The following is a 65215-nucleotide window of genomic DNA, read 5'->3' on the forward strand; positions in this document are numbered from 1 at the left end:
CATGCAAATCAAAATGATTCTTACGTATCAGAGATCTGATTCATATATATAAATGACATAATATAATGTTTTTAATGTCGGTATTTATAATAATTACAAGATTTGGGAGTGATTGCAAAGTTTAAGTGCGTAAACAGTCTCACTTATAGTTATTTAATTGGGCACCTAATAGCTTGGCCAAGAACAGCATTCCCAGTTCCCTCTTTCCTTTTCTCTCCCAAAATCCTCATTTCTACATGAATCTGCAGCATCTGTGTTTATGCATTTTTTGTTGGTAAGTTGGGATCGAACCCGAGATTTCAACTGTATTATACGAGCAATATGATCAAGCTAGGCTGCTTAACCCTGAGCTTTCATGGGAAATGCAGCTACGATTTAAACTTAATTGGTTACTCTCACGATCAGGTAGAACTTGGGTCTATCCTATCTTACCAACAAGGAAAACGCATAAAACTCGGGAATTAGCGATGGTGTATACGCATCCCTTTCTCAAAGTTGTACTTATCTCGGTTAATCCAGGTTAAATTTTGGCATCATCCAAGCAAGTGTCAACTTTCCAGATTAAGTGGACACACAGGGCTTAACAAGCAACTTCGTCTGGTGCGATGGGTTAAAAGTAAGTAGCGATCATATTCTTGCTCTTTCATTTAGTCTTGAAAGACAGGCTTTCGACGAAAAAGAATGTTTGTAACTTTATACTAATGTTTAATTAGAATACAGCTATTTCGACACAAATCAATTAATAAATTATAATCTCTTGCGCAGAGAGATCCAATTTTTATTCGCTTGTTATCCTTCAAAAAAATAAAATTTTATTGCAGTTGTTACGAAATAATATTGGCGAAATCTGCCATGGAATATACGTACGTACGCACTTCAACATATACAAGCATGTATGTATTTATGCATCAGACCAGACAATATCCAACTGGCCCCCGTTGTCTTCCGAAACACCCAATGCTTTCCACACTGCCTTTGAAGCATCAACAATGTTATCGGAGAACGGTGGTTGATAATCATGTTCATCATCGCAACCCATAGTTGAGTCACACTCATCAACGACCATAGCAAGAACTGTGCGTCCATTACCTGTTATAGCTATGTTCTTCATACACCGCTGTCCACCGTCAAACCATCCTGTCGATAATGCTACCTGTGTACACATATATCTCACTATCGGACACGTGTATACAGAAAGGTACGTGGAAAGCATGCAAGCCAAGACATCAAAACACGATGCGTCGCGAAGCACCAAATAAACCCCTAGGAGTTGCTTTATCTCATCCCCAGAAGAGGAGCTAAGATCAACGGTGGGGAAAAAGTCAGCTGACACGTACTGACAGGGGCAGAAGACACTTGTCTGACACGAGCAGACCCCTCAACCACCCGCATTAAACACTCTGAGCAGTGCACGTGTCGACCGATCTATGGAACGAGCGAAGATGCCTCCGCGGGATCGAGGGGGAAACGCAGACCTCTGCGTGATGGACACAAGACACTAGAAGATAAGGTTCCAACGGTCTTCAGAGATGGGTCCCACATTCCTACCTTATAAATACCCAATCTCCACAAAAGGGGAAGGGGATCGAAAAAAGATCAGGAAAGAGATAGAGGGAGAGAGAGAGTAGCAAAGGTAAGGAATCCCATAGTGGAGAGAAATATGTAAACCCCAAGTCATTCAACTATTCGTGTAACCGTGAATAATATAGCAGAACAACAAACCCCGTGGATGTAGGCCTTAGTGCTGAACCACGTAAACCTTGGTCTTATTTACATTTCAGCACTTTACATTCATTTAGTTCCGCATGCATTTACTTATATATGTTGTTTTCCTTTTATATTTGTACCCCATGCATAATCGCTACGCATGGGGAAGTTGGAGGAGGCCATGATAAACCCGCGGGTTTTGAGCCAATGAACCCACATCAGGGTATCATCATCGTAATCTCTTTAGACTTTAACAATTGATTGCGGGCATTCGGATCCCGCGTAGTTCGTGTGTCCACAATTTGGCGCTAGAAACAGGGACTTCGTCCCGGTAAAAGATTTATCTTGTCCTGTGATTTCATTCTAATTTGGCATACGATTGCTTCGATTTCATCAGCTCTGACTGTATAGATCATTCGTCAACAGTATTATATTCAAAAACCCACCTTTTGCCTTCGATAAGAGTTAGTGTTCCAAGCATGGGTTATTGTCCTAATCCGTCGGATTTACAATTTTCAGTTTTTTTTTATATATACTAAAGATCGCCTTTAATAAACCCGCTTTTGAAAAATTGTATTTCGACAACTAACCCGCTTCACGCGGACATCCCCGTTTCTGTTTGAATAAATTTATACAGAGAGAACGTGTTGTGAGTAAAGAAGGCGAGTTTACGCTAGATTTCGTCAACAAAAAGGCACGTGATGGAGAAGACGCAGGAAGCAGGAAAATCCAAAGCTTTGTCAAAAGAAACACCCCGGACAACCCCGATCATCACCCGAAGCAAGCAGAAAGGAGATAAAACTAAAATGACCAATCGAAGGCAGGATACCACTGAAATCACTTCACCCATGAACGCTAATTCTGTTGCAATGGCGGCTCTCAGAGCAGCAACGATAAAATACGGGGAAGCCGCGGTAGTCCCGAAGGCTGCGGAGGCTAGCAATACCTTCGCCATGAGTCAACTTAACCAACCAAGGGAGAGGGTGGATGAATCCAGAACATTCCAACCCGCGCATCTGCTAACCTTTGGAATGCCGCTAACAAATAACCAGAATAAAACCATACCGGCGGCTCGGGCACCGCAGAGGGGCGCTCACTCCAATTTGGAAACACCAGCAACAGAAGTTGAACCCCTGCCACCTTTAGTACAGACCATGGAGGAGGGCGGCGCCACGGCTGTAGCGGCACGTGCGGGGACTCCCAATCAGGGGTCCAACCAATCACACCAACTAATGGCTGAGCTCGAGGAACTGAGAAGGAACCAACAGGTTTACGCAGAAGCTGTAGCACTTTTGGCCAGAGAAAATCAAGATTTAAAGGAGCGGATTGCTCTAAGCACAAAGACCAACCAACAACTTGATGAAGCAAGCTCCAAAGCACCAGAGCCAAACCAAGACTGCAGAGTCGTCCTAGCGACCAATGAAGACGCGACAAGGAGACATAGCGTATCCGACCCGGATTATGACGATGGAGAATCAAACGGAAATGATCTGAAGAATTTAGAACACCAACGCGCAATGGAGGAACTGCGAGATGAGATGATGGCAGAGATCAGGCAATTGAAAAATAAACAAGGAGGGGGAAGGTTAGAAGAGGTTATGAGAGAAGCTAACTCCACGCCCCTGACGCATCGCTTGGCCAACACCCCTATTCCCCTGAAATGCCCTGTCCCGACGTTCGAATGCTATGATGGGTCCAGCGACCCTGCTGCACATGTTCGGTACTACAACCGCGTCCTAGCAAGATGGGGACAGAACGACGCCGTACTCTGTAGATACTTCCCGTCAAGTTTGAAGGGATCGGCGTTATCATGGTTTGATAATCTGCCACCAAACTCCATACACTCATACGACCAACTGGAAGAGAAATTCTTAAGAACATACATGTACAACAAGACTGTAAACACTGGGATGGATAAGCTTTTTTCACTAGCAATCGGCTACAAGGAAACCACGAGAGAATACACAAACAGATGGCATAGGATCTGCCAAGCCATAGGAAGCGTGGACCCAGTGGTAAGCATCAATTGCTATAAGTGGGGCTTGGACCGAATGAGTCCCCTATTTGTTGAAATTCACGGGAGCGTGCCCAAGACAGAAGGCGATCTCTGAATAATTATCGAGAAGCACGCTCGACTTGAAGAAATTCAACGGGAAAACCCGAGGGCATATCCGCAGAGGTCTCACCGCACCAATTCAGCAGAACAAACCAATGGGGCCAAAAGGGGTTCCTCAGATGAGAGACCTCACGAAGATAGAAAGGAACGGAGGGATGAACGAAGAACAGGCGACCGAAAATTCGAAGACCAAGTTTACACGAAACTCAACGCTAGCTATGAGGCGGTAGAAACAGAACTTCGGAAGCTACTAGACGCAGGATTTATCAAGGAAGTCAAGTATCCTACCTGGATATCCAACATGGTCATTGTTCCTAAGAAAAATGGAGGGGTTAGAATATGCATCGACTTTACTAATCTCAACAAGGCGTGTCCAAAGGACAACTATCCCCTGCCGAGCATAGATCAACTGGTTGAAGCAGTTGAAGGGTACGAGGAGCTGTCGTTTATGGACGGATACTCTGGTTACAACCAAGTAGCCCTGGCAGAAGAAGATCAGCAACACACAGCATTCTATACACCACATGGCCTTTATTGCTATACCAGAATGCCTTTCGGGCTCCGAAACGCAGGGGCAACATACCAAAGGATGGTCGATGCTATCTTCAAACCATGGATTGGAGGAACCCTAGAAGTCTACGTGGACGACATGCTCGTCAAAAGCAAGCTGCGTAAAAATCACCACCAGGACCTGAGGAATATTTTCAATGCAATGAGACAGCATCACATGAAAGTAAATCCGGAGAAATGTACTTTCGGTGTCACCTCAGGGAAGTTCCTCGGTTATCTGGTGACGAAAAGGGGCATCGAGGTAGACCCAGCTAAGATTCAAGCCATAGTAGAGATGCCGTCACCAAAGAATCTAAAGGAAGTGCAGAAGCTCAATGGGTCCATAGCAGCGTTGGGCAGATTTATTGCACGGTCTTCGGACAAGTGCAAACATTTCTTCAATATTCTTAAGAAAGGGAGCAGGTTCGAATGGACCGCCGATTGCGAGGAAGCATTCCAAAAGATCAAAGAACATCTAGCTTCGATCCCTATCCTGCAGAAACCTGACCCTGATGAAGTTTTGGCACTGTACATAGCAGCAACGGAGGACGCAGTCAGCGCGGTATTAGTCAAAACCAATACAAAGATAGAACAGCCTATCTATTACGTCAGCAAGACACTCAATCCCGCGGAAAGAAATTATACTAAGATTGAACAACTCATCCTCGCACTGGTATGGGCTACCCAAAACTGAGAACCTACTTCCTAACTCACTTCGTCAGGGTACCATGCAGAGCACCATTGGAAGCAGTCCTCAAAAGCACAGGAAAAGTGGGCCGAATAGCCAAATGGAACACCCATCTGGACCAATTCAACATCATTCATGAAATTCAACATTCTCAGAAGTCCCAAGTTCTGGCAGATTTCTTAGCAGACCTCCCTCTAGACAACGACGAAGAGATCAAGGGAATACCAGAAGCCGAGGAAGCAATCAAGGATCCAATGGATATCCTCGAACCTGCGAGTCATAGACAATGGGAAGTCTTCGTCGACGGATCTAAAAATAAGGAAGGGGCAGGAATAGGTATTGTCATCATCACCCCAACTGGAGAAAGGATCATACAGGCACTTAGATTGGAATTCAAAGAGCATACCAATAACATTGTTGAATACGAAGCTGTCATACATGCCCTACGTATAATAATAGAGATGGGGGTAACCGATGTAAGGCTGACAAGTGATTCGCAGCTGGTCATACGGCAAATCGCGCTCGAATATAATGTGTACGATGACACCCTTTCAGCTTACATGGCATTGGTCCAAACATTGGCTTCACAAATCCCGAACATTAAGTTCCGGCACTTATGCAGAAGGGACCTCAGGCATGCGGATGCCCTAGCATACATATCATCCATGTTGAGGGATAAAAATGCCGAAGGTATTAAAATAGCAAGGGTATACGAGCCTTCGATTGCATCTCAATTCTCCTTCGCTACCAATCAAGATACGATGGAAGAATATATGAAGACCAAGTAGGAGAAGACATCCATAACGACTTTGATGAAGAAGACTTGTCAAAAGCAAATCAAGACGAAGATTTCAGCAATGAAGATGACTGGAGGGTGACAATACATGCCTTCCTCGACAAAGGAAGCCTACCTGCGGATCGGAAGCAAGCTAGAAAGACGCTCTCCAAAGTGGGAAGATACGATCTTCGGGACGGGGTCCTATATAAAATCTTTCCTCGGACCATTACTACGCTGCTTATCCCGAAAAGAAGGGCATCGAATTCTAAATATCCATTATGGTGACGCAGGGAATCATAGCGGTATGAGATCACTAGCTGACAAGGCAAAAACGCAAGGATATTACTGGCCGACCATGATACAAGATGCTGCGAGGATGTCCCGACGATGCGAAGAATGTCAGCGCTTCGCGAAAAAAATCCACGCGCCGGCAACATTGTAAACTCTGTCGATAGCCCGTGGCCATTTGCAAAATGGGGAGTAGACATCGTCGGGCCTTTCATCGAAGGATCCAGGAAGAGACGATTTTTGATAGTAGCCACGGACTACTTCAGTAAATGGGTGGAGGCTAAGGCCTTGGCCAGGATCAGAGACGCGGATGTGTTCACTTTCATATTCCAGAACATCATTTGCAGATTTGGTATACCTGCTGAAATTGTGTCTGATAACGGCAAGCAATTACAGGGAAAAAATATAGACATGCTCTTCGACACCTTTAAAATAAGAAAGAACAAGTCCACCCCCTTATACCCTCAAAGCAACGGACAAGCGGAAGCTACCAACAAGACCCTCGCCCTTATACTCAAAAAACAATTAGACGAGCATAAGGGAAGATGGTGCGAACAACTGCACAATGTCTTGTGGGCATACAGGACAACACGAAGGTCCGCTACCGGGAATCCCCGTTTCTTCTTACTTATGGAGCTGAAGCAGTCATACCTACAGAAATCCTCATGCCAACCACGAAGACTGAAGCCTGGGAGAAAAACCTAACAACAGATATGATGTTAGAAAGGTTGGACGACTTGGAGGGAAGAAGGGAAGTAGCATTGCAAAAGATGGAAAATTATCAACGAAGACTAGCAAGGGAGTACAACAAAAAGGTAAAGCTACGAAATTTTGTAGAGGGACAGTATGTGTTGAGAACAATCCCACGATATCAGCAAGAAAAGAAATGGGGAAAGTTAGCACCTACATGGGGAGGACCGTTTATGATCCACGACATTGCGGGTAATGGTTCTTACTACCTTCGTAATCTAAAAGGTGAGGTCCTCCGGCATCCTTGGAATGCTAAATGGCTCAAACCATACTTCCCATAGAAGCAACGCAGATTTGAATCTGCTGGGAATACCAGAAGAAGAAAGGAGCCTCCCCGCCCCATGTTTCTATCTCTGGAAGAGGAATTGCAGACCTCAACTTATCAATTAAACAAGCTTTCAAATTATCAAGTCTGTGGAATCTACCTACAATATTGGGGAAAGTAGTTAATCTACAATCTCTCAGGGCTCCCCCATCAGTGTCCATAAGTGTAGGACCAGGGGGAAGGCACCCAGCAGAAAGAGATACCCAACCAATCTTAAGGCAACGGGTCGACGGAATGGGTGCGTACATATTTTACGCCCCATATCCTAGAACGTTGCCCCGGCCCCCACCGTCTGGGAATCCTCTGGCCCAGGATTTGCCAGCGGGGTGACAGGTCTCAAGACGATCACGAAGGTACCTTCCTTTCGTATCGCACTCAAAAACACTTAACTTTTGTTTTGATTTTTCACAAACTTAAAATACAAAAACATTGTAGGTATATCAAGAAGAGATTCATTTCATAAAGGGTGATTACAAGAAGTGAACGGCCAAAGCCAAGGATACACAATCAAAAAACATTCCTTTTACATCGTTACAAAACACAATTATGCCGCGGACCCTACAGAACGCTGCCATCTCTACCTAGGTGGCGGTCCCGTCATCCGGATTTTCCGAAGACTTGATGGGACGCTCCCACCAGAAGAGGGGCCCGAGGAGCTGGGCAATGCAGCAGGAACGGGACGACGAGGGTAGTTCTTCACGAGACCATGTTCATTCCTTAGGCCAAGCTCTATCCTCTCCAGCATCTTGTTCGTCTCCTCAGCCAATTGACAACGAGCCTTATGTTTAATAACTGTTGTCCGCTGTTGGGCTTGGGATAATAACGAGGATAGCCGATTCACTTCTCTGGAAGCAGCACCAACGGCCTCCTCGCGGGTGGCTGCTAAATTCTTGAAGTGATTGGTTTGTTCCTTTGCTGTGCTAAGGAAGATTGAGCCTTTTCAAGTTCTTCATTTGTGACGCGAAGCGTTCCTCGAGCCCTGAAAAAGACAACACCACGGAGTTAGCGTAGAAAACAACAAGATCACACTCGATGAATTGGGATTATACCTTCGACACAAGCCGAAGCCTCTTCATATTCATTAACAACCGCATCTCGCGCTTCATCAAGATGATCATATTCCGCGGATAATTTCTTATAGTCTAGTTGAAGGTTGGTGAGAGTAAATTGACAGGCATCTAATTCTACCTGCTTCATCGAGTCCATATGACGAAGGTGGTCGACCTCTTTATTTATCTCTGAGACCCCTTTGCTGAGTCTATACATGCACACTTCAAGATTCCTCTCAGACTCAGCAAGACGGGCTACATCGGCACGAGACGCGGAAAGAGCATTGCTGAGAGCATAGACTTCAGCACGAGCATCATCTCGTTCCCTGGCAAGACCAAGCATATTATCTTGGACCCCTGAAAGAGGAATGGACCGCGCCGTCTGTAATTCTTCTTCCAATAGCTGAATCCTAGATTCCAACAAGGAAGTACGCTCGCGGGATTCCCGCAGATTATCACTGGTCCACAGCAGTGTGCCATTAAATAAAGCACGATCATGGTTGTACAGATTTTGCATGTCGACCATCTGAACATGCCGCGCGCGCCATACTTCAGCCCGAGCATCCCATTTCCTAGCCTCACTCTTAATCTTCTCAACCAAATCTCTAATACGAGATTTTTGCCGAGCTCTTTCGTTTCGAAGCCATACCAGCTCGGGGATGCCACCCACTGGACATAGGGTGGGGAGACTCAGACAGAACAACTAAGAGAAAAGAATGACGACAACGGCGAGGAAAAGAACCAAACCTGTGAAAGTGGAAACTTGGCTACGAGTTTGCTCTAACTCAGCGCGCACTGCAATAAGTTCTGAACGAAGATCAGCCTCTGCTTCACCCAGTTTTTCTTTCTCCTTAAGGCTTTTCTTCAGCTCTTCTATTTCCACCTCCGCCGCAGATAATTCCTTTTCCCGATGACGAAGCTTAGCCTCGAGCTTCAGAGATTTTGCTTTAAAGAACTGATATCACGTGGTTGCAATGCTCGCTCCTCATCATCTACACATCAAAATGACAAAACATTATTCAACCGAAGCGTCCTATTCTCACGAACAAGATGTACGAAAATTTACCTCCAGCACACGCTGTTGCGGGAAGCCATATTGATACCCGTCGGCAATAGCCATCATATCGGCAACAGAAGTAGGAGGCTCCGGCACGAGGGTAGCTTCGGGAACGGTCAACCTTTTCCCAGGCTTCAGACACCTGCGCCTTCGAAGACATCTCCATCATGCGACGGGTATACGCGGTTGATTCCTTTTCCCCAACAACCACAGGAGCAGGATGAGAGACAAACAGAAGATTCTTCTCCTTAAACCAACTCATGATGGCATCCTCACCCTCAGACATCGGCGACTGGGGAAGACTATCGGCGGGCGCGTCAACAACAGATTTTCCTTTGACCGACTCGACCCCCTCAGCATGAACGTTGGCATGTTCTCCCGCGCCTACATGCACAGCAGGCTCCTCCGCACCAACACTTCTACAGCAGCATCACCATTACCATCACCACCAAGAACATCCCAATTGTCATTAGGGGAAAGTAAAGAGAAGTCCTCGGGAAAATCGAGGGCTTCGTCAAAGAACTCCCCCGTGGAATACATCCGATCGAAAGAAAATTCTTGAGAAGTGGGAGGGTATCCATGACATCACCAGCAGGGACGGAAACATCCTCGATGACAACATCATCCGCCACTACACCCTTGTTCCTTCCTCCTCATCACCGCGGGACCAGCGAAGACCTCTTCTTCGGCATTGATAGGGGAGGTACCAGTACGTTCCTCCCCATCTGTAATCTCGTCCTCGCAAACTCTTCGTTCACAGGACTAGTAACTTCTTCTTGGGCCTCAACCTCGCCCACCACCATAGTAGAAGACTGCTTCGGCCTAATCTTTTTTCTTCAATACCTGAAACCGACACCACAAAGGAATTATTCTTCCCGTCCGATGGAAGTTATAAAAACGAAACACAACTAGAATCTGCGTACCTGAGCAGCTGAGATATTCTTCGATGGGAGTATAGCACCGGAACCATCCTCCTCGTCTCCCTCTACGACATCCAGGGCATAAGGAAAATTCATGCCCGCAAAGTTCAGACGCCAGGGGCAGAAATCTCCATAGCGAGCGGGAGGAGATTCGCGCGGCTTACTATTCTCGGTTGGCCGCCATCCGCGGGAACCGGGAATCCAACCGTAAGCCCACGGACCTACTATCTCAATGACAGTGGCGTGCCACTCGTAGTCATGATCGCGCTTGATCCTTTCTCGCGCGGGGAAGAGTTTCCGACGATTGGACGCCTCCGTGCCAGGAACATACTTCAGCTTGGCATCGCTGACCTCATTTAACAGACGAATCTCGCCTCGAGGAGCAGGAAGATTCCGAAGGCTGACACTCCACGGCTTGCGATTCCTGCTATTGACGTAATCACCGAAGGAGTTATTAAATTCTCAGGAGTGTACCATTCCTTCTCCAAGGGATTGGGGACGTAGCAGTCATCGACGTTTCCCCCTTACTCCGCAGATAGCATTCCTTCAGGGCGCGGAGATAATTCCCCGATAATTGGGATACGGAACGGCTATGAGTATTTGTGGAAGAACCCTCACGACTAGCGAGCACGTCGTAGTAGAAGGAATCACCCGATTTACAACGGCAGCATCAGACCAGCCTCGAAGGCCCCAACCGTCGTTAACAAGTGAAATTCATCGAATTCGTACTTAGAGATCAGCTCATACGTAATATCATCCTCGGGGGCATAAAACGAACCCCGAAGGCTTGGAGCTCATGCTTCTCCTTGAATATTTCAAGATCGATATGCTTGAAGGTTACTTTTCTCCTGCTAACAGAAACACTGCGTATCAAGGGAGCAGCCTCTTCCTCCTCGGCGGGGCCGGATGAACTAACAAACGCTTCAGACGCTTTTCTCTTCACGGGGGGATTCTTTGAAGATCCAGCCGCAGGAGCTACGCCCTTTGTATTCTTCCCTTTAAAGTTGGAGAAGACCGTGATGATGCTCGGGCACTAACGAACGTAAAGGAGGAACGTCAAAAGCAACAGCGCGGGGAGGAGCCTGCGTACTCCGAGTCTCTTCACGAGGACGCACCATTGAGTGATTAAAGACTCCGTGAGCCAGACGGAATTATCGGAGGAATCTCTTCCCGAGAAGACGAGGCTCTCGCTCCGGAAGAACTCGACTCCGACGAACATCATCTTGAGACTCTCGACGCTGAGGAGATCTCGACAACCTAGAATCAGGAGTCTCATAGTAGGCCGCGGACGGTCAGACATGGCTGCGGAAAGAATAAAATCAAGAACAGGTTACACACAATAACCAAAAATCAAAAAACACATTCATAGCAATACAACCACGATAACATAGCAACCCTAAAATTAGGATACAATCTCAATACTCCACCCTCGAAGTAATGGCTGCCTTAATTTAAGATGAAGAACAGGGGCAAACTAGTATGCAAGCATCAGAAAAGTTCTTCATCACAAACAAGGAACAACAATAGCAGAAAATTCACAATCAACACGGCATAAAACAGTGAAATCAAGAAAAAAAACTCACCGGCAAAAACAGCAAGTAGAAGAAACGAACAGGGGAAGATCCCAGGTGCAATAAAGACTGACAGAATTTAAGATCACAGGTGCAATGAAGACTGACAAAGAATTTAAGGTCACGGGTTTAATGAAGGCAGGTAGGAAACTTAAAGGAAGAATGAACTGAGAGAGTGTTTAGGAAGAATGAAATTAAATTTCCTCTCTATCCTTAAAATACCCGAAAGAAAAGAGGAAATTAAGGGAGAAATAGGAAAACGTGCCCGTTACATAAGCAGTTAATGCACGAATAAAAGACGTGCCCAAGTATCTAGGAGAAGTTATTAGGAGTGAGAAGAATGTACGGCGATAGTTTTTCTTCAAGGCACCCATTAGTCAGTTAAGCCTGAAGAAAAGGGGCAAATTGTGTACACATATATCTCACTATCGGACACGTGTATACAGAAAGGTACGTGGAAAGCGTGCAAGCCAAGACATCAAAACACGATGCGTCGCGAAGCACCAAATAAACCCCTAGGAGTTGCTTTATCTCATCCCCAGAAGAGGAGCTAAGATCAACGGTGGGGAGAAAGTCAGCTGACACGTAATGACAGGGGCAGAAGACACTTGTCTGACACGAGCAGACCCCTCAACCACCCGCATTAAACACTCTGAGCAGTGCACGTGTCGACCGATCTATGGAACGAGCGAAGATGCCTCCGCGGGATCGAGGGGGAAACGCAGACCTCTGCGTGATGGACACAAGACACTAGAAGATAAGGTTCCAACGGTCTTCAGAGATGGGTCCCACATTCCTACCTTATAAATACCCAATCTCCACAAAAGGGGAAGGGGATCGAAAAAAGATCAGGAAAGAGATAGAGGGAGAGAGAGAGTAGCAAAGGTAAGGAATCCCATAGTGGAGAGAAATATGTAAACCCCAAGTCATTCAACTATTCGTGTAATCGTGAATAATATAGCAGAACAACAAACCCCGTGGATGTAGGCCTTAGTGCTGAACCACGTAAACCTTGGTCTTATTTACATTTCAGCACTTTACATTCATTTAGTTCCGCATGCATTTACTTATATATGTTGTTTTCCTTTTATATTTGTACCCCATGCATAATCGCTACGCATGGGGAAGTTGGAGGAGGCCATGATAAACCCGCGGGTTTTGAGCCAATGAACCCACATCAGGGTATCATCATCGTAATCTCTTTAGACTTTAACAATTGATTGCGGGCATTCGGATCCCGCGTAGTTCGTGTGTCCACACTACCACCGGAGTATCGTCAGAGTGATAATTGTTATCACATCTGGACGGACCACCACCATCTCCATCTTTCTCAAAGCTATTGAGAGACAAGACGGCTTGACCAACAGGAGGTGAACATGTGTACGTTGGATAAGTTTCTCCTTGTTCACAACAGCCGGAATAGTTCTCTTTGTTACATCCACCTGGTGGTGGTGTTATACCATTGATTTCGCCACCAGGTATGCATGCTTGAGCTTCAACAATCTCTGAATAACTTGTAATATTTGTAATAAAGAGAGCTAGTAAAATCAAATTACACCAGTTCATCTTAATTTTGCTTTGCTAGTCTCTTCCTTCTCTCTTTATATATTTGTATGCTGAATTGCTTAGTAGTTTTCTTTTTGATGTGTGTGTGTGTGATGCGGGTATATATAGTGTATCGAGATGATCTACTGAAATTCTTTTCACAGAATTAAGTTATTATATACCCACTTTTTGTTTTTATTGCAAACCGTTTATTAAAAAAATATTCATAATGGAAAAATAGTTTGGAGAGTAGAGTTTGTCGACAGAGAATATAGTTTTGTGGGCATTAAGTACTTGTGGATGAAAAAAGTTCAAACAAATACTATTAAGTTGTAGCTCCAGATCATTTCGTGTTTTAGCTCTAACACCAAATATGGTTACGCGCTACATCTATATTCACACTTTTTGAGGAACTCAGTTGTAAGGGTGGGTCTTTTGATGTGAAGGTGGTGTGAAGTACCATAAGACTTGAGTCTCACACAAGATTCCGATGGTTTAATTTGGAGCTGGTCGTATGAGAACGGCCTATGTTCAGTGCAATGTTTTACATACATGCTCAGATCCATGATCACACATGGCCGGGATGCCAGAAATGTTTCCAGTGTGTAATTACTGCGTCGAGATATGAAAGATCGATCTATAGGAGAAACAAATATTTTTTTTGTTTTGAGCAAAGAAATTCATTATAAAGAAAGGCCCCAAGGCAAGTTACAACTCGACCCAAGGAAGAAACTAGACAACTTAGTTCTGACATACTTTATTCTGGCTCAGGACCTGACTTAAGTGGATCATTCCACCAAATATGATTTCTAATGCTAATTTTGCAAGCTTATAAAGCTGCATGGTTGCAAGACCTTCTTTGAAAAACAACACCACCCTGCCTAAGACTCTGAAGCAGATTCTGTCGCTCATACGTTCCAAACTTACATAACCGAACCATCCCACATAAGCAGTAAAGACTTCCCGGTTTTATTTTACGTAAACATAATACAACTAAGCATCTGACCAAGTGATAGCCAGGTTGCCCCACTTTGCACGAGGAACACCCAACGCTTTCCAAACTGCCGGGGAAGCATCAACGATATTATTACGGCATGGTGGTTGATAAGCATGCTCCTTGTCACAACCCATGGCCGAGTCACATTCATCAACCACCTTAGCCATCACACTCCGTCCATTACCTTTGATCGTTATTTTGCGTAGACATCGTTTCCGATTGTTAAACCATCCAGTTGATAACGCTACAACTGGTGTATTGTTAGGGTGATATCGATTATCACATGCTGATGGCCCACCACCATCTCCGCCTTCCTGAAAATCATATATTTACAACAATCAGCACCGAAATTTGTCTTGCATTGACCTGGTTTCCATTTGCATGTTTGAGCTTCGACTCCCGAAGAAATCAAAATCCGGAGAACTAGTACTAAAACTACATTAAGTGAGAAAAATGAATTCATATTCTCTCTTTTCCTTATTCTTCCTTATTATTTGATATGGCTAAAAGTTTGAAAGGTTATGGGGCTATTTATAGAGGCGGATGGTCTAGTTAATGGTTGAAATAATATTTGAATGCGGTTCATGGTTTAATGTGTTGGAAAACGATTAATAAAAAAATAATTTTTTAAAGTTTTAATAAAAAATTATAATTTATTGTTTTATTTTGTGAATGAAACTTTTTAGTCCCACATCGTGGAGTTTCCAATTTTTAGTAGTTTTAAGAAACTGTATAAACCTTTTAGTCGCACATCGGGGAGTTTTTCTTCTTAAGTTGTATTTGTCAATTATATAAAGAAATTCACTACTTTTGTAAAATCTATGGGAAAGGGGTTGCTCTATATTTTAGAGGGACCCCTAAGGGAAAATATTTTATAGCGTTTTTTAAGCATTCACGATTTTCCTTAACGGTTTTTTCGGAGTTGCCAAGCTCAAGTTGAGCATCTACTACATATGCTAGTAGTAGGTGTATTAGGGTGTTTTATCCTGGAGATATCCGTCCCGTGAGGGCTATAGGATCACTCTTGAGTGTAGCCGGGCGCTAATGTCTTAAGGACAGCGTGTTGAACACGTGACTCACTCTATTTTCCAAAGTTTTGTCTTGTTGCTGTTGCGGAGATACGGGGAGCTTGTTCGTTTCGTCAAAGCAATCACTTCCATTATAAAGGAGCTAAGTATCAATAACTTTTGCTTATTTGATTTTTCTTTGTTTTTGATTATTGCACCCAACAATCTTAAGACATTAATATTTGTAATAATCGAAAACGATTGATTGGTTTGTGAATCATGGATGTTAATTGTGGAGTGAAAAACAAAAAACGAATTTCTGGTCAGCTGTAGAGTTTCAATTTTATCTTTTAATCTAGAAGGAATTTCGATGAACCCTTTTGACACAACGTAGTAGACATCCTGATAGTTACCCGCGTAAAATTTCAGAATTTTTGGAGTTGTAAAAGTATTTTTTGATATTTTACAAAATAGAAAAACGTTTCTGAAAAATTCTGACGAGCAGAAAATTGTTGTTAACTAAATTAATTTTTGTGGGGTAACCATGAGTTTTTTGAAACGCTGATTCAAACGAAGTTTGTATATATAGATGTTATCTTCAAAACTCATATTTTACTTTCTGATTTGGAATTGTGATTTGTGAATAAAGGTGTCATCTCGGAGGGACATGGCTAATAGCCGCATGTGGTTGGAAACAAATCTTCCAAAGATGGCAAAGGTGAGAACATCGAACGCAACTCTAAGCATGGTCTTCATGATAAAGGTATATTTCGTAAACCTGAATCCGGAATTACTTTAGTTAAGGGTGAGTGTTATGTTTGTAAAATTTCTGGCCACGCGGCAGTAAATTGTAGACAACATAAAAACCTTAATAAGTAGAAAGTTAATGCTAATTTAGTTGAAACAAACTAGAACGAGTTTGGTGGCATGATGTCGGAAGTTATTTTAATAACCAATGTGAGAGACCAGTAGGTGGACTCTGGAGCCACCAAGAATGTTTGTTGAAACAGAGACCTGTTCACCTCCTATCATAGGATAGGGGATGTCAAGAAACTCTTATTGAGTAACTCATATGCAATAGAGGTTGCATAAAAGGAAAAGGTCGAGCAGAAGCTCATATCTGTAATATTCTCACATTGAATGAAGTTTTCATGTTCCGAGCATATTCGAAAATCTTGTATCTTGTTCTGTTGTAGATGGAAAAATATTTAAGATCTTAATTGAATCTAGAAAACTTGTTGTAACTAGGCAGTGATTTTTTAAGCAAGAGTTATAGGACTTTGGGTCTATATAAGCTTAACGGAAAAACTGATGATGTGAACGTAGTTGATTCTTGTGATATCTTTGTATGATTGATTGTTTTACGTGGTAGACTTGGAACCGTAAACTTATAAGTCAATGCTTAACTGGCTAGCATAGGCTTCGTACCCAAATTTAGTTTGGATTTTGAACACAAAAGTGAAATCTGTGAAGAATCAAAATATGCTATAAAATATTTTAGCACAAATGTTCAGAGTAATTCTAAGCCTTTAGAATTAATTCAGTTAGGCCTAGTTGACATGAGTTCAACCCAAAACCACTGTGGTAAAAGATGGTTATAACTTCCGTAGATGATTGTACGAGGTACTATCTTGTATACTTGCTTAGGATAAGGATGACGCCTTAGAAGCCTTAAGATGTATAAACTTGAAGTTGGAAACCAATTAGAAGCCTTGAACATAACAACTGTATCCTTAAGGAGATGATAATTTCCATGTTGATTAGTTCAGGATTACCTGCGGCCTTGTGGGGGGAGGCAGTCCTCTTAACTAGTATATCCTGAATAAAGTACCCTTTTAAGAATCAGATGAAACTCCATATGGTTTATGGAACGGTAGATGACCTTCTTATGAATGTGTCAAAGTGTGGGGGCGTTTGACTAAGATTGTAATTCCTCTTCCTAAAAGAACTAGATTGAAACCAAAAATGTTGATTGTGTTTTCGTATAGGGTATATTGAGTATACTTCTACAAATATATTTTTGGTTGTGTGTTCTGATTTTTTCTGACATTGGTGTGAATATTATTACGGAATCTAGGGATGCTGAGTTCTTTGAACATGTTTATTCTAAACCTGTACCTTATTAGAGATGTGTTGTTGATCCCCTAGATTTATCTTCAAATAGTCAGAACTTATTTTAAAGGAAGATGAAGTTGATGTTGAGCCTAAGAGAAGTAAAATAATTAGACTTGAGACTTCTTATGAAACCGACTTCATAACATGCCTAGCTTAGTCTGAGCCACAGACTTGTATAGAAGCCTTAATATCTACTGAAACCCCATTCTGGTAAGAAGCTTCATTTAGTGAAATGGACTCAGTCCGTTGGAATCAGACTTGGGAGCTTGCTAGTTTACCTCCAGGTTGTAAGACCATGGGATGTAAATGAGTCTTTAAGAGGAAACGATAGGTAGATGAAACTGTGGAAAAATATTAAGTTAAGTTGGTAGCTAAAGGCTATAAACTAAAAGAAGGTGTAGATTTCCTTGATTCTAATTCAATTGTGACGGAAATTACTTCCGTTGAGATACTAATTGTTATTGCTGCCATAAAGAACGTAGAGATACATCAGATGGATGTTAAGACAGCTTTTTCTAAAACCGTGAATTAGGTAAAGAAATTTACATAGATCAACCTGAAGACTTTGTAGTGAAAGGTTGTGAATACAAAGTTTGTAATTTGAAAAATCTTTGTATGGTTTTCAAATAAGCACGTAAACAGTGACATGGAAAATTTAATCATGTGATAATGGATAGTGGATTTAAATTAATGAATCTGACAAGTATGTCTACAAGTAACTTGTTAAGGATGTATGTGTAATTGTATGCTTGTATGTTGATGATATGCTTGATACAAACATAGATGTGATCAATTCCACTAAAAACATGCATTGAATGAGAACATTGACTTGAAAGACTTGGGCCCTTTTGATGTAATCTTAGGGATGAGGATTAGAAGATAATCAAACATTTATAAGTCTTAGTCGTTCTCATTATGTTGAGTTGTGATTAAGAGATACAATCAGTATGATTGTAAACCTGCTTGTACTTCGTGCGATTATTCTTGTAGTCTCAAGAAAAATAAGGGTAGTGGAGTATCTTAACTTGAATACTCAAAAGTTATAGGATGTCTGATGAATTTAATGAACTGTAAGAGTCCAGACATTGCCTATATTGTGAGTAAGTTAAGTGGATATAATTGTAGTCCAGAGCAAGATAATTCAGATGCACTGAGTAGAGTATTATGGTACCTAAAATACTCTTTTGATTTATGAAAGGTATCGTGTTGTCCTTGGGACTTTATGATGCAAACTGGATATTTGACTCAGAGGAGTCTAAGTCTACGAGTGGATATGGTTTCACTCTAACATGTGGGTTTGTTGTTGGAAGATTTCCAAACAAACATATCGCTCAATTCATTATGGAATCTGAGAGTATTGCGTTAGATAAAGCATGAGAGGGGGCCGAGTGCCTAAGATGCTTTTTAGAAGACATTCCTCTTTGGCATAGGCATGTGCCAGCTATATCTATACATTGTGTTAGCCAAGCTATAATAGTTAAAGCTAAGAAATAACTAATCTCAATCGGCGTTATTTCCATTGATTGGATAAAGTCCAAGGAGAATATCGCGTAATCTTTGACGAAAGGTTTGTACAAAGAGATAGTTAAAAATGCATCGAGGGGGTTGGGGCTTAAGCTCATATATTAAACTTGCCATGAAGGATACTCAACCTTGCTGACTGGAGATCCCATGATCAAGGTTTCGAATGAGACAACTAATTTGTGGTGGGTAAAGTTAAACACTATCAGAGATTTTCATTCTCTGTCCCTTCCCTATGGTGTAGACGTGATAGTGTGACTGCATGTGGAGGATGACTTTTTAATAAGTCTTAATGAGTTATATAGTTTCAATTTAAGATTGAAGTGGGGTGTAGCAGTAACACTCTTTATGGAAACTCACCTATCTGAATGAGGAAGTGGGTCGCTTCCTGTGAGAATATGAGCTGATTCTCTAGAGCATTCTGAGAAACAGGATACGTCCAGGGCCAAAACGGACAAAACGGCACGAGCTTGGCAGCAATCTAGGAGATATCACATGTGGTTGTTATCACGAATTACATCAAATGCTAGCAGTTCAAGACATAGTTCACTGTCTCTAGCAAGTAATTCTGGTAATATCTCACTAAGCAAAGGTTCAAGACCTCATGGACACCTCTGCCTAAAATGGTATTTCCTGCGTTTTTTATGTGATTTTCATTTTGATGGTTTTGGTATTACTGGAACTTAGGACCTAAAGGTCACTAAGGGTTCACTAGTTCATGCTTTTTCACTTTGGTGAAAGATACCTATAGTCTCACCATGTGAGAATTAAAGATGAAAGCTCTCAATACTATTATGATTTATGCAATCCATAGTATGACCCTGGGGTCAACACACTTTTGTGTGAGGGAGAGGACGTAGAAATGACTAGTATGATTTCAACACTTGCACGATCAGTTTGTTTGGATCGTGAGGTTGGGATGTTTATTTACCAAGATCTATCTGTGTTTTCATGTTTTATTGAGTTTTCATTCATGTGGGGGATTGTTGGAAAACGATTAATAAAAAAATAATTTTTTACAGTTTTAATAAAAAATTATAATTTATGTTTTATTTTGTGAATGAAACTTTTTAGTCCCACATCGTGGATTTTCCAATTTTTAGTAGTTTTAAGAAACTATATAAACCTTTTAGTCGCACATCGGGGAGTTTTTCTTCTTAAGTTGTATTTGTCAATTATATAAAGAAATTCACTACTTTTGTCAAATCTATGGGAAAGGGGTTGCTCTATATTTTAGAGGGACCCCTAAGGGAAAATATTTTATAGCGTTTTTTAAGCATTCGCGATTTTCCTTAACGGTTTTTTCGGAGTTGCCAAGCTCAAGTTGAGCATCTATTACATATGCTAGTAGTAGGTGTATTCGGGTGTTTTATCCTAGAGATATCCGTTCTGTGAGGGTTATAGCATCACTCTTGAGTGTAGCCGGGCGCTAATGTCTTAAGGACAGCGTGTTGAACACGTGACTCACTCTATTTTCCAAAGTTTTGTCTTGTTGCTGTTGCGGAGATACGGGGAGCTTGTTCGTTTCGTCAAAGCAATCACTTCCATTATAAAGGAGCTAAGTATCAATAACTTTTGCTTATTTGATTTTTCTTTCTTTTTGATTATTGCACCCAACATAATGTAGGTTGGTTGTATGTAAATATGGATCGGTTGCATGTCATTAATTTTATTGAAGGACTTGGAAATAGCTGGCCTCTATAGCATATTAAGACCGCAGCCCCAAGTCAACTAAGTCTTGTTTGTGGTTTCAGTAGGTTTGAACGATAAATGCATGCACTTGGCAGGATAATCTGCCACACAGCAATAATAAGTATAGTGAAAATTCAATTTCCTTCAGAAGTTAGATGTCTTGGGTGGCGAAGATAGTGTTGCAAAAACAACATATTAGAGATCGTTAACCCTATATAAGTGGGTTCCAATTTATTGAAAATTTCAGCAATACAAACTTTTTTTTTTTTTTTAACATAACTAGGTAAAGACTTCCCCAGTTCTATTTTATACAGTATATTTTAGCATATAATTAAGCATCAGACCAAGTAACATCGAGGTTGCCCCAGTTTTCACGAGGAACACCCAACGCTTTCCAAACTGCTGGTGAAGCATCGACGATGTTGTGAGGGCATGGTGGTTGATAGTCATGGTCTCCATCACAGCCCATGGTCGAGTCACATTCATCTACCACCTTAGCCACGGCACTGCGTCCATTGCCTTTTACGATTATTTTGTGCAAACATCGGCTCCCATTGTTGTACCATCCAGTTGATAACGCTACCACAGGAGTGTCATCAGAATGATATTGATTATCACATTCTGACGGCCCTCCGCCATCTCCACCTTTCTCAAAACTATTTGTCGTCAAAACAGTTCGACGGTTGGAGGGAGAACACTTGTATGTTGTGTAAGATTCTCCTGGTTTACAACAATCAGAATTAAAACCTTTCTTGCATTTACCTTGTGGAGGTTTTATGCCTTTGATTTTTCCACTAGGTTTACATGTTCCAGCTTCAACTTCCAAAGAACTTATTACTATTGTAGTCAGGACAAGGACTACTAAAACTATATAATGTGATGAGAATGTTTTCATTCTCGCTCTTTTCTTATATATGGATGTGCCAAAGTAGTTGCGTTCTTTCTTAATGTTTGATTTGTATGTAAAAGTTGGAACGGCGAGCTATATATATATATATAGATCAATATGGATTACTTATTGATTTTAACAATGCTTGATCATAGTTCTTGCATGTTCTTTTTTTTAACATGGTCGAAAGGGCTATAAGTCAAGATTCTTTTCCGTTCTTTTATTGATCGGAAAGATACAAATATAGTTTTGTCCGAACCTCCTAAATATTAAATGTTTGGACGGCGATATGGAATTTCTTTTATCTCCTAGCTTTAAAATACTAATTGGGAAACATATTAAAATACTAATATTTCTTTTATCTCCTAACTTCTATCTCCTGGCTTTAAATTATAGGCTGGTTTAAATGTTTGAAAAAAATAAGGTGATTTCTTAATTGGGAAAGTCAAATGTCACTTTAATTTTTTGGACCACTTTTCTCTTTACAAGTGTTTATGGACCATTTCACTTTACTTCTTTTGCTGACAAGTGTCATGGGGACCATTTCACTTCACTTCTTTTATTGACAAGTGTGATGAGGACCACTTTCAATGATTGATTCTCTTAATTTCCTTAATTTTCTCTAAAATCAAAACCAGCCTATTAAAAAAGAACAGAGGGAGTAGTAAAAAGAGATTTGCGGGGAATCCATGTTATTACGTCGTATTGTCAAGTGCGCTCCATACACAGAAAGAGCATTTCTCTCGGTTGCCCGCCGCAGGTGTTAGGTTCCTAACGAGTCCACTACTACAAAAGTGTTCACATTACATCTCAATTTCGTTTCATCTACTACTTCCGTTTCTATACTTTCACTTTTTCATTTTAGCCTAAAAATAGGCCAAATTGAAAAAGTGGAAGTAACACTTTTCCAGAAACGGAGGGAGTATTGATTTAATCTTTGTTAGTATGTAACAAGGGATGAAATAGTTAGCATGCATGGTAGTGAAATTAGTGGTTAACTACTCAAAATAAATAAATGAAAAAAGTTATGATCCTAGAAATTATGGGTGGTCTTATTTTCTTGGTCGGATCATAGAAATTATTATGTAAATTATCCTCATGACTTGAAATTGTTGACGTGAAAAACCAAAATAATCTTTTGGTTGTGGATATTTTTGTATAGATTTGAGTAGTTGATATTTCTTGCGCATGATGTTGAATTTTACATAACTTTATATTAATGTGTTTATTCATCTTTCAAAAATAGTTTTCTAAACTCATTTTTTCTTTATTTGATTGTACATATTTTTCTCTTATAATGATATTTACTTGTGTATATATGCTTCACAAACTTTGGAATCAAAAATGAATTTTTTGCTCCTATAATGATGTACATATTATATATTATAGTATAAACAATTACAGAAGGTTAATTAATATTGCGGATAATAGCTGCATACTAGAAAAACACTGTGGATAATAGCTGCACACTAATAAAAGTTATAAATAATATCTGCACACTAAAGAAATACTGTGGATCTGCAGAAAATATCATCTTTGAAGAAAATTTAAAAAAAATCATTTAAGGAATAAAAAACGAAAATTTGATAGTCGTATTTATGCTCGTTGTGTAGGTATTTCAAAAAGCTTTCTAAATATATAAAATTTGTCAAATTCCTGCATAGGATTTGTGAGATATGTTATATTTAAGTTGGTTTGACAATTATAACTCTAAAGAATAGGTTTTATGTCAAATTTTATTATATTTTTACACATAAGGATATTTATGTAATTAGAATCTTTTGTTTAATAACATTATCAAACATCTTTATTCATATGATTCTCTTTCTTTTTTAGGGGTCATTTTAATAAAGTGAATTAAAGAACTTTTACATGGATCTCAAGCCCAAAGCCACAGCTAGAAAGAGTGAGGAGAGGACCAAGCACTTAATTCTCGTAAATGAAAATGTCAAATTAACGCTTATTAAAAGGGTTGACCCAATATTAAATTTGCATCAAGCTAATAAGAGATAAACAAGTTGTGAGTCATAATCATAGATTTTGGGTGACATTGTAATTTTAAGTCGTCATAATAGATAAACAAGTTGTGAGTCACAATCAAAGATTTTGGGACATTGTAATTTTAAGTCATCATATATCAAATTTTTTTTATGTTGGATAAATATACATCTGCCACCTAGACAGTTCCACCCTACTAAACCTGCCCCCTAAATGGGACCGGAACAAACTGCGATTTATTATATCACATTATGCCTCAATGATCCCTTACCTACGGTCCTATCCGTAGATGGAGGGAGTTGTGAAAGTTCCACTAACATTCCTACTAGTGGGAATTGAACTCCTATCCTCTTACTCGCAGGGAAAAAGAGAGGCGTAGTAAATTCCTTCGTATTAGATAACGAGTTCTTATTTTAAATCATAAATAGACCATATGGTATAGATTTAGTTTTTTAGGATTTTCTATTTCGTTTCGGTGTGTCTTATATTATGAAATAAATTTTTCTAGTGAGAAAGTGGTGATCTCCAGGTCTAGATGAATATCCCGCTTGTTTCTTTAAAAATGATTGAGGCATAGTAAAGGAAGATCCTATTAATCTTACAAAATTCCAATTCTCTTTAGAAGTTGATCTTGTAAATATTCTAGCAGAACACCAGTTCTCTTTAGAAGATGCTCCGTAGTCCTTCGTGAAGACTAGTGTTACGTTGTCTCCACATATCTTTTGTTAATGAAGTTCCTCCAAGCTCCCCTTAGTAGATCTTCGTCTTCAATCGATGAACGTCGTGAAGTCTAATGCTCACAACACATTCTATCATAATCCGAGAAATAGTTATAAGTAGACTAGAAATCAAGGCTTATAGTTTTTACACCTAAACTTGACAAACAAGCTTGAGATAGAAACGCTTGCGAGTTCGACCGAGCAGTGCTTTAACACTAATAATATCTACTGAAGTCATCTATAAGCATAATATTGTATATGTAGATAGCCTAATAATTAAAAAAACCGTCAAGGTCCACACATCACTATAGTCAGAGATAATGGTTGTAAAGAATGTCATTGTAAAAGAAAATAGAATAATTTCTCACTTAGAGCAACTTGACATGGATTACCTAATGAAGTAGATGGTAAAGAGACAGTACTTCTAATGTTATGCAGCAACTGAACAATGTTGTTATATGGATGACCTAATATATCATATCAAGTAACAGGAGAAGCAGTCAAAGAACAGATAAAAAAAAGTGCATAAACGGAGAATAAGTATATGATCGATTGGATAAAGATCTTTATCACCCCGAACCAACAACGTATCGCTATATAAATATCTAATTAAATATCCTTATGGATCTAATATAAAGTAACACTTCTCCTTTAATCTACCAAAAGATAGTATGTTGTGTTTAACTTCTAGAACAAGCAACGTAGAATTCATTTTAAACCTAAAACTAGCAGTTGGTGTTGATTGTTCAGTAACGGAGGTAGTAAAGACTTAACGTTGCGAACAACCATCTTGTATGTACCAGCATAAGAAGAAGTATCCTGCAAAAAGTCCTGATTTCTAGTAAGGGGTGAGCATGGCCCGGATTTGACCAGTTTTCTCCTTAGTTCTTATACGCATCCAATCCAGTACACGATGGATTTCAAGTTTGACATCTGCATCAAGTCAAGCGTCCAACAGATACGCGGATGGACGGATTATATGCGGATGATCCAGTGGATTTTATTATATAAGTACTATAATTGATTGTGAACCATGATAATAACACAGCGTAACAATCCATTATTACAAATTGAAAAATACAGTTATTACATGTTTTGTCTCTGCCTTTCAAGTTCAAACCCTAAGTATTCGATGAAAGTAAATGTTAAAGAGATAAGATGAATATATAGTGGACCATATGTAAATAATATTCGAGCCCATTTTTTACGAAAATTTTGTACACTTAATGTAACGGTTGTGGGTGTCCGACGGATTCTTAAGACAGCATCCGCACCCGGCCCAAAATCTATTGGGTCCCAAAAATTATATATGCATATAGTTTATTAATTTGCAGGTTGGAGGCCTGCCAACAACAAAAAAAATGGGTAGACTGGATCAGATCCGCGTATTTGATCATGCTCACCCATGTCTCCAGTCATATGTGTTATGACACCTAATTAAGAGAGATTGTGCATCATAATAGGAAGGTTCATCACAACCAACAACCTCACCCACTTCCATATTAAGCATGCTCAACAGAAGCAACATTCGTATTTGGAGAAAGATTCTTATTATCTGGAGCATATTTTTAGTAACATCTACTTCCAAAGTGACAAAACGTCTACAAATTTGGCATTCAGCTTAAGAGTAATCAATATTAGACCTTCTAGTACCATAATTTTCTAAGCTTACAGAACCACCACTTGAAGTAGATCCAGATCCTGAGCCAAAGACAGGATGAAACTGACTATTATTGAAACTACATTTTTATGATTATTGGTCTTAGATTTAATCTTACCACCACCAAAATTATTAACATTTCGACCATAGAAAGTGGATGGATATTGTGAATAAAAAACCATAAAATTATCTTGAGCTCGATCAATTAACCATTATTCATGACTTAGCAATCTTGGCTCATGATTTTGAGAAGATATTAAAAAGATATCATATGCTTTAAGAATATACATTATCAAATCAGAATCACTCACCTTTTCACCAATTGATTGCTGCAAGATAAACAACAATCATTTTGATATTTGATAGGTGTAGAATACACCGTATTTATCATCTATGGTTTATGCTTTCTTTGCTATTTTTCTTGTAAATTATGTCTTTTACGCGTGTTTTGAATTCTATAGCTACTTTGGAGTCATACGAAGAAAAAAAGAAGAAGAAATCACCTGATTTGAGAAAAATGGCAAAATTGTCATTTCATGGGGAACGCTATCTGGAGCCCAGTCAAGGTTAAGAGGCAACTCTATCTGGAGGAGTAATAAAGACAGGCCAGCTGTGGTTAAGGGGATGCCATCTGCGTAGCCCTTATCCAGGAGACGGGTGTGTTGTTAGCACCCAAATCCAACCCTACCCTAAATTGAGAGAAGACTTTACTCTCATTCATTTTCTATGAAATTGAGAAAGAGAAGAGATTAGCAGCGGCTGCTGCTATATCACCTGAAGTTGTTGTTACTGCCGAGAGACCAAATCGAGAGCCAGAGATGGAGAAATTGAGAGATTGGATTTGTTACAAGAACAAGAAGGTGGAATTATGGTGATAAAAGCAAAGACTGGATTGAAGATGGGTTAATGGATAGGAGGGTTTGTGATTTCATTGTTGATGGTGCGATTCAGAGATGAAGAAATTAGGGTTTTGCTGTGTTCGAATTGAGAAATTACAGAGATGGAGAAACTGGATCTGTTATCGCTGCTACAACCAGTGTTTTAAAGACCGGACCGACCGGTGAACCATTTTGGCAAAAGGGTTGGGTCACCCTTGATCCACTAATCTGCTCAAAAACCCAGTGAACCGGGTGACCCGATCGGTCCAACCGGCTAACCCAACTGGGTTTTCGACGGTCCACCCGGTTGCTTAAAATAAATAAAATTGTTCTGAAAAATTCTTTCATCTCAGAAAGAGAGATCTGAGAGCCATTTTTTTCTTTCATTTCTTTACAATATCAATCAAAAAGATAAAATCATCATAAAGAACCGTAGAGAAGCTAAAAACAAATCACTAAAAATGCAAAAAACTATGATGCCTCAAAAAATTTGGTTACAAATTGATAAAAGAGAAAAAAATAAAAGGATTCTGCTACTGTTAATCTTCGGTATTTTGTAACAATAGGTCTTTGATTTCATTTTATAATGATGATTGATATTGTTTAAAGAAGACGGAGATTGCAATGGGCGTGAGAGAGACGCTGGGTTAGGGAGAGAGACGAAGTAGTGAGGAAGGAGACGTGTCGTAAAACTTAGAGTAAGAAAAACGTAAATAGTTAGCATATAAATGGCAAATGTGAAGTTCAAATGGCAAGAAATTGTGGCAGTCAATTTATAATCTCCCATACACTTGACTAGCCTGATTAGTCACGCGTCCCACTTCCGCTAATATATTTGCCACTTGTTCCCTTACATTAAAGGTGGTCCCGTATTTGCCACCCGTTACGCTGGTCCCTTAAATTGAGCTAAATAGTTGTGACCCAGTGAATCTCAGTTGGACCACTGGTTAAACCAGTTGACCTTGACCCAGTAACTTTGACGGTTCGATGTCCTGTCCGGGTCTTAGAACATTGGCTACAACTGATAAAGATGAAGATGGTTGAAATACAGGAAGAAGGTTTTGAGCAGAAGAGATAACGGTTGAAGATGATGGATTGAAGGTTGTATTGGAGCAATTAAGACCAGAAGTTGGAGATAGAACATGGGTTAGAAGACAAGGAAGAAATGTGATGCTGGTATGGGTACTAAGTTATGGTGATTGCGGATTTGTGATAAGTTGAGTCTGTAATGAAGAAAAGAAGATCGAAGCTGGTAAATGGGTATGATGCTGCTATGGATTAAGGTCTGGCAGTGCAGATGAGCATATTGGAGTGATCGTTTGAGCTAAATAGATAGCAAGATGGGCTCATGGAAGAAGAGAAATTGAACCAAGAGAAAGAGAGATTGATGCTATTAGTGCTGAAGTGAAGTAGAAGAATGAATGTTTGTATAGATGTATGCTAGGAAATGTGCAGGAATAGAGCTGAGAACGGCCTGAAATCGGCCTGAGAATTATCGTAAAAACAGAGGAAACTCTGTCCATTTTTCTGCTCAGGCGAGTCGTCTCGGTGCCGGCGATGACCGTTCCAGACGAGTCCGATGACCGATCCATGCATGTGACTCAGTTGAGTAAGACGATTCAGACCAGTCAGATGTCTAACTGACTCGGCTAACTCCCCTCATTTGACCCATTGACTAACAGAAGACCGTCAGTCTGACAGTTAACTTTAACAGAATCTTGACGGAATATTCTGTCGACGGTGACAGAACTCAGGTGTCCGACGGTGACGTTTCAGGCCGGATTCCGCTGATCCCGAGAACTTTTTCAGGAAAACAAAAGTGCAAATATTTGTGAAGAATTCTCTAGACTCATGGGTTTGAAGAATTTGGCTTGAATTTGGAAGGAGAAGGTGGAAGAATTTTATAAAGACAAGGATATGGAATGTACAATTGTTAAGGGAAAGGGATTCTATTCCTAAGAGGATTGCAAGCAAATTAAAGCCTATAAATAGAGAAGTTCTCTACTTTCCTCTATACACTTCTACACCTTTTACACACACAACACTTGTGTTTTTGCTTGCTTTTCAAAATTCTTCTTTTAATTAATTGTGTGAACTTAAAAATTATTCTTTTAATTAATTGTGTGAATTTCAAAAACATGAGTAGCTAATTTTCTTATTGATTGGGGATGAATTCCTAGTTCTTATCATATGATTTGAGTTTTGTTTTAAACCTACTTTGAAGTTTTTCACATGATTATTGTTTGTTTTTATTAATAAGAATGTTTATGCTTGCATGATAGATCGTTTAGGTGGCCAACTGAATTGATTTGTTATTCAACCTAAAGCTAGTAGAGGTTAGGGAATACGTAATCGTTTTTTGACTTTTTACATAAGTAGAAACACGAGACCTTGCAGAGGGATTTTGTGGAGCAATTGTGTGTGAAAACAACGCTAGAAAGTGGACCAAGCGAAACGAGTCTAACTAGTAGTACTAAACCTAAATTCATAAATCTTAATGCATTCGGAGGAATTACATCTTGTAAGCAAACCTCAAGGCAGTTATTTTGAATAGAATCTGATAACTAAGCAAACTTGTTACTTAGTGAAACAAGGAATTTTGGGGTTAGCTAAGCGAACCTTCTATCCTACGGTTGGTGATAATCTGTGACTAATAAAAAGTGGAAAAGAACATAAGTTGAATCATTGTTTTGCAACGAAGAAGGATTCCTTGATCTAATCTCTCATATTGATTTCATCTTATACTTTTAATCGCTTTATTTACTTTCTTTTGCTTTTAAAATCTTAAGACAAAACCCCCCTTTTTGTGACAATTTTACAACTAAAAATCTCTTGCTCCTCGTGGGAACGAACTTGACTACATTATATTACTTGTTAATTAGGTGAAAAAAATACTAATTAATTTGTTGTGGCTACGACACGCATAAATATTGTACAAACTGTAGCGCCCCCAAAGTTAGCAGCTGACTAATCCAAGAGACTAACAAAATAAAGAGGCACTAAGAATCTAAACCATATACTTAAGCATTCAATTAATAACCTTCTACAAAACTTAATCCAAAAACTAGCCCCGCTATGAAATATATATATACAAGAACTCCTGTCAAATGATACATATATTTGGTTTACATATAGAATATACTACATAATAAATATATCCGAAGTCAACCAACTAACGAACTCAACTCTTTGAAGCTTTCTGCGCAATTCTGATCTGCCTCTGAAACTGAAAGTGGGAATGGGTGAGCACATCATCCCTAAAAGGGGTTCCCAGTAGAAATAACACTTAACTTTCAAATAATCATTGGAATGATTTGGAAAACAATTTATGTTTTTCCAAAACACTAAAAGACAACCAATTCACAGAGATAAACAATCATGTATATGGAACTAACTCCTTCTTCAAACAATGTATATATCGAGTGTCGACCAATTCCCTACACACCCTATAAGTTTATATTAGTGTCGACCAATTCCTTACACACCTATCACGCATAAAAGCTCGAAAGTAAGTTGAAAATGCGGGGGTCTAACAACCTCACCCAATATTTCGATTAGAAATCTGTATGGACTAACTCTAATATACTTTCAAGAGAATCAACTAGACAGTCAGACTCAATATTAATAAAAAGTATATCAAGGAGTTAATATCTCTATCTCTAGATTTGATCTATACTCAAACAAATAGAAATATGTGAGTCTTTATCAAATACAAGAGATATAAACTTGGATGGTACCAAAGACCAATATCCAAGGATCAATCAATTTCCAATCAACAACCAAAGGTTGGATTTCACAATTGATCGATACAACGCACAACCTGTGATATTTAAATAATATAACAAAATATAATGCGGAATAGAAATAACACAGACACCAGAAGTTTTGTTAACGAGGAAACCTCAAATGGAGAAAAACCTCGAGACCTAGTCCATATTGAACACCACACTGTATTAAGCCGTTACAGACACTAGCCTACTACAAACTAACTTCGGTCTGGACTGTAGTTGAACTCTAATCAATCTCACACTGCTTCAAGGTACAGTTGCGCTCCTTATGTCTCTGATCCCAGCACGCACTTGATTCCCTTAGTTGATCTCACCCACAACTAAGAGTTGCTACGACCCAAAGTCAAAGACTTGAATAAACAAATCTGTATCAAACAGAAAAGTCTACGATAATAGATAAATCTGTCTCCCACAGATAAACCTAAGATTTTGTTTCATCTTTTGATAGAAATCAAGGTGATCAGGAACTAATTGATAACCCAGACTTATATTCCCGAAGAACAACCTAGAATTATCAATCACCTCACAATAATCTTAATCGTATGGTAGCGAAACAAGATATTGTGGAATCACAAACGATGAGACGAAGATTTTTGTGATTTTTTTTTATCTTGCCCTATCGGAGATATAATCTCAAGTCAATTATTCAATTGAACTCGTACGATAGAAAATGGCAAGATCAGATCACTCAACTACAAGAGAAGTAGTTTCGTCTGGCTTCACAATCCCAATAAATTCTTTAAGTCGTTAACCTACAGGGTCTCGAGAAGAAAGCTAAGGTTAAAGGAGAATCGACTCTAGGAAAACCAACTAGTATCACACAGGAGGTGTGGGGATTAGTTTTTCCAGTTGCTAGAGTTCTCCCTTATATAGTTTTCAAATCAGGGTTTGCAATCTATGTTAGCTTAGTAACAAAGCATTCAATATTCATCCTTAGATGAAAACTTGATTAGATACAAGATAATATCTTTCAACCATTAGATCAAAACTTAGCTTGTCACACACAAATGAAATGTATTTCATTTAGGTTTGAGTAACCATACCTAAACGTGTACACTTAGTTGGTTCACAAATAGTTAACCAAAGGTTAGCCATATAGGAACTTCCATATTAACCGTATTCATCTTTCTCATAACTAGTTCAAATGACTCATAAGAACTAGTTGAACAGTTGTTCAATTGCTTAGGTCTTTATTCATAGACACAATTGAAACAAAATCGATTTGATTCATTTGAATCAATTCATGAAAAATATAGCCACGGTTTGCAAAGATCACATTCCTTATAATTTATTGTTTTAAGTTTATGAACTACCGATTTGAGAAATAACCATCTTGGGTATGCGTACGGGTATGCGTACCTTGATAGACACATTTATGTGTCTATTTTCATCTCTTTTGTGTATTTTGTTAGTACTCGTTTTCGTCCTTATTATGGTGTTTTGTGTGTTTTTAGGTATTTTTTGGAACTAAACATTTTTGGAAAAATCAGCTCGAAAAGTTGCTCGGGGCACCCTTGAAGGACAATTGTTATTCGGACTCTCACTATCGGTTAAGGGGCACCTCAGTGGACACCTGCTATTCGCACCCCAGTTCAGGATAGGGGGACACCCTTTCTTCTTCGTTTGAAAACTGTTTTTTGGCGGGAAATGAAATTCTCAACTGGCATAAGTTTGATCACAAAAATGAAGGGGTTACGGGTCGATTCAATGATTGAAATTTGATAGAGAGATGTGATATAGGTTAAGGAACACATTTTGGGAAGTGGGTTCGATCAGAATTGGCTGGAAAACGCGTGATGATTCACACACCCAAAACAGAGCACGTGTACTGTAACACGAGCAAAATTGAAGTTCTTGTGTGCATGGAGGAGTTTTACTAGCGTTGGAAGAGTGCTGAGACGTGGAGAAGGCTAACTAGAGCATGCAGGATCAATTCTAACACGTGCATGGGCTTAAAAATGGAAATTATCGTTATTTTTGGCAGCAAGGAATAATCGAATTAAAGAGAGTATATACGCAATCAATGGTCGTATTTTTGGCCTCAATTCACTATAAATACACGTACAATTGAAGATAGCAAGTTTGGGAGTCTTGGGGGAAAGTTTAGGAGTCGAGAGAATCAAAAGAAAATCACGCATAGAAGAGAAGAGTTCTGCTGGTGTAGTTGAAGACGAAGAACAAAATACACTCCAGGAAAGTCGTTGAAAGGTGTCGCTTAACTGCGACAATTTCCAATTCCTTTCCCGCGACTTAGAAACAGTGCTTACAGCACTTCATTTGTATCGTTATTCCCTGACGCTTCCTGTGTGTTGCAAAGGACAGTCTTAAAACGATTTCTTTTTGTTTCATCATTTGTACTCAACTTTTGAGCATTAATAAAATCTTTTGAGTATTTTTCCAACATGATGAGAGGCTAAATTCTTGGTGATTGAGGCGACGGAGGAGCTATTCACTCATGTTTGATTGGTAATATTTTTATTTATAATTTCTTTAATAATTTACTTTATTTAATTCACTTGGATAAATATAAAAAAAAAAGGATAAAATGGTTTTCTTAATTAGTTGTGAATCAGTTTGATGTTTTATGCTTAGAATAATTCTTTGATAAATCATGCTTAAGGATTACAACTTAATATTTGGACACCTTATAGATTAATAAGTGATTTAATGGAAAAAGACATGAGTCTCAATACTCATCCGGTTGTCGGATCCGGAGTATAAACCATTACTGAAATTGCTCAGTATTCATGAGATGTGCCGTGGCCTCAGCTGAGAGACTACACTACATATACTCTGAGAGACAGCCTTCTCAGTCAGAGGTTTTATGGCATGAGCTTTCATGCGAGACACGAGTCTCAATACTCATCCGATTTTCGGTCTGGAGTATGCATAATTATGGTTTTACGATTTTTCCCTTGTCGAAAATCCACCATCTTCAATGAGACGCAGATTTACGTGGTTCAGCACTAAGGCCTACGTCCACGGGGGTTGGTGTTTCACTATGTATTCAAAGGTTACAAAGATATTCAAGTGACTTTGAGTGGGGAACGAAGCTAGGAGGGGAATGAAACTCATACTTACTCTTACAATTTCTCTCTCCTGGGCTATCTCTTATACTCTTCCTAAAATTGGTCGACCCCTTCTCCGTTAGTGGGTTAGGGTATTTATAGGCTTCTCCAGTGGGTCCCTTTCCTCGAATACAGCTGTCCTTATCGTCTTGGTTACTGCGTCGGCCCGATGCTATCTTCGTTCTGACCCATCGTCCTCTAACGATGTTATGTAGAGACGAAGATGGACCTCCTCCTTCTCCACGAGGTGTTTGACACGTACCCTATGTCTAGGGTGTTTAATGCGGGCGGTTGGGGCGGTGTGCATGTCCTTGACTATTGTAGACGCATGTGTCAGCTGCTTTTTTTCTCGTCCACCTAATTTGGATCTTTCTTGGGATGATGGAAAGTTATCTTTTAGATCTTCTATGGTGTTATACGGTGTTTCCTTCTTCTGGTGCTCCTTACTCCATCATTATTTGATCTTGCCTGAGGACGAGCACGTGGCGGATGAAGATGATGATTGCCTCTTAGGTGTCGCAATGTAGCATCCTTGTTTCCATGCTCGTCTCCTTCATGTTGTACACGTGTCTCCTCCATGACACATGGTCTATTATTGATTATGTGTATACACTTACGCACAGGATGATGATAACCCACGAGATCGTCTGGAGTGATTCTTTCAAGGTGTCGACGTCCCTGGAACTACTGGTCTACCACCGTCCAATGTACACTAAATTTTCGCCCCATTAGCATTTACCTTATGAAGTAAATCTGTGTATTATAGGATGACTTCGCAAATGTCATCAAGCTGGAGCCAAGGATTATAACGGTATAATTTGAACGAAACTTCGTTTGCGCTGGTAAAAGCAGGCTTTGAGATTCCAAAGCTTATGTGTTTGCTGAAAATTGAGATACCCTTTTCGATAGTATACTGTTGTGATTGCTTGATCAATCGCAGGTGCAAGGTTTTGGTGTTTACAGCAGGGAGAGGCTTCCGGACCAACTGAGAGAGCTTCTTGAAAAAAGGTTTGGCGCTCCAGGAATTCCATTTGCTCATCATGATCGTCCCATATAATGTGATTTTGTCTGGCTGAACCCTTCTGCCTAGAACTCGCATAGGACAAGGGTCCTACTTTCTTGAGCATGCGTAGGCTTGGGTTCACTTGACGATAAGAGGTGGATGTTGATGACCATTAAGTTTAGGTGTCTGTCACGATACAACAACCAATTCTCGTTCCTACTAAAAATAGGCTTACTGAGAAAACTGTTGCGAACGAGCTTGAACTCAGGATGAGAACCTTGTGGCTTCCATGTGTGTGGTAGCGAAATATGGTCCAGGACGATCAGTTCCTTCTGCAATCTGCAATTACAAAATACATGCAATCCAGCAGTTCGCTTCCAACGGAGTGCACGCCAGATTTATCATGAATTTTAAGCAATAGTTTGACTTAAAATTATCAAAATCTAACTTGGGCAATACTCGGATAGTGATTGAGTTTCCCACTCATACATATAATTTACGGAAGTAAAAAGAAACTGGTAATCAAAATTAATATGATCCATGAAGTGAGAATACTAGCATACTATCTGAAGTTTAGTATTTCTTTAGATTTGGTAGCAAGCCTATGGCCGGTAGATAGGTAAGATTAGGGAGGCCTGAATATTGAGTATTAATTGTCAGATCCAGATTGACTACCAAACAAATCTTCAATATTAAGGCTTACTATAAATCACTGAACTAGGGTGTAAAGCCGCTCCCATTTTAGACGTGATGGAAGAGAAGATTAACGTGCTCAGATTTAAATGGTTACAAGTCCATCTGTGTTTGATCTTTAACTGATCAAGCATGACTTTCTGAAGGTACGGGAACAGATCTCCCCTTAGTCGGTGCCAAAGACGTTTGGACAACTTCACCTCAAACAATCTCAATTGAAGTTGATGCTCGATCTTCTCCTCCTTATAAATGGAATGGGTACCTGCAAAAGAAAACTCTCTGACGCTCAAGTTAGAACAGAATTTTTCACAGGAGTTTTTAGGGTTTGAAGGCTTACCTTTCTTAGGATTTTCTTTTTTCCTTTTAAAGGTTAATCGGGTCGCTGGATAAGGCTCTACTGCGACATCTCGGCTCATGCTACTTATCCAACTTATGACCAGATTGATTATAGTATTTTGAATCTTCCACAGGGTTTACGGGATAAGTTGACCAACATTGGAGACCATAATTGGAGCTACAGTCAGAACTCTAGGCTGGCAGTTGGCATCTTGAACATGCGACCCTTGCCCGCTATAATTTACATAGGGTACACACAACTATCATCAACTGTATTAAAATTTTCACTATCCTTAAGTTGACAGTCCAGTTGGTGCATTAAGCCTTAATCATCTAAATATAATTCTACATCCATGTAAGGTTATAGATTTTATTTATTCTTATCGAATTTGTATACTATATCTTGTTAAATATTGGCGTTGGTAATTTAATATGATCTGAATTTGAGTCTGCACAAAATTATAATATATCCTAATAGTCTTTAGATTTTGCTATTAGTGTGAAGCATCCTATTAATATACAAATTTATTTTCTTTTAATTCTAATGTTACACTAAGTATCTGAATGCTATTATGACTATTTCGTGTATGTTTTTTCATTTTAAAGATTTACTGGATCATTTGTTAAATTAAAAATAATTTCAGTATAAGGTTACTAACAAGTAGAGTCTTTTTATTTTATACATTTTATTCTCATCCTTTTACGTCTAACGCCTAATAAGTATTATATTAACCGTCTAGTTTACACACAAAACATGTATCTCTAATTTTTAATTAATTTAATTTACAAAATTTAATCGTAGATAAGTGTTAATAATTTTCCATAGCTATTTAATCATAATTATTATTTTTATCATTATTTATCTTTATTGAAATTTTGGTTAAGTAAAGCACAATATGATACTAATTGACAAATGCTAACATTACTTTATTAAAATTATTATTAGTAGTATTATCACCTATAATAATATATATTTTTATTATTAACATGGATGATCGAAGTATTATCCTAACTACTCTTACAAATATTATTAAGTTGGGTATTATTAGCATTTATGTGATTATAAATTGTTAACCCTACATATAAGTCAAGGTACTCAATAAATTTCTATGTGACTTTCAAATCTATCATAATATTAATCTCACTATTTTTAGTAGTGAATTGTCTACTTGTTCATACTTTTTAGACTAATTATTCTCTAATCTTTATTAGATAAATTTATTGGTGTACCCTACAATTTTTACTTCATTACATATACAAACAACCAAACAAATAAATCAATCAATCAAATAAATCTTTTAATTATTGATAGCTTTTAGTGATTAAGATTTATCTCACAACCCAACCCAGTTATAAACTGATCTATCTCACTAACTGGTACTGGCTATTTCTATCTTTTTCCATGTAAGATCTAATAGTGAGCTCTGATACCAACGATTGTAGTGCCCCCAAAACTAGCAGCTGGCTAATCCAAGAGACTAACAAAATAAAGAGGCACTAAGAATCTAAACCATATACTTAAGCATCCAATTAAGAAATCTGCTACAAAACTTAATCCAAAAACTAGCCCCGCTCTAATATAATATATATATATATAATATATATATATATATATAATTATATATATACAATAACTCATCTCAAATGATACATATATTTGGTTTACATATAGAATATACTACATAATAAATATATCTGAAGTCAACCAACTAACGGACTCAACTCTTTGAAGCTTTCGCTGCGTAATTTTGATCTGCCTCTGAAACTGAAAGTGGGAATGGGTGAGCACATCATCCCTAAAAGGGGTGCTTAGTAGAAATAACATTTAACTTTCAAGTAATCATTGGAATGATTTGGAAAACAATTCATGTTTTCCCAAAACACTAAAAGACAACCAATTCACAGAGATAAACAATCATGTATATGGAGCTAACTCGTTCTTCAAACAATGTATATATCGAGTGTCGACCAATTCCCTACACACCCTATAAGTTTATATTAGTGTCGACCAATTCCTTACACACCTATCACGCATAAAAGCTCGAAAGTAAGTTGAAAATGCGGGGGTCTAACAACCTCACCCAATATTTCGATTAGAAATCTGTATGGACTAACTCTAATATACTTTCAAGAGAATCAACTAGACAGTCAGACTCAATATTAATAAAAAGTATATCAAGGAGTTAATATCTCTATCTCTAGATTTGATCTATACTCAAACAAATAGAAATATGTGAGTCTTTATCAAATACAAGAGATATAAACTTGGATGGTACCAAAGACCAATATCCAAGGATCAATCAATTTCCAATCAACAACCAAAGGTTGGATTTCACAATTGATCGATACAACGGACAACATGTGATATTTAAATAATATAACAAAATATAATACGGAATAGAAATAACACAGACACCAGAAGTTTTGTTAACGAGGAAACCTCAAATGGAGAAAAACCTCGAGACCTAGTCCATATTGAACACCACACTGTATTAAGCCGCTACAGACACTAGCCTACTACAAACTAACTTCGGTCTGGACTGTAGTTGAACTCTAATCAATCTCACACTGCTTCAAGGTACAGTTGCGCTCCTTATGTCTCTGATCCCAGCACGCACTTGATTCCCTTAGTTGATCTCACCCACAACTAAGAGTTGCTACGACCCAAAGTCAAAGACTTGAATAAACAAATCTGTATCAAACAGAAAAGTCTACGATAATAGATAAATCTGTCTCCCACAGATAAACCTAAGATTTTGTTTCATCTTTTGATAGAAATCAAGGTGATCAGGAACTAATTGATAACCCAGACTTATATTCCCGAAGAACAACCTAGAATTATCAATCACCTCACAATAATCTTAATCGTATGGTAGCGAAACAAGATATTGTGGAATCACAAACGATGAGACGAAGATGTTTGTGATTTTTTTTTATCTTGCCCTATCGGAGATATAATCTCAAGTCAATTATTCAATTGAACTCGTACGATAGAAAATGGCAAGATCAGATCACTCAACTACAAGAGAAGTAGTTTCGTCTGGCTTCACAATCCCAATAAATTCTTTAAGTCGTTAACCTACAGGGTCTCGAGAAGAAAGCTAAGGTTAAAGGAGAATCGACTCTAGAAAACCAACTAGTATCACACAGGAGGTGTGGGGATTAGTTTTTCCAGTTGCTAGAGTTCTCCCTTATATAGTTTTCAAATCAGGGTTTGCAATCTATGTTAGCTTAGTAACAAAGCATTCAATATTCATCCTTAGATGAAAACTTGATTAGATACAAGATAATATCTTTCAACCATTAGATCAAAACTTAGCTTGTCACACACAAATGAAATGTATTTCATTTAGGTTTGAGTAACCATACCTAAACGTGTACACTTAGTTGGTTCAAATAGTTAACCAAAGGTGTAGCCATATAGGAACTTCCATATTAACCGTATTCATCTTTCTCATAACTAGTTCAAATGACTCATAAGAACAGTTGAACAGTTGTTCAATTGCTAGGTCTTTATTCATAGACACAATTGAAACAAAATCGATTTGATTCATTTGAATCAATTCATGAAAAATATAGCCACGGTTTGCAAAGATCACATTCCTTATAATTTATTGTTTTAAGTTTATGAACTACCGATTTGAGAAATAACCATCTTGGGTATGCGTACGGGTATGCGTACCTTGATAGACACATTTATGTGTCTATTTTCATCTCTTTTGTGTATTTTGTTAGTACTCGTTTTCGTCCTTATTATGGTGTTTTGTGTGTTTTTAGGTATTTTTTGGAACTAAACATTTTTGGAAAAATCAGCTCGAAAAGTTGCTCGGGGCACCCTTGAAGGACAATTGTTATTCGGACTCTCACTATCGGTTAAGGGGCACCTCAGTGGACACCTGCTATTCGCACCCCAGTTCAGGATAGGGGGACACCCTTTCTTCTTCGTTTGAAAACTGTTTTTTGGCGGGAAATGAAATTCTCAACTGGCATAAGTTTGATCACAAAAATGAAGGGGTTACGGGTCGATTCAATGGCTGAAATTTGATAGAGAGATGTGATATAGGTTAAGGAACACATTTTGGGCAGTGGGTTCGATCAAAATTGGCTGGAAAACGCGTGATGATTCACACACCCAAAACAGAGCACGTGTACTGTAACACGAGCAAAATTGAAGTTCTTGTGTGCATGGAGAAGTTTTACTAGCGTTGGAAGAGTGCTGAGACGTGGAGAAGGCTAACTAGAGCATGCAGGATCAATTCTAACACGTGCATGGGCTTAAAAATGGAAATTATCGTTATTTTTGGCAGCAAGGAATAATCGAATTAAAGAGAGTATATACGCAATCAATGGTCGTATTTTTGGCCTCAATTCACTATAAATACACGTACAATTGAAGATAGCAAGTTTGGGAGTCTTGGGGGAAAGTTTAGGAGTCGAGAGAATCAAAAGAAAATCACGCATAGAAGAGAAGAGTTCTGCTGGTGTAGTTGAAGACGAAGAACAAAATACACTCCAGGAAAGTCGTTGAAAGGTATCGCTTAACTGCGACAATTTCCAATTCCTTTCCCGCGACTTAGAAACATGCTTACAGCACTTCATTTGTATCGTTATTCCCTGACGCTTCCTGTGTGTTGCAAAGGACAGTCTTAAAACATTTTTTTTGTTTCATCATTTGTACTCAACTTTTGAGCATTAATAAAATCTTTTGAGTATTTTTCCAACATGATGAGAGGCTAAATTCTTGGTGATTGAGGCGACGGAGGAGCTATTCACTCATGTTTGATTGGTAATATTTTTATTTATAATTTCTTTAATAATTTACTTTATTTAATTCACTTGGATAAATATAAAAAAAAAAGGATAAAATGGTTTTCTTAATTAGTTGTGAATCAGTTTGATGTTTTATGCTTAGAATAATTCTTTGATAAATCATGCTTAAGGATTACAACTTAATATTTGGACACCTTATAGATTAATAAGTGATTTAATGGAAAAAGACATGAGTCTCAATACTCATCCGGTTGTCGGATCCGGAGTATAAACCATTACTGAAATTGCTCAGTATTCATGAGATGTGCCGTGGCCTCAGCTGAGAGACTACACTACATATACTCTGAGAGACAGCCTTCTCAGTCAGAGGTTTTATGGCATGAGCTTTCATGCGAGACACGAGTCTCAATACTCATCCGATTTTCGGTCTGGAGTATGCATAATTATGGTTTTACGATTTTTCCCTTGTCGAAAATCCACCATCTTCAATGAGACGCAGATTTACGTGGTTCAGCACTAAGGCCTACGTCCACGGGGGTTGGTGTTTCACTATGTATTCAAAGGTTACAAAGATATTCAAGTGACTTTGAGTGGGGAACGAAGCTAGGAGGGGAATGAAACTCATACTTACTCTTACAATTTCTCTCTCCTGGGCTATCTCTTATACTCTTCCTAAAATTGGTCGACCCCTTCTCCGTTAGTGGGTTAGGGTATTTATAGGCTTCTCCAGTGGGTCCCTTTCCTCGAATACAGCTGTCCTTATCGTCTTGGTTACTGCGTCGGCCCGATGCTATCTTCGTTCTGACCCATCGTCCTCTAACGACGTTATGTAGAGACGAAGATGGACCTCCTCCTTCTCCACGAGGTGTTTGACACGTACCCTATGTCTAGGGTGTTTAATGCGGGCGGTTGGGGCGGTGTGCATGTCCTTGACTATTGTAGACGCATGTGTCAGCTGCTTTTTTTCTCGTCCACCTAATTTGGATCTTTCTTGGGATGATGGAAAGTTATCTTTTAGATCTTCTATGGTGTTATACGGTGTTTCCTTCTTCTCTGGTGCTCCTTACTCCATCATTATTTGATCTTGCCTGAGGACGAGCACGTGGCGGATGAAGATGATGATTGCCTCTTAGGTGTCGCAATGTAGCATCCTTGTTTCCATGCTCGTCTCCTTCATGTTGTACACGTGTCTCCTCCATGACACATGGTCTATTATTGATTATGTGTATACACTTACGCACAGGATGATGATAACCCACGAGATCGTCTGGAGTGATTCTTTCAAGGTGTCGACGTCCCTGGAACTACTGGTCTACCACCGTCCAATGTACACTAAATTTTCGCCCCATTAGCATTTACCTTATGAAGTAAATCTGTGTATTATAGGATGACTTCGCAAATGTCATCAAGCTGGAGCCAAGGATTATAACGGTATAATTTGAACGAAACTTCGTTTGCGCTGGTAAAAGCAGGCTTTGAGATTCCAAAGCTTATGTGTTTGCTGAAAATTGAGATACCCTTTTCGATAGTATACTGTTGTGATTGCTTGATCAATCGCAGGTGCAAGGTTTTGGTGTTTACAGCAGGGAGAGGCTTCCGGACCAACTGAGAGAGCTTCTTGAAAAAAGGTTTGGCGCTCCAGGAATTCCATTTGCTCATCATGATCGTCCCATATAATGTGATTTTGTCTGGCTGAACCCTTCTGCCTAGAACTCGCATAGGACAAGGGTCCTACTTTCTTGAGCATGCGTAGGCTTGGGTTCACTTGACGATAAGAGGTGGATGTTGATGACCATTAAGTTTAGGTGTCTGTCACGATACAACAACCATTTCTCGTTCCTACTAAAAATAGGCTTACTGAGAAAACTGTTGCGAACGAGCTTGAACTCAGGATGAGAACCTTGTGGCTTCCATGTGTGTGGTAGCGAAATATGGTCCAGGACGATCAGTTCCTTCTGCAATCTGCAATTACAAAATACATGCAATCCAGCAGTTCGCTTCCAACGGAGTGCACGCCAGATTTATCATGAATTTTAAGCAATAGTTTGGCTTAAAATTATCAAAATCTAACTTGGGCAATACTCGGATAGTGATTGAGTTTCCCACTCATACATATAATTTACGGAAGTAAAAAGAAACTGGTAATCAAAATTAATATGATCCATGAAGTGAGAATACTAGCATACTATCTGAAGTTTAGTATTTCTTTAGATTTGGTAGCAAGCCTATGGCCGGTAGATAGGTAAGATTAGGGAGGCCTGAATATTGAGTATTAATTGTCAGATCCAGATTGACTACCAAACAAATCTTCAATATTAAGGCTTACTATAAATCACTGAACTAGGGTGTAAAGCCGCTCCCATTTTAGACGTGATGGAAGAGAAGATTAACGTGCTCAGATTTAAATGGTTACAAGTCCATCTGTGTTTGATCTTTAACTGATCAAGCATGACTTTCTGAAGGTACGGGAACAGATCTCCCCTTAGTCGGTGCCAAAGACGTTTGGACAACTTCACCTCAAACAATCTCAATTGAAGTTGATGCTCGATCTTCTCCTCCTTATAAATGGAATGGGTACCTGCAAAAGAAAACTCTCTGACGCTCAAGTTAGAACAGAATTTTTCACAGGAGTTTTTAGGGTTTGAAGGCTTACCTTTCTTAGGATTTTCTTTTTTCCTTTTAAAGGTTAATCGGGTCGCTGGATAAGGCTCTACTGCGACATCTCGGCTCATGCTACTTATCCAACTTATGACCAGATTGATTATAGTATTTTGAATCTTTCACAGGGTTTACGGGATAAGTTGACCAACATTGGAGACCATAATTGGAGCTACAGTCAGAACTCTAGGCTGGCAGTTGGCATCTTGAACATGCGACCCTTGCCCGCTATAATTTACATAGGGTACACACAACTATCATCAACTGTATTAAAATTTTCACTATCCTTAAGTTGACAGTCCAGTTGGTGCATTAAGCCTTAATCATCTAAATATAATTCTACATCCATGTAAGGTTATAGATTTTATTTATTCTTATCGAATTTGTATACTATATCTTGTTAAATATTGGCGTTGGTAATTTAATATGATCTGAATTTGAGTCTGCACAAAATTATAATATATCCTAATAGTCTTTAGATTTTGCTATTAGTGTGAAGCATCCTATTAATATACAAATTTATTTTCTTTTAATTCTAATGTTACACTAAGTATCTGAATGCTATTATGACTATTTCGTGTATATTTGTTTCATTTTAAAGATTTACTGGATCATTTGTTAAATTAAAAATAATTTCAGTATAAGGTTACTAACAAGTAGAGTCTTTTTATTTTATACATTTTATTCTCATCCTTTTACGTCTAACGCCTAATAAGTATTATATTAACCGTCTAGTTTACACACAAAACATGTATCTCTAATTTGTAATTAATTTAATTTACAAAATTTAATCGTAGATAAGTGTTAATAATTTTCCATAGCTATTTAATCATAATTATTATTTTTATCATTATTTATCTTTATTGAAATTTTGGTTAAGTAAAGCACAATATGATACTAATTGACAAATGCTAACATTACTTTATTAAAATTATTATTAGTAGTATTATCACCTATAATAATTATATAATATTTTTATTATTAACATGGATGATCGAAGTATTATCCTAACTACTCTTACAAATATTATTAAGTTGGGTATTATTAGCATTTATGTGATTATAAATTGTTAACCCTACATATAAGTCAAGGTACTCAATAAATTTCTATGTGACTTTCAAAATCTATCATAATATTAATCTCACTATTTTTAGTAGTGAATTGTCTACTTGTTCATACTTTTTAGACTAATTATTCTCTAATCTTTATTAGATAAATTTATTGGTGTACCCTACAATTTTTACTTCATTACATATACAAACAACCAAACAAATAAATAAATCAATCAAATAAATCTTTTAATTATTGATAGCTTTTAGTGATTAAGATTTATCTCACAACCCAACCCAGTTATAAACTGATCTATCTCACTAACTGGTACTGGCTATTTCTATCTTTTTCCATGTAAGATCTAATAGTGAGCTCTGATACCAACGATTGTAGTGCCCCCAAAACTAGCAGCTGGCTAATCCAAGAGACTAACAAAATAAAGAGGCACTAAGAATCTAAACCATATACTTAAGCATCCAATTAAGAAATCTGCTACAAAACTTAATCCAAAAACTAGCCCCGCTCTGAAATATATATATATATATATATATATATATATATATATATATATACAATAACTCATCTCAAATGATACATATATTTGGTTTACATATAGAATATACTACATAATAAATATATCTGAAGTCAACCAACTAACGGACTCAACTCTTTGAAGCTTTCGCTGCGTAATTTTGATCTGCCTCTGAAACTGAAAGTGGGAATGGGTGAGCACATCATCCCTAAAAGGGGTGCTTAGTAGAAATAACATTTAACTTTCAAGTAATCATTGGAATGATTTGGAAAACAATTCATGTTTTCCCAAAACACTAAAAGACAACCAATTCACAGAGATAAACAATCATGTATGGAGCTAACTCGTTCTTCAAACAATGTATATCGAGTGTCGACCAATTCCCTACACACCCTATAAGTTTTATTAGTGTCGACCAATTCCTTACACACCTATCACGCATAAAAGCTCGAAAGTAAGTTGAAAATGCGGGGGTCTAACAACCTCACCCAATATTTCGATTAGAAATCTGTATGGACTAACTCTAATATACTTTCAAGAGAATCAACTAGACAGTCAGACTCAATATTAATAAAAAGTATATCAAGGAGTTAATATCTCTATCTCTAGATTTGATCTATACTCAAACAAATAGAAATATGTGAGTCTTTATCAAATACAAGAGATATAAACTTGGATGGTACCAAAGACCAATATCCAAGGATCAATCAATTTCCAATCAACAACCAAAGGTTGGATTTCACAATTGATCGATACAACGGACAACCTGTGATATTTAAATAATATAACAAAATATAATACGGAATAGAAATAACACAGACACCAGAAGTTTTGTTAACGAGGAAACCTCAAATGGAGAAAAACCTCGAGACCTAGTCCATATTGAACACCACACTGTATTAAGCCGCTACAGACACTAGCCTACTACAAACTAACTTCGGTCTGGACTGTAGTTGAACTCTAATCAATCTCACACTGCTTCAAGGTACAGTTGCGCTCCTTATGTCTCTGATCCCAGCACGCACTTGATTCCCTTAGTTGATCTCACCCACAACTAAGAGTTGCTACGACCCAAAGTCAAAGACTTGAATAAACAAATCTGTATCAAACAGAAAAGTCTACGATAATAGATAAATCTGTCTCCCACAGATAAACCTAAGATTTTGTTTCATCTTTTGATAGAAATCAAGGTGATCAGGAACTAATTGATAACCCAGACTTATATTCCCGAAGAACAACCTAGAATTATCAATCACCTCACAATAATCTTAATCGTATGGTAGCGAAACAAGATATTGTGGAATCACAAACGATGAGACGAAGATGTTTGTGATTTTTTTTATCTTGCCCTATCGGAGATATAATCTCAAGTCAATTATTCAATTGAACTCGTACGATAGAAAATGGCAAGATCAGATCACTCAACTACAAGAGAAGTAGTTTCGTCTGGCTTCACAATCCCAATAAATTCTTTAAGTCGTTAACCTACAGGGTCTCGAGAAGAAAGCTAAGGTTAAAGGAGAATCGACTCTAGGAAAACCAACTAGTATCACACAGGAGGTGTGGGGATTAGTTTTTCCAGTTGCTAGAGTTCTCCCTTATATAGTTTTCAAATCAGGGTTTGCAATCTATGTTAGCTTAGTAACAAAGCATTCAATATTCATCCTTAGATGAAAACTTGATTAGATACAAGATAATATCTTTCAACCATTAGATCAAAACTTAGCTTGTCACACACAATGAAATGTATTTCATTTAGGTTTGAGTAACCATACCTAAACGTGTACACTTAGTTGGTTCACAAATAGTTAACCAAAGGTTAGCCATATAGGAACTTCCATATTAACCGTATTCATCTTTCTCATAACTAGTTCAAATGACTCATAAGAACTAGTTGAACAGTTGTTCAATTGCTTAGGTCTTTATTCATAGACACAATTGAAACAAAATCGATTTGATTCATTTGAATCAATTCATGAAAAATATAGCCACGGTTTGCAAAGATCACATTCCTTATAATTTATTGTTTTAAGTTTATGAACTACCGATTTGAGAAATAACCATCTTGGGTATGCGTACGGGTATGCGTACCTTGATAGACACATTTATGTGTCTATTTTCATCTCTTTTGTGTATTTTGTTAGTACTCGTTTTCGTCCTTATTATGGTGTTTTGTGTGTTTTTAGGTATTTTTTGGAAATAAACATTTTTGGAAAAATCAGCTCGAAAAGTTGCCCGGGGCACCCTTGAAGGACAATTGTTATTCGGACTCTCACTATCGGTTAAGGGGCACCTCAGTGGACACCTGCTATTCGCACCCCAGTTCAGGATAGGGGGACACCCTTTCTTCTTCGTTTGAAAACTGTTTTTTGGCGGGAAATGAAATTCTCAACTGGCAGAAGTTTGATCACAAAAATGAAGGGGTTACGGGTCGATTCAATGGCTGAAATTTGATAGAGAGATGTGATATAGGTTAAGGAACACATTTTGGGCAGTGGGTTCGATCAGAATTGGCTGGAAAACGCGTGATGATTCACACACCCAAAACAGAGCACGTGTACTGTAACACGAGAAAAATTGAAGTTCTTGTGTGCATGGAGGAGTTTTACTAACGTTGGAAGAGTGCTGAGACGTGGAGAAGGCTAACTAGAGCATGCAGGATCAATTCTAACGCGTGCATGGGCTTAAAAATGGAAATTATCGTTATTTTTGGCAGCAAGGAATAATCGAATTAAAGAGAGTATATACGCAATCAATGGTCGGATTTTTGGCCTCAATTCACTATAAATACACGTACAATTGAAGATAGCAAGTTTGGGAGTCTTGGGGGAAAGTTTAGGAGTCGAGAGAATCAAAAGAAAATCACGCAGAGAAGAGAAGAGTTCTGTTGGTGTAGTTGAAGACGAAGAACAAAATACACTCCAGGAAAGTCGTTGAAAGGTGTCGCTTAACTGCGACAATTTCCAATTCCTTTCCCGCGACTTAGAAACAGTGCTTACAGCACTTCATTTGTATCGTTATTCCCTGACGCTTCCTGTGTGTTGCAAAGGACAGTCTTAAAACGATTTCTTTTTGTTTCATCATTTGTACTCAACTTTTGAGCATTAATAAAATATTTTGAGTATTTTTCCAACATGATGAGAGGCTAAATTCTTGGTGATTGAGGCGACGGAGGAGCTATTCACTCATGTTTGATTGGTAATATTTTTATTTATAATTTCTTTAATAATTTACTTTATTTAATTCACTTGGATAAATATAAAAAAAAAAGGATAAAATGGTTTTCTTAATTAGTTGTGAATCAGTTTGATGTTTTATGCTTAGAATAATTCTTTGATAAATCATGCTTAAGGATTACAACTTAATATTTGGACACCTTATAGATTAATAAGTGATTTAATGGAAAAAGAGCTAGATAATAATTTCTGAAATATTATTTATAACCAATCAATTTGAAGTTGTAGTGAATCATGAGCCTTAATCCTTCTAAAATCTTGACATTACTATCAAAAAATTAATTTCCTTCATTTATTTATTTATTTAAATCTAAAAAAAGTTACCTTCACAAGTTCGAAAAGAATCCGTTTTAACCACTATCTACAACAACATTTGAAAATACATTAATCATACCTTAGCTACCATATTTGAGTTTACAAACTCAGCAGAAATTTTCGGTTCGAAAATTTCCGTGGGTACACGTACGGGTATGCGTACCTAAGGTGACTGGTTTACTAGTTTGCAAACTACAAACTCAGCAGAAATTTTCGGTATGAAAACTTCCGCTGGTATGCGTACGGGTATGCGTACTCAACCTGTCTCCTTCACCAATACTGTATGCACACATATGCACACACTTGGTTTCCGGCACATAGATTTATACACTAATGTGCGAACACACTATATATGCTTATATCCATAGTTGGTAATCTCAACTCTACATTTCAATCATTGATATGTGAGAGTTACGAATTGTAGTGGTTGTTGTTGATGCCAGTGGAGCTGTAATTGTAATTTATGGTGTTGGTTGTGAATGTAACTCTCACATAAACAATATCTGCAACTGCAACACTATTATCAGTATCTACAACATAACAACTATTAGAGCATTACTCGGTCGAAAAGAGAGAGAAAAAAGAGAGATTTTTATATTTTTTTTTAGGTTATTTTTCTTTTTCTTTTGCACTTTACTTTATTTGGACTTTGGACTGGACTCTTGGACTTTATTATTTTTTAAACCCTACGGAAGGGTAGTTAAATACAAACTGTGTGCAGGGAAGGACGGTGATTACAATATCACCTCGGCCCCTCGGGTTCGCACACGGCATAGGAGTCGTGGCCCGAGTCGACAACAACGGTTCATCCCCCGTCGGTACGGGAGGTAAGTCCAATCGAAACACTCGCGAATCCCCTGCAAGCGAGTTACTGTACTCCTTAAGGTGATCATTGATTGAGGACGAATTTGGACTGTCTTTATTTTCCTAGTAAAGGGCAAGGCCTGGCCTAAACAAGATAAGGGTTCGGATTTCATCACCGCTCCCTTCTTGCCCGCTTTAGGAGAACAAAACCTAACGCGAACCCAAGCTTTAAAATCTGATTAGAAAGAGACCTATAGGGTATCGAGCTTGTTAGGAAAAATTTCGAAGGATATTGGTTATTCTTTTAGCATACTTCGAAGTTCATGACGGTTTCTGTGAGTTGAATGCGTGACTGCGCCGCCTTGTACTGCGGTGAGGCCTTGGGTATCAAAGCTCCACTAAGCTTCCCTCGCCTCGATTCAACTTACTTTGACTCGGATTGATTCCAGAGGGGTTTGCTATTGTAACGAATTCCCTTTCGAGACTAGAAGCCATCATGCTTGTTGTTTGCTAGAAATCTCTAGGTTTGTTGTGGTAAAGTCGAGTCAGCCTGCTGTGTGATTGCTAGAACCTTCCTATTAGGATTTTTATTTCTTTTTGATTTTTTTAGTGTATGCCCGATTTTGTTAATAGGGCTTGGAAAAGAGATACTCTAGGTCGATTGATTAGCGAAAAACCTAGTAGTTCTTCTGATTTAAGCAGGGAGCTCGAAGATTGTTCTTTTGAGAGCCCTGTTTTTGGAAACTTCAGTTTTGAGAGTCTGTCTCTTCGTGAGGAAAGTACCCCTAGTACTTCTGTTGTGCCAGCGATGACAACTTTGAAAGATTACATGTTCCCAACTAGGTCCAACCGAGCTTCGTGCATTAAATTGCCAGCCACTACGGCTAATTTCGAGATAAAACCTAGTATTTTCAGATGATCCCTATATTCTTAGGAAAAGATGATGAGAACCCTTATTTCCATATTAGGGACTTTGAGGAAATTTGTGGGACAATTAGAATAAAAGACCTTACTGATGAAGTCTTGAAACTTAAGATGTTTCCCTTTTCCTTGAGAGATAAAGCCAAGACCTGGCTGAACAACCTACCATCTGAATCCATTGAAACATGGCAGGAACTTATTGCCGCTTTCTATATGAAATTCTACCCTAAGCATAAAACTGCAGCTGTTAGGCAGACAATTAGTGCTAGTGTGCAACAAGAGGGAGAGTCTCTTTATAGATTTTTAGAGAGATTCAATGATCTCCTATCTCAGTGTCCTCACCATGGATTTGATAAGAAAACTCGTACAAATTATTTATGATGGTTTAGACTATTCGACCAAAGCCATGGTTGAGTCTATGTGCGCTGGTGAGTTCACTAGTAAAAGTGCTGATGATGCTTTTACCTTCTTAGAAGTTATCGCTGAAAAATCCCAACAGTGGGAATCTTGTGTTGAACCCCCTAAAAGACTCTTGGTCAATAGAAGTAGCACCAATGTGGTAGATACGAGTTTTGCGTCTGATGCTAAGTTTGCTGCTTTGTCTAGAAGGTTAGAGGCTTTGGAAATGGGTCAGTCTAAAAATAGGTCCCTTGTTGAACCTAATAGAGCCTCTCAAGTCTCTAGTTGTGGAATAGAGCCCGATAATTCATTTTGGGAAGGTCAGGTTAGTGAAGAGCAAGCTCATGCTGTCTATAACAATGCTAGGTTTGAGAACCGTCAGAAGATTGACCCATACTCAGAGACCTACAATCCTGGTTGGAGAAACCATCCTAATTTTTCTTGGTCTAAGGGTCAGAATCAAGGACAGTCTAGTAATTCTCAGCCTCCCCCAGGATTGGTTTTAAGAACTTTTCGGGTCAAACTCAGTTTCAGAACACTTCCGAGAAAAAGATCTTCCTTAGAGGAAAATCTCATAATGCTATCAAAGAACCACATGAGCTTTCAACAAGAAACTAGGCAAGAATTGAAGGATAATTCTCAAAGTCTTGCCGAATTAAAACTTCAAGTAGGACAAATAGCTAAGTTTATAAGTGAGAGAGAAGATGGAAAGTTCCCTAGTCATACTGAGCCTAATCCCAAAGGGGAGAAATCGTACAATCATGTGAATGCTGTCACAACCCTTAGGAGTGGAAAGAAAGTAGACAACAAGGTTGCCATGCCTGATAGTGAACATGCTGTAGTTCACCCGTATCCAGAGAATGAGAGACTGATAGAGTCTCTAATGAGACCAATGAGGGTCATGTTGAGTCTGATTTTGTTCCCAGAGCCCCATTCCCACAACTGCTAGTTCCGACTAAGAGGGAATCCAACTTTAATGATATATTGGAGGTTTTTAAGCAGGTTAATATCAACCTTCCATTATTAGATGCAATTAGACAGATTCCCTCTTATGCCAAGTTCCTTAAGGACTTGTGTACGCGAAAGCGTAAGCTCAGTGTCCAGAAGAAAGCCTTCATAGCTAGTCACGTGAGTTCTATTATTCAGAATACCACTACTCCTAAGTATAAAGACCCAGGGTCCCCTACCATTGCTTGTACAATAGGTAAGTACCGTGTTGAGAAAGCATTGCTTGACTTAGGAGCCAGTGTGAACTTACTGCCATACCATGTGTACCTTAAGCTAGGACTTGGTGAGATGAAACCTACCCAGATGACACTTCAGTTAGCTGATAGGTCCGTTAAAATTCCTCGTGGTGTGATCGAGGATGTTCTCATAGAGGTCGACAAGTTTATATATCCGGTGGATTTTGTTATCCTAGATACCCAACCTGTCCCTGACCCAGAGAACCAAATACCAGTGATTTTAGGTCGCCCGTTTTTAGCTACATCCAATGCGATCATTAACTGTCGAAATGGTATTATGAATTTGTCTTTTGGTAATATGACTATTGAGCTGAACATTTTTAATATTAGTAAGCTACCCTCTGAACTAGATGACTCGAATATAGAAGAGGTGAACATGATAGGAACATTAGTCGAGGAGTCATTACCAAACACTTTGTTAGAAGATCCATTAGAGAAATGCCTAGCTCACTTTGGGATTGATTTTGATGATGATAATGTGATTAATGAGGTGAATGCTTTGTTAGATTCAGCCCCTTTGTTAGATACTAGTAATGGATGGAAACCTAAGTTCGAACCACTACCAGTTTCTAAGTCTACCCTAGTTCCTTCTTTAGAAGAGCCTCCTAAGTTGGACCTAAAACCATTGCCAGATACCCTGAAGTATGTGTTTTTAGGCCCGTCTGAGACTTTACCTGTGATTGTTTCTTCCGACTTGGATAGAGATCAGGAAAGTAGGCTAGTAACCGTCCTTCAAAACAACAAGGAAGCTTTAGGGTGGACCATAGCAGACATTAAGGGTATAAGTCCTACTATTTGTATGCATCAGATCTATTTAGAAGAAGACACCAAACCTTCTAGGGAGATGCAACGTCGACTAAAACCCAATATGAAAGAAGTAGTTCGAACTGAGGTTCTTAAGCTACTAGATGCAAGCATTATCTACCCATCTCAGACAGTAAGGGGTTAGCCCCGTTCAGGTTGTTCCCAAGAAATCTGGTATTACTGTAGTCCAGAATGATAACAATGAGTTAACCGACCCGAGTGACCACGGTTGGCGTGTTTGTATTGACTATAGGAAATTGAACAAGGTCACTAGGAAGGACCACTTTCCCTTCCCTTCATCGACCAAATGCTAGAGAGATTAGCTGGACATAGTCACTATTGCTTTTAGATGGCTACTCTGGATATAATCAGATCGTTATTGCCCAGAAGACCAGGAGAAAACCACTTTTATGTCCCTTTGGTACCTTTGCGTATAGACGCATGCCTTTCGGGCTATGTAATCCCCTGCGACTTTTAGCGGTGCATGATGAGCATATTTTCTGACATGGTAGAACGGTTCTTAGAGGTCTTTATGGATGATTTTTCAGTGTTTGGTTCGTCTTTCGATGAGTGCTTGCATCATTTGTCATTAGTTGACTAGGTGTAAGGAAAAAAATTTAGTGCTTAATTGGGAGAAATGTCACTTTATGGTTCGTTCAGGAATTTTTCTAGGGCATATTGTATCTTCAAAGGGTATATAGAGGTTAGTAGATAGAGCCAAAGTGACCTTATTAAAACTTTACGGTCCACAAAAGCCGTAAGAGATATTAGGTCATTCTTAGGGCATGCTGGTTTTTATCGTCGTTTCATTAAGGATTTTAGCTTGATGTCTAGACCTCTTTGCAATTTGCTTGCAAAAGATGTTAAGTTTGTCTTTGATGATGCTTGTTTAGAGGCTTTTGAGAAGCTTAAGTCATTACTCACTACCGCCCCCATAGTCCAGGCACCCAACTGGAACCTACCCTTTGAGATCATGTGTGATGCTTCAGATTATGCTATTGGTGTTGTGCTAGGTCAGCGAGAAAATAAGTTACTTCATGTGATTTACTATGCTAGCAAAACTCTGAATGATGCCCAGTTGAACTATACCACTACCGAGAAGGAACTATTAGCCATTGTGTTTGCCTTAGACAAGTTTAGACCCTATCTCTTAGGTTCTAAGATCATCATATATACTGATCATGCTGCTTTAAAATATCTTTTGTCTAAGAAGGATACTAAACCTAGATTGATTAGGTGGATTCTGTTGTTGCAAGAGTTTTCTCCAGACATTAGAGACAAAAAGGGTGCCGAAAATGTTGTAGCAGATCACTTGTCTAGGCTAGTTGTTAGTTCCCCAGATGATTCCCTTCCTATAAGGGATAGCTTTCCTGATGAACAATTGTTCTTTGTTACCCAATTACCTTGGTATGCGAATATAGTGAACTATCTTGTTACTGGTCGAATGCCCCAACATTGGGGTAAACAAGATCGTTCTAGATTTTTAGCTGAGGTTAAGCACTTCTTTTGGGATGATCCTTATTTGTTTAAGTATTGTCCAGACCAGATTATTAGGAGATGTATACCTGAGAGTGACCAGTCCAGTATTATTTCCTTTTGTCATGATCATGCTTGTGGGGGTCACTTTAGTGCTAAGAAACTGCTGCTAAGATATTGCAGTGTGGATTCTATTGGCCTTCGTTGTTTAAAGACTCCCACAGTTACTGTGTTACTTGTGAACGTGCCAGAAATTAGGAACCATTTCCCGTAGGAACATGATGCCCTTGAACCCTATTTTAATTGTTGAGGTCTTTGATGTGTGGGGTATTGACTTTATGGGTCCGTTTCCTAATTCTTTTGGTAACCTATACATCCTTGTCGCCGTAGACTATGTCTCTAAGTGGATTGAGGCGGTTGCGTGTAAAACCAATGACCATAGGGTTTGAGTTCTTGAAAAAATATACTTACACGTTTTGGTACACCGCGAGCTATAATTAGTGATGGAGGGTCGCACTTTTGTAATGGGACTTTTAGGCTTCTGATGAAGAAATATGGTATTACACATAAGGTAGCTACCCCGTATCATCCACAGACTAGTGGTCAGGTAGAGGTTTCCAATAGGGAGATAAAACGTATATTAGAGAAAACAGTTAATCCTAATCGGAAAGACTGGTCGTCTAGGCTTACTGATGCCTTATGGGCTTACCGTACTGCGTTTAAGACCCCATTGGAATGTCGCCTTATCGGCTTGTTTATGGCAAGGCATGTCACTTACCTGTTGAGTTAGAACATAGAGCTTATTGGGCTGTTAAGCAGCTAAATTTTTCACTTGACAAGGCAGGAGCCCATAGGAAACTCCAGCTCAATGAGTTGGACGAGATTCGTATAGATGCTTACGATAGTGCGAAGGAGTATAAGAACAAAATGAAACTTGTGCATGATAGAATATTCTAAGGAAGTCATTTTCTCCAGGTCAAAAAGTTCTTCTGTATGATACCCTTCATCTTTCCCTGGGAAGTGCGTTCTCGGTGGACGGGTCCTTTTATTGTTCGCACTGTTTTTCCTCATGGAGCTGTTGAAATCGAGTCACCGGATGGTAGTAGTTCTTCGAAGGTTAACGGTCAGAGATTGAAACCCTTTTTAGAGCCTTTCCTACAGGTGATGTTGAGGAGGTCCCTCTGGAGGACCCTGTTTACCCTTGATTGACCATCGAGGCGATTGTATGTTGTATATTAGTTTTTGATTTTCTTCACCCAGGTACTATCTTTCCAACTTCTCCTCGTGTTATGTTACTTTTGGTACTGCTCTTTCATTAGAAACATTGAGGACAATGTTAGATTTAAGTTTGGGGGTGGGGAAGAAACTTTTTGTTAGTTTTAAGTTGCAATAAATAAACTCCGAGCCTAGAAATTTAAGCCTATTAAGGATAGCACTAACCAATCTAAGTGGATGGAAACATTTTTGTTTTAGGAGTTGAGGAACCAATCTGACTAGATGGAAACATCTATAGAGTCTATTCATAAAAGCACAGAGCTCAGGTGTTAGAAATAACATGATAGTTTCGCCATATCTCGTCGAGTCCTTTTCACTTTCTATTTTTTTCTTTTATTTCAAGTGATTTGGTGGGGCACACGATTCAAGTTGTTACCTTTGCTAGGGTGAAATAGAGTGACTGAGTTACCTTTTCAAAAAAAAAAAAAAAAAAAAGACCAGACCAGTAGACCAATCGGAATAAATACTAACACTTGGATAGCAATATGTGTGTGTTCTCCCTGTCTCCGTCGCCTAAACAAGCGTGGAATGCAGGATCCACGGAATTACCATGTAATCTGCTGACAAGAAACATGCGCTTGGGTCCACAAGGTCCAATCATGTTGTTAGTTCTTAAATAAATGTGTGTTTAATAAAGTCGACCACTGGTACCCTTGTATATGCCAGTTGTGTTGACCTAGAGTTAGGATTATTGACCACTGGTTCCCTTGTATATGCCAGTGTGTTAATATTAGTCAGACTGGTATCTCAGTCATTTAGGTTAGGTTCACCTTGGCAGAGGCCTTCAGACAGATATGGGAAACACCGTTCACTTTTCAACCATCTACATTTTTCTTTTTCCATCTTCTTAATCTTTTCATGTGATTAGTCTGACTCCGAGTATGATGTCCATCGTGAAACTATCTTAGTAGAGCTCTGTCACTTATATGAATTTTAGTATGCTTGAGTGAAAACTCGTGTACAGTAATTGGAATTTCGCATCAGGGTACTTCCTCCTATAATTAATAAGTATGCCAACCAAGGAGGTTCTTTAGTGCTTTCCAAGATTTTGCGTAGATAGTTAGGGTCTGGAGTAAAGGTTTTGGGGTACACCTCTGGTAAACCCTCCGGAGACAACACTCGCCACTAGGGCCACCTAGGGGTTCAAATGATTTTCCTTTCTAGAATAAATTTGCTCGAGGACTAGCAAATAATAAGTTTGGGGGTATTTGATAGACGCATTTATGTGTCTATTTTCATCTCTTTTGTGTATTTTGTTAGTACTCGTTTTCGTCCTTATTATGGTGTTTTGTGTGTTTTAGGTATTTTTGGAAATAAACATTTTTGGAAAAATCAGCTCGAAAAGTTGCCCGGGGCACCCTTGAAGGACAATTGTTATTCGGACTCTCACTATCGGTTAAGGGGCACCTCAGTGGACACCTGCTATTCGCACCCAGTTCAGGATAGGGGGACACCCTTTCTTCTTCGTTTGAAAACTGTTTTTTGGCGGGAAATGAAATTCTCAACTGGCAGAAGTTTGATCACAAAAATGAAGGGGTTACGGGTCGATTCAATGGCTGAAATTTGATAGAGAGATGTGATATAGGTTAAGGAACACATTTTGGGCAGTGGGTTCGATCGGAATTGGCTGGAAAACGCGTGATGATTCACACACCCAAAACAGAGCACGTGTACTGTAACACGAGCAAAATTGAAGTTCTTGTGTGCATGGAGGAGTTCTACTAGCGTTGGAAGAGTGCTGAGACGTGGAGAAGGCTAACTAGAGCGTGCAGGATCAAATCTAACGCGTGCATGGGCTTAAAAATGGAAATTATCGTTTTTGGCAGCAAGGAATAATCGAATTAAAGAGAGTATATACGCAATCAATGGTCGGATTTTTGGCCTCAATTCACTATAAATACACGTACAATTGAAGCTAGCAAGTTTGGGGAGTCTTGGGGGAAAGTTTAGGAGTCGAGAGAATCAAAAGAAAATCACGCAGAGAAGAGAAGAGTTCTGCTGGTGTAGTTGAAGACGAAGAACAAAATACGCTCCAGGAAAGTCGTTGAAAGGTGTCGCTTAACTGCGACAATTTCCAATTCCTTTCCCGCGACTTAGAAACAGTGCTTACAGCACTTCATTTGTATCGTTATTCCCTGACGCTTCCTGTGTGTCGCAAAGGACAGTCTTAAAACGATTTCTTTTTGTTTCATCATTTGTACTCAACTTTTGAGCATTAATAAAATATTTTGAGTATTTTTCCAACATGATGAGAGGCTAAATTCTTGGTGATTGAGGCGACGGAGGAGCTATTCACTCATGTTTGATTGGTAATATTTTTATTTATAATTTCTTTAATTATTTACTTTATTTAATTCACTTGGATAAATATAAAAAAAAGGATAAATGGTTTTCTTAATTAGTTGTGAATCAGTTTGATGTTTTATTCTTAGAATAATTCTTTGATAAATCATGCTTAAGGATTACAACTTAATATTTGGACACCTTATAGATTAATAAGTGATTTAATGGAAAAAGAGCTAGATAATAATTTCTGAAATATTATTTATAACCAATCAACTTGAAGTGGTAGTGAATCCTGAGCCTTAATCCTTCTAAAATCTTGACATTACTATCAAAAAATTAATTTCCTTCATTTATTTATTTATTTAAATCTAAAAAAAGTTACCTTCACAAGTTCGAAAAGAATCCGTTTTAACCACTATCTACAACAACATTTGAAAATACATTAATCATACCTTAGCCACCATATTTGAGTTTACAAACTCAGCAGAAATTTTCGGTTCGAAAATTTCCGTGGGTACACGTACGGGTATGCGTACCTAAGGTGACTGGTTTACTAGTTTGCAAACTACAAACTCAGCAGAAATTTTCGGTATGAAAACTTCCGCTGGTATGCGTACGGGTATGCGTACTCAACCTGTCTCCTTCACCAATACTGTATGCACACATATGCACACACTTGGTTTCCGGCACATAGATTTATACACTAATGTGCGAACACACTATATATGCTTATATCCATAGTTGGTAATCTCAACTCTACATTTCAATCATTGATATGTGAGAGTTACGAATTGTAGTGGTTGTTGTTGATGCCAGTGGAGCTGTAATTGTAATTTGTGGTGCTGGTTGTGAATGTAACTCTCACATAAACAATATCTGCAACTGCAACACTATTATCAGTATCTACAATATAACAACTATTAGAGCATTGCTCGGCCGAACTCGCATGTGTTGCTATCTCAAGCATGTTTTCCAATATTAGTGATCAAAACTATATATCTTTATTTATAGTTTACTTATGACTAAGTCTCGGTCTAGGATAGTTAAGTGTAGTTGAGCTCCAAACTCCATGGCGATCATCTTACGAAGACGAAGAACTACTCGAGGAACCAGTGGAACTTCATCCGACTAAAAGGTATGTGGAGACTTGAACTTATCTACCACTTAAAAATATACTCTATCTCCTACTCTTGAGACAAAAGTCGTATAATTATGATAGTTTTCATACATACACATTTGCTATTTCAAGCGAGTTTACTCGCCTAGTTTTTTCTCGAAATATGTGTTGGTAAGCTTTCGCTTTAACCATTTTCATCTTTACCCGTGACGAAAGTCATGATGACGTTTCAATCTTGAAAATAGCTTTGATGACGATAGTCGTGAATAACGATTGTTATAACATTATAGAAGAATGTTTCAATGATTGAAATGTAGAGTTGAGATAACCAACTACGGATATAAGCATATATAGTGTGTTCGCACATTAGTGTATAAATCCATGTGACGGAAACCAAGTGTGTGCATATGTGTGCATACGGTATTGGTGAAGCGCGTACCAGCGGAAGTTTTCATACCAAAAATTTCTGCTGAGTTTGTTGTTTGCAAACTAGTAAACCAGTCACATTAGGTACGCATACCCGTACGCGTACCCACAGAAGTTTTCGAACCGAAAATTTCTGCTGATTTTATAAACTCAAATCCGGTAGCTAAGGTACGCATACCCGTACGCGTACCCAAGCTGGTTAAATATCAAATCGACAGTTCATGAACTTAAAACAATAAATTATAAGGAATGGAATCTTTGCAAACCGTGGCTATATTGTTCATGAATTGATTAAAATTGACCAAACTGATTTTATTTTAATTGTGTCTATGAATAAAGACCTAAGCAATTGAAAAACTTTTCAACTAGTTCTTATGAGTCATTTGAACTAGTTATGAGAAAGATGAATACGGTTAATATGAAAGTACTCATATGGCTAACCATTGGTTAACTATTTGAGAACCAACTAAGTTACACATTTAGGTACGTTACTCAAAGCTAAATAAGTACATTTTATTTGTGTGTGACAAGCTAAGTTTCGATCTAACAGTTGAAAGATATTAGCTTTGTTAAATCAGGTTTTTCATCTAACGGTGAATATTGAATGCTTTGTTACCAAGGTAACTAAGATTGCAAACCCTGATTTGAAAGCTATATAAAGGAGATATCTAGCAACTGGAAAAATTAATCCCCACACCTCATGTGTGATACTAGTTGGTTTTGCTAGAGTTGATTCTCCTTTAACCTTAGGTTTCTTCTCGAGACCCTGTAGGTTAATGACTAAAAGACTTCATTGGGATTGTGAAGCCAGACGAAACTACTTCTCTTGTAGTTGAGCGATCTGATCTTGCCATTTTCTATTGTACGAGTTCAATTGAATAATGACTTGAGATTATATCCCCTATAGGGCAAGATAAAAAGAAATCACAAACATCTTCGTCTCATCGTTTGTGATTCCCAATATATTGTTTCGCTACCATACGATTAAGATTATTGTGAGGTGATTGATAATACTAGGATGTTCTTCGGGAATATAAGTCCGGTTTATCAATTAGTTCATGTTCACCTTGATTTATCAAAAGACAGAACAAAACTCATAGGTTTATCTATGGGAGACATATTTATCTATTAACATAGACTTTTCTGTGTGATACAGATTTATTTATTAAAGTCTTCGACTTTTCTGCGTCAGCGACGGAGACACGTGGTGGCTGAGCTGGATATTGTTCATTGGCGCAGTGTTCGTTTCCATAAGCGTCTTGGTAGTTTTCCCCCTCTTCAGGTGCTTCTATTTTCAGCAAAGCAGTCATGGTTGCGGGCTGTTGGACAACTTTTTGATCTTCTGCGAGGATTTGAAGATAAATGTTTTCCAGCAAGGATTCATAGGCAGGCTCTTTACCTTTGTCTTGCAGATGTTGTGAGTCTCCTCCCCCGGTCTTGTGAAATTTTCCTGGCTCTCTGTGTTGGCAGAATCCAATTAGCCGCTCTTCTGCTGCTCCTTTATGATGTGGCTACGTGCTCCGTCAGCATCCTCATTGGTAGATTCGCAGGCTTTAGCCAAATATTTAACATACTTCGTATTACTCTTGAAATTAGAGGGATCCTTCGGATAAGCCTTTGTTGATTCTTCCCACAATCGGCTTATTATACTCTTCAGGATACGAAGTGTCTCGTTTTGCCGCCTGATAATATCGACTTGGCTGGCAACCATATCCTCTAGCATTTTTTTCATGTCTTCCATGGTAGTTGGATTCCGTCTATTCATTGCTTCTGCAAGGTTCGAACGACCCGAATACATCTGGAAAGAATCTTTGACTGAAATGAGTTTTAGTTAATGATTGGATTAAGCTTAAGACCAATTGGGATAAAAATGAGATTGAGAATTGAATTTGATATTTCAACCGAGAGATTAATCTCCCACTGTGGTCACCAATTGTTTGTGGGTAAAAACTGTTTCTGCTGGTTTTGGTCAATTTCGGTGTGTGGATGAGAAACGAGCCTAAACCTTAAACAATTGCACTGCACAGGAGTACTTTAGATTCGAGAGATCAATCTGTACAATCCTGGCCTAAACTAAGAAATGGTCATTCCAGACTTGCTTTGGTCACAAAGTGAAGGAGAAGGGTTGGTCTTAGGGAGGGAAGCGAAGAAGGTGTTGAGACCAGAATGGTTAATTCTGAAGGTGTGGCTATTTTATGACTTGTATCAGAATGTGGAACTGGCTTGTGGAATGTAAGTTATCAGTTCTTTGGTGTTTTCTGGATACTGTGTTGTTGTTAACCAAATTGTTGCCGTTTGGTTGAAATAGGTAGAACCTATTTATACAAGTCATATTGGACGCACCCTGATCTCGTAGAAAGTGGGAATGATTGAGTGATGGAGAAGTGGGGTCGTGTGTAAATGCCAGAAAACCACGTTCCCATTATGAAGGAGACGAGTTATTTTAGACCCACTACTTCTTGCCGCCACTAACTTCCCTGCTTTCTGACACTTTCTTATAATGGGCGTGTTGCACGCCGCACGCTGTAAAACGCCAGACCAATACCCTGATGAGTATCCCCCAGTTTGTGACATGTTTGATGTCTCGAGTGTTTTCGTGGAAAACATGTAGCATGTTGCTATGTGTAGCTAGTCAAAGTCAGGAGACTTGCCACAGGAGAATAACATGTGATGCTATTAGGCTTGTCTTGGATGGTCGCCTAAGACTTGCCACAGGCCTGTCAATTCTGTGGCGAATTTGGACGGCTAAGATTGTGACCCATGAGAAAGGGTGGTCATTAATTATGGCTACATTCTGTTGGCGCTTGATAATGACACAATGGCGTGGTTGGCGTAGTTTGTGCATGCCAATGGCACGGTGGTGCAAGCAACGCCTGGCGTAGCCATGGCCGCTAGATTTTGGCATATTGGTGTTAGACCCAAATATGGTTTGGCAACATTAGTTCTAGTTTCCACATAAATCCCAATGCTCTGGGTAGCATGATTTGGCTTGGTTGGCGTAGCAACTTCGCCTAAATTAGTGCATGTGGCATACGGCCGCGACATGGTGACGCTTTTTGTGTAAACGGCGCCATAGTCATGCCAAAGGAACTATAGTAAGGCCATAATGTGGAAACGACCACAGGAGCAAGAATTGCTATGAGTGACTATGATATGGCGCCATTCCTAGGGTTTCCTGGGTCCCGCATGGCTCGTGGCATGTTGTAGGGCCCAAAGTGGCGTAACTTGAGCCACAACTGGAAATTAGGGTTTTTGTTAATGCGCCTGAAGCAGAGTCGTGCTTATAATTAAAAAACCATAATTTAAGCACATCATGGCGTTGGCCACGAACATGAGGTAGGTTAGCATGTAGGGCGATATTTACAGCACATTGGCATGTTTTGGCATGCTGCACATTTGGCGTGGCGGAGTGGCATGTTGGCATGCCGTTCAGCCTATTGGCGCAACATGGCACGTTTGGCATGTTGGCGCGGTTTTTGGAAAACCAATGGCTTTGTGACCATTTAGCGTAGTTTGCCTCTTTTAGCATTGTGGCAAGTTTGAAGGAACCTGATTGGTTAATATAAGAGAGGCCGGCCAAGCATGCGCGTGACCACACTTCTGGTATGTGGCAGATTTAAAGTGACCTGATTGGTCGATGAGAAATAGGGCCGGAAAGTATGGGCCCAGCCAGCGTGTGGCGGGTTTAAGGCGACCAGATTGGTCGAAGGCAAATAGGACCGGTTGGGCAACATGGGGCGTGCCTAAAGCATGGCCACACCTCCCTTTGCTGCTGCTCCTATTCCGCGGCTCCTTTCTGATTTTGGGTAGGATTTTGCACCTACTAATCCATGGAGGATTAATTGCTTAGTTCGCCTAAGCTTAATTTCGACCAACGGGGTCTAATATATTGCGCAAGGCGCAAAACCCTAATTTTTGCAAATTAGTCAGGGTAATATTCGAATCTTGTGAATTATCACAAAATTGATTGAATTCTATGTGTTGACACAGAGTTCTTTAAGTTTATTGCTAGAGAGCAGTATGCTTTCTGATTGAGTACTTTATGCAAGGACCTTAACCTTGATACTTGGAAATTCGTGTTACTCTGCTGCGAGTGAACACAAATTGTCATGCCATATCAATATTAAGGGTTCAGCCGGGGAACATAGCACAGAAAGCATTCAAAGAAACTTATAATAAAGGCAAGGCAAGGTGCCGAAATTTACAGAACCTCTGGGATTGTTGCTGCATGCACTATTCTGGATAAATTTACAGAATCTCTGGCATTGTTGCTGCATGCACCATTCTGGATAAATTTCATATAAAAATATTGAATTGCTCAATAAATGCGCCAGTGAAGAGGTTGAATCACTCATCACTTTTATATGGCTCCGTTTCTTTGCAAAGTGACGGCATATTAAATGCAAGGGTTACAATTTTAACCCTGAACTAAAAACCACCATCAACACCTTCTTCTATGAACAACTCAATCAACTTAATAATTTCATTTAAACTTAGAATCAATCTGCAACCTTAATTATTTAATTAATCACTGTGAATTGAAAACTAGTTGTGAATCCTTCTTCCTTTGTCTTAACTCACAATACCCATCACTAATTACTTTATTTCATCTTCGAATTCATCTCAGAAACCTCAAATCGGTTTGATAAACATCAACACCGCTTCCATCTCTTCAGTAACATCTTCTACTTCATCTACTCTATCTCAAAGAGTGTATCTCTCTCTCTCAAACAGAATCCTCTAATCTCTCTCAAACAGACTCTCAGTCACCCGCATAGGAAGAAGAACAGGGGAAGAGAAGAAACAGAAGAAAAAAGAAGAAGAATAAGAAAGAGAAATAAGTTTATCCTCCCGATCTGGTTTTGATAAGGCCGAGATAAATTACTTATACACCCAACGTTTTGGATATGGGAAACCCAGGTCGGTCTGTCTGATAAAAGACTAATTTGCCCTTGAAACAAAACTGATGATATCTTCTTCGTCCGATGTCCGAATGACACGTTTGAGTAGTCCATTCCGCATAACTTTTCGAGACCTATTAAATGATACCAGAATTGTATTAATTTCTATTAATTAACGTTCGTATTAAACTGATTGAGTTACTAGCGGCTAAGACGTCTCTTGACTACTCTAATAGCGTTGACGAGCTTGAGGGTCTTTATATTCTCCCCACCTTATACATTTTCATCCTCGAAAATCAAACCATCCTTTTAGTCTTCAAAACTCCCCACCTTATAAAATAAACTTATCCCCTATCGAAGCGCAAACAACATGAAACAAAGTACAAACCTATATGGCTTTCTACAACTAAAATTTGTGGCTCTATGTTCAATAAATTAGTTTCTATTTCAATAAGTTATTGGTTCTAATTACGAAAAAAGATACTCTATAATAAAGTTTTCAAGTAAAACTTGGGATCTATCAGTCCACTAATAGAAGCAAGTCTCCCTTCTATGCCTAGTAATACAAGAATGTAGTTGCCTTGTCTAGGTTCGCGACGCTTGACAATGCCTACCTACGTGACAAGTATCACCCAGATACATCAGAATTACCAACCTCACTATTCCCCAGTGCTGGATTAATTAACTATTAATTTATGAATATTAATTAGTCTCTAAACTTTTACTCTAACTGGTGTAACTTAAAATTTTACTTCGAAAATTAGTTATCTGAATTTACTTATTTTTTATTTATTTTACCAATATAAGTAATTCCAATTCGATTCACGTCAATTTATAATATCAGATATTTTAACTTTAGTGTAATACCATATATAAATTTTCCAAATATAATCTGCTATAAATTTCCTACTAGCCTAATTATTCAAATACTATTGTTTGGGAAAAAATTGATCTTCACCTCAAACAATCTCAATTGAAGTTGATGCTCGATCTTCTCCTCCTTATAAATGGAGTGGGTACCTACAAAAGAAAACTCTCCGACGCTCAAGCTAGAACAGAGTTTTTCACAGGAGTTTTTATGGTTTGAAGGCTTACCTTTCTTAGGATTTACGTTTTCCTTTTAAAGGTTAATCGGGTCGCTGGATAAGGCTCTACTGCGACATCTCCGCTCATGCTACTTATCCAACCTATGACCAGATTGATTATAGTATTTTTGAATCTTCCACAGGGTTTACGGGATAAGTTGACCAACATTGGAGACCATAATTGCAGCTACGATCAGAACTCTAGGCTG

The 65215-nt window shown here is 38.8% G+C and overlaps 2 protein-coding genes and 1 pseudogene across 2 annotated transcripts; all 3 read right to left on the reverse strand.

Moving 5' to 3' along the window:
- Positions 1–901: 901 nt before the first annotated feature.
- Positions 902–13364, reverse strand: LOC113294573 (putative ripening-related protein 1). The gene is made up of 2 exons (XM_026542965.1): positions 13062–13364; positions 902–1153 (listed from the first exon to the last, which is right to left on the reverse strand). The coding sequence occupies exons 1-2, from the start codon at positions 13362–13364 to the stop codon at positions 902–904; spliced, it is 555 nt and encodes a 184-aa protein (XP_026398750.1).
- A 733-nt stretch (positions 13365–14097) lies between these two features.
- LOC113292653 lies at positions 14098–14804 on the reverse strand (annotated as a pseudogene).
- Positions 14805–20911: 6107 nt separating this feature from the next.
- LOC113292652 (putative ripening-related protein 1) lies at positions 20912–21592 on the reverse strand. The gene has a single exon (XM_026541537.1). The coding sequence runs from the start codon at positions 21568–21570 to the stop codon at positions 21007–21009; it is 564 nt and encodes a 187-aa protein (XP_026397322.1). The 5' UTR covers positions 21571–21592; the 3' UTR covers positions 20912–21006.
- Between the last annotated feature and the right edge of the window lie 43623 nt (positions 21593–65215).

Source organism: Papaver somniferum, chromosome 7 (assembly GCF_003573695.1).
Source record: "Papaver somniferum cultivar HN1 chromosome 7, ASM357369v1, whole genome shotgun sequence".
NCBI classification, from domain to species: domain Eukaryota; kingdom Viridiplantae; phylum Streptophyta; class Magnoliopsida; order Ranunculales; family Papaveraceae; genus Papaver; species Papaver somniferum.

Bases quoted from the DNA above. Each gene is read 5' to 3' on its own strand.
- LOC113294573 (XM_026542965.1), bottom strand. From the start codon at position 13,364: ATGAACTGGTGTAATTTGATTTTACTAGCTCTCTTTATTACAAATATT. The intron at 1,154-13,061 runs GTAGTGTGGACA...ATGTGTACACAG, and splicing joins ACTCTGACGATACTCCGGTG to GTAGCATTATCGACAGGATG.
- LOC113292652 (XM_026541537.1), bottom strand. From the start codon at position 21,570: ATGAAAACATTCTCATCACATTATATAGTTTTAGTAGTCCTTGTCCTG.